At 52.1% G+C, this 59,886-nt stretch overlaps 2 protein-coding genes and 1 pseudogene across 3 annotated transcripts; all 3 read right to left on the bottom strand.

The window, feature by feature from the left end:
* Positions 1-5,974: 5,974 nt before the first annotated feature.
* On the bottom strand, positions 5,975-29,433 carry DRC7 (dynein regulatory complex subunit 7). Of its 2 annotated transcripts, XM_075537750.1 has the most exons (17): positions 29,243-29,433; positions 28,761-28,929; positions 27,588-27,713; positions 26,822-27,016; positions 23,821-23,979; positions 22,433-22,651; positions 18,639-18,773; positions 13,207-13,279; positions 12,262-12,390; positions 11,977-12,105; positions 10,812-11,032; positions 9,762-9,977; positions 8,456-8,566; positions 8,260-8,370; positions 7,304-7,498; positions 6,161-6,300; positions 5,975-6,068 (listed from the first exon to the last, which is right to left on the bottom strand). In XM_075537750.1, exons 1-17 carry the CDS (start codon positions 29,431-29,433, stop codon positions 5,975-5,977), a joined length of 2,613 nt encoding a protein of 870 aa, XP_075393865.1. The 2 variants fall into 2 exon arrangements, with proteins under 2 accessions (XP_075393865.1, XP_075393866.1); XM_075537751.1 differs by lacking the exon at positions 26,822-27,016.
* On the bottom strand, positions 15,014-16,712 carry LOC142432535 (fibroblast growth factor receptor 2 pseudogene; annotated as a pseudogene).
* Positions 29,434-43,219: 13,786 nt separating the features above from the next.
* Positions 43,220-58,537, bottom strand: ADGRG3 (adhesion G protein-coupled receptor G3). The gene is made up of 11 exons (XM_075537441.1): positions 58,413-58,537; positions 51,581-51,719; positions 49,627-49,773; positions 48,776-48,910; positions 48,397-48,436; positions 48,198-48,289; positions 47,949-48,061; positions 44,999-45,279; positions 44,712-44,805; positions 43,809-44,083; positions 43,220-43,332 (listed from the first exon to the last, which is right to left on the bottom strand). Exons 3-11 carry the CDS (start codon positions 49,756-49,758, stop codon positions 43,220-43,222), a joined length of 1,275 nt encoding a protein of 424 aa, XP_075393556.1. The 5' UTR covers positions 49,759-49,773; positions 51,581-51,719; positions 58,413-58,537.
* Positions 58,538-59,886: the final 1,349 nt, after the last annotated feature.

The raw sequence follows: 59,886 nt of genomic DNA, 5'->3' as shown, positions 1-59,886 counted from the left end.
GATCAAGCGATGCATTGCATTGGGTAAATCTGTTGCTAAAGACCTCTTTAAAATGTTGAAAAGCAACGGTGTTATTTTGAGGACGAAGGTGCGCCCTAACCAAGTCATGGCTGATAGGCTGAGGCTTGGCTGTGGCTTGGCTGCTGGCTGTGGACCAAGGACTGTCTCCTTACTATTTATCCATCCTGACTTGTGGTAATTGTAAGATCTCTCCAGGACTAGAGTTGCACCCCGGTCCTTGGCTCCGCATGAGAAAGAATTCATGCCGAAGCCCAGCTTGTGATCCAAGTGAGTTTAATGAGAGTTAGAAGAAGTTCCAGGTTTTACGAGGCACCCATAGGATTCCTCCTGACCATGCAGCCTGGCAGAGACTGCTCGGTGTCACGCAAAGATCTGTCTCCCAAGTTCTCCTCCAAAGACCTGTCTCAAGTTCTCTCCCCATTTCCTCCTCTCTCCCCCTGGCTCCTGCCTTTTCATGGATTCCAGGGAGAGGCGTGGTGGACGACCCCAGATCGACTCCATTGGCTGAATTGAATTCACCTGGCCCAGGTGGGCCGATCCAGGTTTAACGCCCACCCATACCCACCGCAGGAAAACCTAGGCCTTTGAGCATGTGCAGTGCGCCGCCCTTTGTTCTCGTACTTGGCTCTATTGGGCATGCGTCAATGGACATCCCATCCCTGCCTATCTGCCTAACAGTAATCTCTGAACTCATAGAGGGTAAGGAAAACCAGGGGCTGCCAGCCTGCAGACAGACAGCCTCTTTTTGCTCTGATATCAGCTCTCATCCTGGGAAATGAAAAATCCTAGGCACTTGAACTGGGATATCTAGCTCTAGCCTTGGACATTAGGGAGGTTGTATGTCTGTCCGTGTTAGGACTTTTACTTCTTTAGGGTAACTACCCAGCAGAGGAATCGCTGGATTTTCTATTCCCAGTCAGTTGACATCTCGCTTTATCACTTTTCGAAGTGGTTGCGCTTGTTTACAGTTGCACCAGCAGTGCACGAGGCTCCCAGTCGCTCTGAGCCTCGGCAACAGGGCAAGGGCATCGTGAAGAGGAGGACCAGCGTCACAGAATCCTCTGATCAAAGCTTGTCATGATGAGAAACTTACTAGACCAAACTCGAAAGACTAATGCAAGGTCTCACATCCTTCCCTCCTTGACCGACACTCAGGATTGCGTTTGCAGCTCAAAAGCACGCGGCGATGGTGGTGGTGGTGGTGGAGACCAGGAACCAATCCAGATTCAACACATTTAGCTCTTTTAAACTCCTTTGAGTATACTGCCCCAGTGTTCTCTGGGCGAATCCGACCTTGTAGATTGTCCCACATGGCAGACTGGTTTCTTTCCTTTTACTGCCCTTTCTCAGGAATTCGTTGTTTGTGTCTCTGGAATTAGTTGAAAGTCGATCGGAGGCCTTGTCTAGCCCAGGGGGCGGTGAACTTTTGACACGGAAGAGCCCGTCCTGTCCCTCCCAGCAATTTAAAAATTATTTGAGAGCCATAAATATATATATTAGGAACAAATGAATCACTATTTTCTGAATAATATCCTAAAAATCTTTTTTTCAGCTTTATTTCAGAGCCACATGTTTACCTACAGCTCTCGAGCCGTAGTTTGCCGCCCCCTGGACTAGACTCATAACCAGCATTTTGAAATGCTTTGCATTGACGTGTAGGATATCCATACCCCAAAGCAGAACATAGATCAGGAAACAGAATCTTACTAGCACCCCGAGGCCTCTGGCTTCCCCTTGCTTTTCATTAACTCCCACACCCCAAGAATGGCCACTCTCCTGTCTTCAGATACCCTTGACTAGTTTGGCCTGTTTTTTAATGTGAGTGGAGTCCTAGAGTGTGTGCTTAGGGGGTGGGAGTGAGTGGTCATCAAGCTTCGCTGGACAACATGACATTGGAGGCATTTGAATGGTTCTATGTTAACTGTTTGTGGTAGTTACATAATCTGGTGTCAATTTGAGAGGATTATGAGTGAAGGGGTGGAGTCTGGCCTGTCAATCAAGATATAACCAATGAGGCCTCTGTGGGGGCGTGGCCCTCTCCTGAGAATTCTGGGAATTCCTGGATTTCCTCTCTTGTGGGGTTATAAAGAGATTTCCCCCCCAGCTTTGTCTCCCCCAAAGACATGCCAAATATTAGAGGCTTATTGCCAGGATAGGGTGGGAAGTCAGATGCTTAGAGACATCCTCCATGAAGGAAGGCAGTTACCACACTACTGTCTGGGCCCACCACAGGTATGGTCCTGTTCCCTGCTGTTAAGGACAATGGACTACTTCTCCCTAAAGGCTTGTGACCATTAGCCTGGTCCCTGCCTGTGGGGTTTACACCCTACTGATAATGGTTTCTATAGAGATCCAGAGAATAGGTCAGACCTGCTCAGTGACATCCAAAGTTAGGCTGCCATCCTGAATCTAGGATCCCCCTTCTTGTCACATGTATACCCCAACCCCCCCTCTTCCTATTGTGTGTATGTCCCTAGACTGTCCCCCTCTCATCGCTGTATAATCTATAGTGCAACCCCTTCCTGTGAGGTATGTCTTTACCTGTAATTAGGGGGCTTGCGTGCCCTCCCAGAGGTATATAAACCTGGGTTAGCAATAAAGAGCTCTCAAGGGCTTCCCCTTTTGGCCTCTGGATGGCTCCCCATTCCCTTTCCCCTTGTCCTCCTTCCTCTCCACCTGTCTCCACATGGACCACCAAGCAGGCTGAGGTGAGCATGCTACTATGAAATGTGTCTGACTCCATTATTTCAGTCTCTTATCTCTCATGCTTTCTATGACTTTATGTATCTCAAATGTACAATTGCGCCTATCGACGAGTTGTGGGGGGCTGGCCTTTCCCCCACACTCTCTGGAGGCAGAAGCGCTCTCTCTGCTCACTCCCTTGAAGACGCTCTACTGACAAGACACATGGCACTAGGCTGATAGACCCTGAGACCTGGGAACTGGAGAAGCCACGTGGAGACCCCTGCCAGTGCTGAGATGCTTACAACGCCACTGGATCCAAAGACTTTCTACCCACTGGCCTGTGATCTTACTGCATTTGGCATCATTGCATGTGTTTCATGAGTCGGAAGAGGACTTTATAGATTGGTATTGGACATAAGGGCTAATATCAGACTTATGGGCTTGGACTAGACTGGGTTAGAATACTTTCTTAATGTCCAATTACTCTCTTATGCACACGTGAGTCCTATGGATTTGCTTCTCCAGTCTACCCAGACTAACACGCTCTTGTTCTGTGGCACTTCAGCTCATTCATTTCTTTGCTCCACAGCAGGTTGCTTGGCTGCAGTACTATTCATTACCCTTTTGAGGGCTAGGCAATCCTTTGTTGCGAGACCCTGTCCTGTGCATCGTGGGAGGTCTGGCAGCACAGCTGCCCACCTGCCCAGCAGCTGCAGGTAATGGTTCCGGATCACAATTGATGGAGTCACTCTGCTCTCTTCCCCCCACCCCCTTTATTTTTATTTTGCTTACTGCACTGTTTGTTCTTGTTTTAAAGAGAGCTTTATGAGCATGCCCTTCAGATACACACTGTAGTCGTTCACTCATACTAAAACCTGTGCCCTCACCACCACAGTCAATACCAGAACGTTTTCTTCCCGCACACACTGTTGTTGGCTCCCCATTTCCCCCACCCTCCCCTGCTAAGACTCTAGGCAATGATCAGTCTAGTGTCTCTACAGACCTCTAGCCACTGGACTTTTGAGAAGCATTTGGAGAGTCTCCAGCGTGAGGCTATTATTAGGAGTGTAACTAAGAACATTCTATTTCTAGGCCCCGTGCATGCATTTCTCCTGGGCAAACAATGAGGAAGCGACACTGTGGGCTATCTGGTATGTGTATACTTAGCAGACACTGCACCAAGCAATTTGGCACTGAGGTTCAAGGGCTCAGCTTGAACGTTGCTGGTTCAGACCCACCAGCCACGCTGTGGGGAAAAGACGTGGCAGTCTGCTTCTGTGGAGATCTGCAGCTTGGAAACCCTCTAGGGTGGAGGGGTGTGTGTGTTTTACTCTGTCTTCTAGGGTCACTATGCGTCGTGGACAGGGCTTGGTAGGGCATGGATTTACATCCACTGGGGGTTCTGGTTACTTCATTTGATCTGTTGCTATTTTTTTAAATAAGAATTTTAAAATGGTAATGAAAATGTATTAAATCCTAATTGGCAAAAAAAACAACCACAATCCAACTGTTAAGATGTTTCCTTATTGCGTCTTTACTGACATCCTCACTTGCAATAGTCTGCTTTTATCTGAGCGTCATTGGCTGTGATTTTTTTGTTGTTACTAAAATCCATCAATCCTTTGAGTCAACTCTGACTCACAGTGATCCTATACAGGACAGAATAGAATTAATGACTGCATAGGGTTTCAGAGGCTATAAATGTTTTAACAGTTTTATGGGCATGTGAGTCACATATCATACACTTCAATAGTTCAGTCACGACAAGAGGAGTTGTACAATCACCACCACAATCAGGTTCATTTGATCAGTTCTGGTGGGTGGGTGATAGTACGGAATTCCCCTGCCAGCTAGTAAACCACCTGCGGCTCCTCAGGAGAATGGTGGGTGTTTCTAATCCCATCAACAGTTAATGGTGTCAGAAACTCGCAGGGACAGTTCTACCCTGTTCTATAGGGTCACTGAGTTGGTATCCATTCAATGACAGTGAGTTTTTCTGACTAGTAAGTGGTGCACCATTTTACCACTGTGTTAGTCTGGGTTGACTAGAGAAACAAATTCAGGACACTCATATATATGTGAGAGAGAATTTTATATCAAAGAGCAATTGTACATTAAGAACACATCCCAGCCCAGTCCAGATCAAGTCTATAAGTCTGATATTAGCCCATATGTCTGATACCAGTCTATAAAGTCCTCTTCAGACTCACGCAACGCATGCAATGATGCCAAATGCAGGAAGATCACAGGCCAGTGGGTGGACAGTCGTGGATCCAGTGATGGTGGAAGCACATCAGCACTGGTGTGGGTCTCCATGTGACTCCTTAAGCTCCAGAGCTGTAGTTCCATCAGCGTAGCTCTGTGCGGCTTGTCATCAGGAATGTCTCACAGGCAGATGAAGCCGTCTGTGTGTCCTGCCTCCATGTCCACACAGAAGCCTCACTGGTTGTGACCTGATTGACAGGCTAGACTCCACCCCTTCACAAGTTGACAGATTATGTGACTGCCACAACCACCTTCCCACTTCCCACAAAATTGGCCATTTTGAAGTAGGTGCTCTGTACTACAGAGTCCCAGTCCTCTCTGCAATGCAAGGCTTGCCTCACTAAATACAACACTGCTGTCCCCACGCCACAGGAGAAAATAGTTGTTGCATATAAGACCGAGAATTCAGGCCCCTACACTTGATCTTAGCCAAAAGGCCGAGAAGCGATCGAATTCAGGCCCCTACAGCCTCATGTCAGCCCCAGAACCCCAGCACACACACACCTGGGTCCCCCAGTCACATTAAGGTCCAGCTAGTTCTTTTTGCACTCAACTGTCTACCCAGCTGCACTGCAGAAGAAAGGCCTGGCAGTGTGTTTCCAGAAAGATCACAGTCTAGAGAACCCTTGTCCCCAGGCAAAATCATCTCCAGGGCAGCAGGCCTCGCGTGGTTTTGTGTGTGCGCTTCAGGGCTCAGAGATGCTGCAAAGACTCAACCTTTCAGCTGAGCTGGAACAGCAGCAATGAGGAGGTGGCCGAGGGGAAGTGAGGAGGGAAGGGGGGCAGAGTGCTGGGGCGGTGCAATAGGAGGTACACACGGCAAATTAATGTGTTTATTTACAGGAAACTCAGGAGAAGCAGGAACAGAGGGCGGCAGAGCAGGTTCTGGGGCAGTGGGGGGCTCCTGGGAAGGAGGCGCAGGGTCGGGCTGTGGTGGAGGAGAGGGGCTCTGGCTGGCTGATTCTGCTGAAACAGCCCCCATCCCCCGGGGGGGGGGGCCGCATCAAGCGAAGACTTTGAGGAACTCCATCAGGCGAGGGTCCTTGTAGAGCTTTTCCTCCAGGGCCAGGTACTTCAGGGGGGCGAGCTCCTTGTGTCTGCAACAGAAGGTGGAGTGAGAAGGCATGATGGAGCTTGAAGCCAGGAGCTGAGACCCATCCCGCCTTTGGTCCCCTCCCCGCCCCCTCACCGGTTGAGCCGCTGCTCTAGGATGCGGATGCGGAACATGGCCTGGGAACAGTAACTCAGGTACAGGTCTTCGTCCTCGGACGTCAAGGTCATTTGGTTCTCCTGGTACCATTGCTGCTTCTTCTGCAGCTCCTGGGTCTCCTGTGGGACCCAGGATGGAGGGGAGAGAGTTGATGGGGGCCGACTCTCACCCAGGCTACCACCCCACGAGTGTCCACACAGGAGCCCACTGCCCCCATCCGTGGAAGTCAGAAAGGCAGAGGCAGGGGCTGGCTGCACCAAGACTGGCACCAGGAGCTGCTGAGGTCCTGCTTGGAGGGGCAGCACATCCAGAAGGTCAGAGTAGGGGTCAGGATAACTGAACATCTCTGGACAAGTTACCTACAGTTTCAGAGCTTCCAACTTCCTAACTGGAAAATGAGACTCATCACACCCACCCTTATAAAGCTGTTTGCAATTAAATAGATAATATATAGGAAGTACATGGTATACACTTGGCCTGCCGAAATGGGTCAAGGACTAGGAGTTATGCAATACATCCATCCACCCTATCTATCCACCCACCCATCTACCTTACCCAATGACCAACCTGATCCATCCATCATCCATCCACCCATCTACCCCATATATCTACCCAGTCACTCCATTCATCCAATTCTACTCCATCCATCTGTTCATCTACCCATCCATCCACCCACCTATCCACCCACCTATCCACACATCTACACCATATATCCACCCCATTCATCCAATTCTCCTACTCCATCCATCTATTCATCCACTCCACCCACCCATCCATCCACCCATCTACTCCACCCACCCACTCCACCCACTCATCTACCCCACATATGCACCTATTCACCCCATTCATCCAATTCACCCACTCCATCTCTTCACCTACCATCCATCCCACTCCTTGATTCATATCTCCATGCATACATTCACCCACCTACCCACTCACTCATCCAAAGAACACAGTGAGAAAGAAACCCTGACCCTGGGGAAACTCCCGACACTGACACCCCCAGCCCTTAGGACCTGCATGGTCTGGGAGGTGGCTCAGCAGACAACCCTGGGTCCGTTTCCTGGGTGAAGCTGCCCAGAGTCCCTGCCGTTCCTGTCCCTCCCAGGGTCCTGCCCGCACCTTCTCGAAGCGGGCCTGGATGAGGTTGGCCTTGTCGATGAGCCTCTGCTTGAAGTCACTGAGACACTCATCCTTGAGGCGCACGGCCTGCCAGCGCGTCAGCTTCTCGGTCGCGGGGAGCTGCGCCAGGAACGGGGCCAGGTAGTCCAGCTGCGTCTCCATCTGCCGCATGTGCTCTTCAAGCATCACCCGCTCCTGGGGGGCGGGGTGGGTAGTCCGCTGGGCCAAGGAGAACTTCTGAGACCTCCCGAGTGGCCCAACAAGGTGAGGCGCCAAACGTGGCCTCAAATCCAGGGCCCAGCACTGGGGCCTTCAGGGCATCTGCAGACTGGTCTCTGCCACCGCGTTTGAGGATCACAGGCCAACCCTCATCTCCTCCGTGTGTCGAGGCTCAGCCTGAGCCCATCTCCTCACCAGAGGAGTCTGCGGGGACCAGGGCTGTCAACGAGTAGCATTGTGCCTGACACACTTTGCCCAACAAACGGAGGTGGCGGTGGAATTGTAAGGTACCACTGGGCCAAGCCCAACTTCCTCCACCCCCATGTGCTAGTGGGACTGCCACCTGGAGTTTCTTGTGCTGCAGTCTTTAATAGGGACAGCTTGTCCCTGTGCCGCCCCTGGGTGGCTTTGAACTCACGGCCTTTCCGTTAGCGCAGAAGAGGCCCAGAAGTGAGGTGGGGGTTGAGGCAGGCACCGGGTGCTTTGTCCCAGCTCTCCACCTCCCCACATGCAGTGTACCCCATCCTGCCCCAGAAGCCCCTGGAGGCAGGGGGAGACCTAGCCTGGCTGCTGAGGGTTCCTTGAGGAGGAACGCAGCTCTATGACCAATGCCCGCCTCCAAAAAGGGCTTGGTGGTGGCCGGGAGCCGGCGGGCGGGCGGGGGTTTCCCAGGGCTGGTGCACGAGAAGCCGGCTTTCCAGAAGCCACGGTCTGGGTCGGGGAGGGAGGGGGCTCACCATGGCCTCCCGGTACTCCTTGCTTTTCTCATTTCGCTTGGTGTCATAGATGGAGATGGTCAGCGTGTGGGCCTCTTCCTCTTCCTCTCGAAGCTTCAGGATCTCCAGCACCTGGGGTGGGGATGTGGAGCTGTGGTAAAGCCAAGCCCATCCCTGGGTGGTAAAGCCACGCCCTGCCCTCCCCACATGGCCCTACCTCCAGCTCAGACTCCCAGGCCTGGTGTCTGCACTGCTTTTCCTCGTTCTTGAGCTGCATCATGGTCTCGAACTGGTAGAGCAGCTTCTTCGTATGCTCCATGGGCTCCACCTGGGGCAGCAACCAGCACCCCGACTGTGTCTCTGGGGCTGTGGTTGTGGGTGGATGGTCCCAGCCACCCGGTTGAGATGTACCCACTGCCACTTTCTAACCCGTCAGGTTTCCTCGTAGTGAACACCCAGATACTAGAAGAGAGGCCAGAAAGAAACACAGACCCACGGGCCGGGCAGAGCGGTCTTTCCCTAGTTGGCGTGGCCTGGGGCTGTGGGGTCTTCTCTGCCCAGGCGAGCGGTGGGTGGGGGTGTCTCAGCCCACTGGGTTCTCCACGTTGGTAGAAGGGGCAGACACTTTTAGAGAGGGATCCGAGAGGGGAACCTTGATTTCCCAAAGGAGCGAGGGGCTGTGTGGGGGGTGAGATTTCTGACTGTTCTGGTTGTCCCACATTGCTGGGCTGGGACAGAGGACCCCTGGTGGCTTCCCCTACCCTACCCGTCTGTCCGCAGCTGTTAGGTAGCTAGACATGGGGTTGGTTGTCCCTCCCATGCCTGCAAAGGCCCCCATAAAGGAGGTTGGGAAGAAATCTGGCAACCAATAGACACCTATGAAGACCCTAACTGAGCATGTTCAAATTCAAGCCCCCAGCATGGTGGGAGGTACACCTGGGTGGTCCAAACTAGGCCAGTGCCCATGACATCACCCAGGTGGGCTTAACACAGCCAATGGGGGTCAACCAATACCTTCAGCCCCACCTTCCCCAGCCAGGCATGAAGGCAGGACGCCTGCTCTGGGACTTCCTCTTTCCCTCTTTTTTTACCCAGCTGCAGGTCAGAGGGTGAGGTCACCCTCCACCTCGAGGGCGCACATCCCCCTGCCAGGACCTCAGCCTCTCTTCCCCTAGCGCTCTCACCTGCCTCGCCTGGTCCCAGGCCTCTTGCAACCTCTTGTCCTTTCTCCCTGCTTGGTCCTGGGATCCCTCCCCCATTCCCGTGTGGGCGCACAGTCCCACGAGGTTGCCCGTGACCAGTTGTGAGTCCCAGCGCGGTTTCTGCAAGGCTCTGCAAGATTCCCTGAAATAGTGTGAACTCTTTCGCGACTAACACCTGAAACTTCTCCCTTCCTTCATAAAACGCCACTTGGATTACAAACCCGGTTTCGGCGTGAACGCTTTCTCGCTTTCTCGAGGGAAGCCAAGTGTTGAGGTAAGACCCACTGAGAGCTCTTACGCCGCCAGCCCACCCGGGCCCACCTCGAAGCTGATGCACATGTCGGGCGTCATGATGATCTTGTTGCCCTTGCTGTCCACCTCCGTGCGCCGCAGGAACTCGCGCTTGGAGGCCGTGATGTGCTCGTCGCGGCAGTGGTAGCGCAGTTGGATGCGCTCCTCCACAATCAGGAACGTGCGCTCCGCCACGTCCTCGTCCGCAGGCTTCTCGGGGTTGCGCAAGAAGCGCTCCGTGATTTTCTGCAGGGTCAGAACAGGTCGAGGGGAGGCAGGGGGAGGGTCCTTCACCTGCAGGCAGTGGCACCCAGCCTCCTGTAGCCTGGGGCTTCCCCAGGAGCAGGCCTCCCAGACCTCAGGCTAGGCAGTTCCAGCTCTGATCGGTGCCAGCTCTTCACCCAAACTGCTGTGCTCACTTGCACACCTCCAGAGCCCAGGAGCTCACCACCTCTCCAGGCTGGTCACTGCTAGAGAGTGGTTTTGGTGTGGGACCCTTAAACTCAGGGGCCAAATCCTTTCTGATGATGTGAAAGAAAACCACCCAAATTCAATGTTCAGTGGGTAACACATACCCCTCCCCTCCTCCCCCCCATTAAGGTAGGAAAGAGGCTTACAGTTAGACCCATGAACGCATGGTAACTAACGCCTGACAGATGCCATTCTGAGAGATTTTTACGTTGCTTTACGGATTTCCCCGAATGTTCGCTGTGTGTGTGTGTGTGTGTGTGTGTGTGTGTGTTAGAGCAACACTGCCCCCTTGGCCCAGGGGTCAGGAGCCCTAGTGGTGCAGCGGTGAAGTGTTGAATTGCGATCCTGAAGGGTATGCCTTCCAGGAAGTGTGATGGATGGATGGAGGGACAGACAGATGGACGGCCTCAGAAAAACTCGATCCCCGCTCTGCCCTGTGCTTTGGTTCACTGGCTAGAGGCTTCTCCTGACACCAGGCTACCTGGAGAACGAGCTTCCGGGTCAACTAGTTGGCTCCCAGGGCTCAGGAACACGACCCCAAAGAGCCCGTGTGCTCTCCACCCCAAGGTGACCTTGGCCCCCTGGTCCCCAGACCCAGCCAGCTCCTACCACCACAGGCCGGGGGTTGGACTCCGGGCTGTTCAGAGCAACCTTCTTGACCCGGGGGCCGAACTTGACATGGCGGGAGGAGAGGAAGTCTGATCGGCCCAGGAAGTACTCGTCCATGGTGGTCGGCGTTTCCTCCCTCTTGATGAGGCCATCCACCCGGGCCGACTCATAAAACTCCATCACACGGTCATTCTCAGGCAGCATGGACTTGTAGGCATGCACTGTAGTGAGGGCGGGTCAGCACCAGGACCTGAGACCCTCCCCAGGCCCCTGGAAGAAGGCAGCTCCCCGTGGGGGTATGCATTAGCGAGACAACCAATCCCCTGCTGCCGGCTACTAGTTTGTGACCAAATGTTTGTTTTTCTAAACAACTCCGTCTGTCTGTGCCACACGTTCTTTGTTCTTGCTAATCACTGGGGATGGAGGCTCAGAGCATGTGCCGGTCAAGGCCACTCCAGGAAACCTGCCATTCCATCTCCTACCAGCAGGGGGTTGGGGTGGCTGCTGCTTCGCCCACTTGGCCACACAACCACAAGGAACTCTCTCCTTCCATCTTGGCCAACTTGAGGGGGTGTAAAGGGGTCCCTATCTCTGTCAGTTGCATTTTTAGAAAAACAAGGAGGTGTTGTGTATGCAGGGGGGGTGGGGCTGTAATCATTTTTTCAAAGGCACCTTGGCCTGGTGTGATTCCTCGGTGAGACTTGTGGATTCTCTCAAGGTACAACCATCTCAGCCTTGCCAGCTGTCTGGGCCCATGGCCACGTCCACCCATTATCTGCCACCCTGTGCACTGCCTGTGTGGGGGAGAGCGGGTGGTTTCCTGCTTGGTATCCTGACCACCTTTAAATGTCGTCCCCACTGTGTGTCTCTTGGGTGTTTCCTGCCAACTATAGAATGGGTCAGGCTGTGATGTCTCTTTGGGTTTTCTGAGCTGCCCCCAGTCTCCCCAGGCTATCAGGCTAGCTTAGGGGGGGAGAGGCAGCTTCTGGTGCCTGCCACCCAAGAATCCTGTGGATGTATGGCTGCTGGTTTCCTCACATAGCGCACGCGCACACACACACACACACACACACACACACGGAGGCTATTCTAAGAAGTGTGGAGCCCACCCTCTCCCCGAGTTCTTGGCTGGCTGGCTGGCTGGCTGGCAAGGGGGCCCACGTACCACGCAGAGCCTGGGGGTGGCCCGGCTTGAAGTAGTCGACATTCAGGCCTGTTTCCTTGTTAATGTGCCTCAGCTCCAGCTTGTCCTCCCGGTTCCGGTACCACTGTTGGATCTCCAGAAGGTCGGTGCCTGTGGAGCCCATGATGAGAGCTGCAGCCAGGTCACTTCCTGCAGTCACTGGCCCTAGCACTCACAGCTCAGCAGTCCCACAGCTCGCCTGCCCCCACATGGAGCCGCCCCTGGCCCGGGCCCCCACCCCCACCCCAAGCTGGGCTGCCCCCTTACACTCCAGATCCCTGTAGGTGCTCAGGCGGCACACAAGGCCGTTGCTGTGGAGGTACGGGGCCCACTTCTCCAGCTTGGCCTTCTTGTACTGGATGGTTTTCTGCCCATTGGGGCAGCGGGACTCGAATGCTGTGGGCACAGAGTAGGGCTGAGGGCTCTTTCCCCCCAGATCAGAGCTGCCAGGTCAGAGCTAGAAGGCAGCTCCACAGAGGGGCTGCCATCGGTGATCCACCTGATCCCCTGTGGCTGAACACTGAGGTGGTTTCCAACGTCCTGGTATAAGAAACAACTTCACGACCAACTTCTGTGGCGCACATGGTTTGCTTGGGCTCGTTATCCACTCAGGGCAAGCTCTCAGCTGTGGAATTGTCCCTGGCCCTCCCTTCTTCTCCCTGCCAGGCCTTGAGCCCACCCAGCGGTGCTCTCAGACCAGGATGAGGCCCAGACCCACAGGAGCTGGGGCAGAACCCAGCACATGCTCCCCAGGCCTGCCTGAAGCATTGTCCGGCCTCCTCTACCCTCCTCCGCACCCCGAGCTGACTCCATCTGATCCTTATCTTGCGGAGCCCCTGCCTCCCAGGACCCTCTCTGCTTACCCCTGACACCACCCTAGCCTTCGGCCCCTAAGCTGGGCTGGTGGGGGGCGGGGTCCTCCTCTGGGCCCCGTGACACCCTCTGCACATAAGCCTCCCCACGCTGGGTGTCCTGGCATGAGTCACCATCCTGTTTCTACGTGGGCCATGAGCACCCCGTCCTACTTTCTCTGCCTGCTCCTCCGGGCCCTGGCACCCCTACATCATGTGGGCATGGCCACAGCCTCCTGTGTGCAGATCACGTGAGTCAGGGCAGGCTGTGGCCTCCTCCCAGGGATGCGGCAGCAAGGGCGGCCAGTGCAGCCCGGCCACTGCCCTGGAGCTTGGCCTGAGGAGGGTGGACACACAGTACCTTCCGGGGAGATTTCGATCTGTTCTACCCACGAGTGAGGCATGTCGAAGCTCTTCTCCTCATCCTCCTTGCCCTGGGAGAGAGGTCGGGGTGGGAGGGCTAGTGAGCATTCCATAAAACACACATGTCAGAAACACTTTCCCAGGTTGATCCCAGGGAGCTCAGAGAATTAGCCGTCCATTTTTGAGAAATGACAGCTAGCCGGAAGGGTTTGTGGACTCCAGAGGTAGGTCTCTCTGCTCCTTGACAAAATACTTGTGTAGGCAGGAGTACATGTGCTAACAGTAAGTTATTATTATTATTTTTTTAAAGTAAAAGATGAACTCGTGAGTCCTGGGGCACCCCAGCCCTCCTGTGAAAAAACCTTTTTCCCTTCTTCAGACTTGGGAGGATGTGGTATTTGACCTAGCGTTGCCCTGGCCAGCTGTCACAACCCCAGTGACCCTGGGAGCAGATTCTAGGGCGTGCTGAGACTCCCCGGGCAAACGCTTCTCGGGCCCCCAGCTTGTGTGGGGCTCCCAGGGGCTAACGCAGGAGGAGGTGCCAACCCCACACTCCAAGGGTATGCTCTCCACAGGGAGAGGGCAACGCTGAACATGGCAGGCCATGGCAGGGCAGGCAGGAGACTTGCACCCAAACCCTCACGCTGCGCTAACCCAGTGGAGACTCTGGGCTGGTTACCGGACCTGTCTGGATTTCTCTGCTTTCAGCCAAGATCTGTCTGTTATCAGCAGTGATAGTCCTTGTTCTGTGCCCTCTTCTGAATGCAACTCCCTGTCAATGTAATGCTGCCACCGCGTGGGATGGTCTTCAGCAAAATGTTACTTGTGTGTGATCTCAATGCTACTGTTCTGTGATTTGAGCATTCTATTGGGTCCTCTTTCTTTGGAACGGGCACAAAAGGCATCTCTCTTCCAGTCAGTTGGCCAAGTCGCTGTCTTCCCAATTTTCTAGCAGAGCGGAGTAAAAGCTTCCAGTGTTTGATCGGCTTGTGGAAACATTTCTGTTATTATTCCATCAATTCCTGGAGCTAAGGCTTTCTGTGCAGCTTGGACTTCTTCCTTCAGCACCATTGATTCTTGCTCATATGCTACCGCCTGAGAGAGTGGAATGTCAACTAATTCTTTTTGGTACAGTGACTCTGTGTAGTCTTTCCATCATCTTTTGATATTTCTGAATCATTCAATATTTTGCCAATAGAATCTTTCCAAATGCAACTCAAGGCTTGCATTTTCTTCTTCTTCAGTTCTTTCAGTTTCTGATATGTTGGGTGTCTTTTTCCTTTTTGGTTTCGTAACTCTAGGACTTTGCTCATTTCCTGATAACATTTGACTGTCTTCTTGAGCTGCCCTTTGAGAAATGTTCTTCACTGTAAATATATAATATATATTTATACATAATTTGAATATATTTACATACACCCCACACCTATATACTGCATCTGTGCCCTGAAAGGATGTGCTGACATATATTTTCTCCAATTCTTACCAAATTAACACGGATGGCAAAACTGGCGTTTGCCTAGAGTCCCCCAGCCCCAGGTCAGTGCCTGTGGGCGGCAGCAGAGGGGTCATGTGGTGGGCCCATGGCAGTTCAAGGTCCCTTGAACATTCTTCTTTTCTGGGCAGAGGTTGCCTGGCAGAGTTCCCGACTGTACAACTCTTTACACGCACAACGATGATGACAATGATGATGACCGTGCCCATGATTTACTCCTCCGATCTATATATGCAAGTGGTGGCAAGGCCTCCCTGCTCAGTGTAGGTGGCTCGCGGTGCCATCCTGCCTGGGGACAGGAGGACATGCTTTAACACTGTGGACACACAGGAAGGCATGGCTCATAAGCATGGGGTCCACAGTGAAGACGGAGTCATCTCCTGATGAACAAGAGCTCCTTGTGTCGGGGTAACTAGGAGAATACTGTTCTGAGAGGTTGCTTAAGGTCCCAGGAGTTCTTGGTGAGTGTGAGAACCCGATCCAAGTCTTCCACCAACTGCTTGAAGGTGGGTCTCTGGAGGGTGCCGAGTGCCAGCAGTCTCGCATCATGTACAGCTCATTGGTGCAGTTGGCAGGCTTGGCCATGGGATGCCGCCCCTTCAGCAGGTTAAACAGCCTCCCAGAGGGAAGATCTGCCATGTCAGCACCCAAGGGACCAGACGTCAATCTGGTGGGTGTAGACTAACGAAGAGGGCTTCGGGAGCCATCCACTTGACTGGGTGCCGCCTGTTCGGTGGTCTTGTTGTTGACGTCTCTGGCGAGTCCAAAGTCTATTTTCATCACGTTATTCTCTGTGACCAGGACATTTCTGGCCTCAGGTCTCGTTGGATGCATTTTGGGGAGGCCAAGTACGGTATAAGCCGAGTTTTCCAGCACATTTTTTAATGCCATTTTTGTGGTAAATTAGGTACCTCGGCTGATATTCTGGGCAGTTTATACTCAAGTCTATCCGGTACTCCATGCCTCTGGCCAGCTGGTAGGTGCACAACACCAAGTCTTTGATGGTGATCCACTCCCTGGGCACACGGTTAGTGTCGTGGGAGTACTCCATCCCAGGAGGCATGGAGGTACTCCCGGAGGTTGTCCTTGGGGCATACTCTACTATGACATAGCGCGGCCCATCCTGGGGACAGGCTCCAAGGAGACTGATGATGCTGTTGTGTTTGCCGATCATCTTCGTCATCTCCATCTCGGAGACCAGGTCGTAAAGGTCTTTCTCAGTGCCATCATCTTTCAGCATCTTCACAGCCACCATGTCTGCTTCCTTGGACTTCTCCTCATCGATGTCCATGGCCTCAGCCATGACCACTTGCCCAAAACGGCCTTCCCCGAGGGGCTTCCCCAGAGTCAGCTTATATCTTGGAAACTCCCATTTTGGATCCTCCGGCAATTCATACTCAGAGACCCCTGCCAACATGGGGGCATCTGCCAAGGAGGAAAGGCGTGTTGTTATCCTCACCCACGGGGTGTTGGGGTTCATGGAGGGCTGGACTCGGCAGACAGGGCTACCAGTCTACTCGGGGGTATGCGCTTGGTCAGCTGTGCACAGCCGGCTGGGTCGCTGGCTTCATGGGGCACAGGATGACGGTCACCACCATGCAGGCGGTTAGGAAGACCCCTGTGCTGTAAGTGCCGATCTCCAGGTAGTCTGGGGAAGTGGTAATGCCTTCTTCTCTCACGGGAGCTGGCCGAACGGTGGGCCATGCAGAGTGAAAGGATATCCCAGTAGAATTACCCACCAAGCGCGTATGTTCCTCAGCAACCTCAAAAGTTACATTCCGGATACAGAGAACGTCAATCTCTTTGTCTGTGGCGTTAACGCCCGCAGCCTTGAGAAGCTTCCGGAAGGGCAGCCCGTGGGGCCCGCGTTTGCCGCCGTTCTTGATCCACTGGATGCGGGACTGGACGCCCGCAACTGTGCTCGGGTTTGGGGAGCCAAGAGGAAGAGAGGACTCAGGCTCCCTGTCTCCGCTGCCAAACTTGGCCACCAGTAAGAGGGGAGAGCGCATTGGGGCTGCGGCCTGGGGAGAAGGCGGAGCACGCAGACCCGGCCCTAGCCTTGTGGGGTCACCACCCAGGGCGCTCTCGCCCAGTGAAATGTTCCATGCAGCTCTTTGACGTCATCACTGCTTCCATTCCTCCTGTAGTTGCTCTGGGGTGAAGAGCAGGCTTCCGAGTCTCTTCTGACACCCACTTTGATCTTTCCTTGTTTCCTGTCTTCTTAGTGCCTTTTTGCTTTCTTCGTGAATGATGCTCTTGACACCCTCCCCCAGCTCATGGGTCTTCTGTCACTCGTGTTCGGTGCATCAAATCTGTTCTTGAGCTTGTCTGAGTTCGGGTGGGCTGGACTCAAGGCCATATTTCAGCTCTCATGGGCTTGTTTCCTTCAGCTTTAACCTGAGCTTACAGGTGAGCAGTGCGTGGATATATTGAGCTTCTCCATCGTCTCTTCCCTCACATGGTCCATTTGATTTCCAAGTATGCCATCCGGAGAAGTCCATGTGGACACTCAGTCACCGTTTGTGTTCTTGAAAAAAGGGTATTTGTTATGACATGCCAGGCATTGGTCTTGCAAAATTCTATCATGCGATCTCCAGCTTCGTTTCTATCACCAAATACTTTTTAACTACTGTTCCTTCCTCTTCGTTTCCAACGTTGGCATTCCAATCACCAGTAATTGCCAATACATCTTGAATGCATGTTCGAGCCATTTCAGAAGGAAGAAGTTAGTAGAATTCTTTAATTTCTTTACTGCTAGCTTTTGTGATTGGTACATAAATTTTAATAATAGTTGTATTGATGGGATTTTCTTGAAGGCAGATATAGTCCTATCATACACAGCATTATACTTCAAGATTGATTTTGAAGTGTCCTTTTTTTTTTACAATAATGCAACTCCATTCCTCTTGATTGTGTTATTTCTGGTAGAGTAAATAATGATTTTCCTATTCAAAATGGAAAAGACTGCATTGTGGCTCACTAATGCCTATGATAGCCATCCTCCATTTCATTTTTGATGACTTCAATGTTCCCAGATTCATACTTTCCGCATATTTCAAGTTCTGATCATTAGCAGGGTTTTGCAGCTGTTTTTGTTTGACCTTGAGTCTCATCGATCACCAAATGAGGATTCCCTGGGCTCCATTCCTACAGGCTTCTCTCCACTCACGTCACCATGGTCGACTCCACTCTGAGAAAGCAGCCCCTCTCCTGTCACATCTCCAGTGCCCTCCGACCCCAGGGGTCGTCCAGCGGCAGTGGTCTGCCTCCATTATGGCGGCCTTCAGCATCCGACAATGCTCCCAAGCTCGGCCTAACGTTTCAGCGGCTCCTTCCTCCAAAGCAGGTGGCCGATTCCTTCTTGGTGGTTTGTTCTTACTCTAGAGCAGTGGTTCTCCACCTTCCTCACGCTGTAACCCTTTACTGCAGTTCCTTGTGTTGGGGTGACCCCCCAACCATAACATTATTTTTGCTGCTACTGCATCACTGTCATTTTGCTACTGTCATGATCAGGCGACCCCTGTGAAAGGGTCGTTCGACCCCCAAAGGGGTCGCGACCCACAGGTTGAGAACTGCTGCTCTAGAAGCTCCTTTGAAGTCTGTTCACTTTGGGTGACCCTGCTGGCGTTTGAAACACCAGTGACAGCTGTCTTGTCAGCTTCAGAGCAACACACGTGCCACCCCAGGACGACGAACGGACAGCCAAGTCGTGGTGTTCTCGGCTCGGAGGGTTCTTCTGCTGCGTGAATGTGTAACCGGGCAACTGTCAGTCCCCTAGCCCTCCAGACACTGTTGGGGGGGGAGGAGTGACACCAGCCTGAGCTGCCCCGCCCTGCCCCACCCATGCCCCACCCAGTCCTGGCCCACGTCCCACCCCATCCCTTGCCCCGCCCCTGCCCCGCCTCCTCATCCCACACAGCCACACCAGGATGTACCAGATTTTCCACATCATCTTCATCATAGTCATTCACCCCCTCTTCCTCCTCATCAGTTGTGGACAGGTGCGGCTTATCGGTCCCCAAGAGCAGGTACTCCCACTTCACAGCGTCTCCCAGATCAAAGACCAAGTTCTAAAGGGGTGGGAAGAGGGGGATGCCCCTGAATTTCTGACCAGAGCCACCCCTACCCCTCCTGCTCCCAGGGTAGAGAAGGGACCAGGGGCCAGGCCTCAGAGGCCAGGATGGAAGATCCAGGCACCGCTGAGAACCTACCCTTCTCCTTTGGCCAGGGAAACAGGCAGGGGAGTGGGGTGGGACTCGATTTCCAGTGTGCAAAATCAGCCTGTGATGATTCCACTTCTGGTCTCCCTGAGACAATTAGAAACCTCCGCCTGACATGAACCTGGGTCTGGAGGTCATCCTGCGTGGCTGGAAAGGGTCCCAGTGTGCAGAGCACAGGCAAGTCGAGCCCAGAGACCCTGCAGAAGGGTGTCTGGCCAGCAGGTTTCAAAAAAGGCCTTCCCAGCCTTGGCTGGTAGCCACAAGGCTAGCAGCTCAAACCTACCCAGTAGTAGCAAGCAAGAAAGGTCTGGGGATTGCAACCAAGAAAACTCTAGGGAGGACGATACTGAGGCCTGTACAGTCAACCAGAGACGTGCACAATCCAGAGACAGGTGAATGAATTTCTACCCCAAGCCCAGGACAAATAGTTCTTATGACAGGACTCTGCCCAATGCTTGCCTTCATAAAGAGAGCACTGAAAATGTGCTACAGCAAAGTGGGTGAAGAAAGCAGATGGTACCCGCATATCAAAAAGAATAGCATCGGGGCATCTTAAAGACTTGTATTCAAACAAAAAGCCATCTATGTAAGACATCAACCAAGTCTCCATGGAAGAAACACAGCAGCCTGTGTGAGCCAAGGATGATAAACCACACAATCCAAATCTGAAGGAGGGAAAGGTATCTGAGCTTAAATTGTGAACACCCAATTTGCAGAAGGCCATGGCTGACAGTGGAACCCCCAAATCCATCTGCAGCGTCCCACACAGATGAAGCCTCTGGTAGATCCCCTCTGACCACAGGCGAGGGGGGTGAAAAAGCTCACTATCAGACAGAAACTATTGTAAACTTGATCTGGACAAGGGAATGAGGTTATAAGGTGGTGCCTGGTCACCAGATCACCTCCGTGACCCCTTTTGAATTCGTTCTAGTTATCAATATTTCCTGCTTTTTTTCCTCAAGTGAGTTTTTTTCCCCCTCTGATTCTATATTGTCATTGGTCTTTTTATCTTTTAAAAAACAGATTTGTTTTGGAACATTTTCTGGTATATGAAGAACAGGATGGGCAGATGTCTAGAGACAATAACTGGTTTATGGCGTACCAGGCATGGGGTGTGGGGAAGTTGGAGGGAAATGGGAAGCCAATAATGGACCTAGGAGGGAGAGGATGCTCTAGACCTGACTCTGGTGATCCGTACACAACTCTTTTTCGAAAGGACTGGATGATGGAACTGTGGAACTCTTGGGAAGAAACCCAGCAACCCTCCAGAGAAGTTCGACTCTGTAACACGTGGGGTTGGCCAGAGTCAGCATCAACTCAATCGCATTAGACAACAGCAGCACGTGGCTCAGCACATGCCAGAGGGAGGGTGTCAGAGGGCACCATCTCCTCCAAGTGCCTCACTGCCCAAATAGTTCCTAACAGGTGGGGGACAGGAGTTGGGGTGCACCACACATTCTAACCTATCTCCCCAGGACCTTGTGTCACTTCCTTGGGTTTAGTGTTCCAGAAGGAGGTCAAAGAAAAACGACCCTTTGGGGGTCGGAGGAGGAAGCCCTCCTGTAGCAAACCCTAATCTTAGCATTTAATGCCTGGTCCGAGCCCTTTGGGCAAGGCCCTCCGAGGGCGGTCACTCTGTTCCTGCTGGGATGGAGGGGTGGGTCGGGGTGTGGAGGAGGGAGAACTGGTGGTAGGTGCGAGCACAGAGGAACCAAATATGGAGATATGGAGTTCTGTCATCCTGATGAGACGCAGGTGTGGTTGCCAGCAGCCACTGAGTTGGCGAAATGTTCCCCACGATGGGTTGCCCCCAGACTGGTGGTCCACAGCCTGGTGGGTTTGAGGCCTTTTTCCCTAGTCCATCTCTGTCTGGAAGCACAGGCCTGATGTTAAGACCCGTCACTGTCTGATTTTAAGGACTGGTGGGTTCGAACTCATAGGGTTGCTATGAGTCGGAAGAGACTCGAAGGCAGTGAGTTTGGTTTCAACTGCGTTCGCTGCCAAGCCTCCTAATAACAAGTGGGCAACTGTCAAGGAAACCAACCAACCAAACCCGACAGTCAACGCCATCTGGCTAATGAGCTGTTAATCAGGAATGAGACAGAGAGGCCGAAACAATTCCCACTTGCACTTGATGTCATATTGGAGACACTTCACGAAGAAAGGGAGAGAAATAAAAAACAAGGGCTGAAAAGGAAGAACCACATTGCCATGGCTCGTCTATAGGATTGTGTGAGCACAACATCCTGAACAACTGAGTTCACACTTGCTGCATTTTCAGATGAAACCATAAGGCAGTGTCCCTACATGCTCCCTAGAACAGCTGAAGGGACCAGGGCAGACCATCTCAAGGGTTGGCACCTCTCGCTCACCAGTGGGCATGTAGAGCCTTTTAGCTACTGAAGTCAAACATCTGCAGATGTGGTGATGCAGAGATTCCGCTCCCAGAGATTTACCCAACGGAAATTGATATATCGCCAACAGACACACATGTACAAGAATGTTCATCACGGCGCGATTCAAGATAAACCCAGACTGGAACAATCTAGATGTTGACCCACTGGAGAACCGGTCAATAAATTCTGACATTGTCGACAGTGGGAAATCAATGAACCGTGAAAGCTACAGTAACAGCTACACACAAAACCTGGCTGAATCTGATCCACACGGTGCTGGGCGGAAGCTATGAACAAGTACAGTCTGTCTGACTGTGTTTACTTAAAGCTCCCGAGCAGAGGAAACACTACATGCCGTCAGAAGCCAGGAGAGAACTAGAAGGGGAAGGGACAGTGACCAGGCGGGGACACGAGGGACTTCTGCGGTGCTGGCCCTGGCTGTGTAGGTGTGTTCCGTGTGTGAGAATTCAGTAACAGGTACACACCGAGGGTGTGTGCCCTCATCTGTACACTCTAGCAGTGAAGGAAGCGGCTACAGGAGGTAGGCAAGCCAATCGGTGTCATTCACAGGCATTAATACAGGTCTGCCTGTGGGGGGATGCGTGATATACATGGTTCATGTGCTTAGCTGCTAACCGAAAGGTTGGCGATCTGAATCCACTCAGAGGCACAGGGAAGAAAGGTCTGGTGAGCTTCCAGATCCTCAGTCACTGAGGGACCGGCAGTGTGCAAGGCTACCCAGACCAGATGGTAGCTGCATGGGTTGGGGTGGACTTGAGGGTACCTGTGGCCTGATCGGTGCTCAGTTTCTGAGACCCCTCTGAGCTGCCCGCTCAGGATGGCTGCCCTTCCCTACCTGCCTGACTTTTGCACTTCAGTACGGCACTCACAGAAGCCTCTTCAACATGGGTCAATGATCCACAGTAAAAATATACACCCATCAAGAGAGAGCTAACCGTGATATTAGGATGGTTATTTGTGGGCACAGCAGTGGCAATGGGGACCAAATATAGGGGCCCTGGTGGTTGGTTCCTCCCCACCATCCCCTCCTACTCCTTCCTGTGCCTGCCTTCCCCCACCTCTCACCCAACCCCTCACCCCCGCCCCGGGCACCTTGCAACCATTCCAGCAGTCCTGCATGTTGACCCAGTAGTTCTTGTGGTTCCAGAGGCTCTCGATGCCCAGGAAGTGTTCGTCCTGAGTGCTGTAGCTGCGGGCTGTGAAGGGGTCTATGAAGAAGCTCTCGGGCACCTCTCGCTTCCCCGACAGCACCAGGACCCAGGCGTGCACACGCAGGCCATGCAGGGGGTCCGGTGCCATCTTCTCTGCCTCCTGTATAGGAGAGGGGGTGGCCATGGCCAGACGGTGGGGATGGGTGGTCAGGAGAGCTGAGTCCTGATCTAGATTGCACCACTGGCTTGAGGACATCACCCCAGGGGAGCCTGTTTTCTTAGGAAGAAGATGGGAGGATTGTGACAATGGCTGGATAAGCCTTCTTGATATGATTGAAGTATTGAATTGTATGCTATGTGTATGAAGTGCCAAGGAAGCTTTATTTTTAAAGATGGAGGATCTGATATGGTTGCAAACTGGACGCTGGGGTTCTAGGGTAGTTGGAGTTTACTGGCTTTATGTGATGTGCTCTGGCTGAGATTTCAGCCAAAGGAAGGTCATGAGAAATCCTGTGTGGCTTCCTTGTTGACCTTCTTCTGGGTGGTCCAGGACGGAATGACTGTGTCGGGTTCATTATTGCAACCGTGGGGCCTGGGACCAAAGAAGAGACTCCATCAATGAGAGGTGGAAAGGAGTGGGGGGAGGGGCCGTGAGGATGAGAAGAATGTGGGGGGATGGGAGGATGGAGGGAGGGGAAAGGGAAAAATGGAGGGGTGGTGGGCGGAGATGCGAGGATACTTGGAAGGATGGGAGAATGGATGCTTGGAGCTGATCTAGGAGGTTGAATGCTGAAAGAAGAGTGGATGGGTGGGTGGGTGGGTGGATGGATGATTGGATGGATGGATGATTGGATGGATGGATGATTGGATGGATGGATGATTGGATGGATGGATGGATGGGTGGGTGGATGGATGGGTGGATGGATGATTGGATGGATGGATGGATGGATGATTGGGTGGGTGGATAGATGGATGATTGGATGGATGGATGATTGGATGGATGGATGGATGGATGGATGGATGGATGGATGGATGGATGGATGGATGGATGATTGGATGGATCGATGGATGGATGGATGGATGGATGATTGGATGGATCGATGGATGGATGGATGGATGGATGGATGGATGGATGGATGGATGGATGAATGGATGGATGGATGGATTGGTGGGAGGGTTATGTAGGTATGTACTCAGTAACGAGTCCGGGACAAGGAGCGTGTCAGACCTGCACTGGGGTCTATGAAATCCATCATGTTCCTGTCACGTGTCAGGGCCCTCCCTCACAGGAGGTGAGCATGGACTGGGGACCTAGCACTGTGGACCCACCAGGAGGCGCTCTTCTTCATCCCTCAGCCGCTTCAGCTCCGCCGCTTTGAGCTCCGCCTGCCTCTTCATCTCCTGCTCCTGCTCAAACCTGCTGCTCAGGTCCCTGGGGGGTCTGATGGCATACTTCTTGCACGGGGCCTTCTCCTCCTCGAGGACCACCTGCCACCCAAGGAGAGAGAAGGGTCAGTGGCTTTGAGCCAGCCCCACCGACCCCAAGCACACACGGAGCTGCGGCCCCTCTGACCGCAGGTGGCCAATCTCTGGCTCCCGGGAGCAGGGTGTTCTGAGCTCTGGGTCCTTCTCCTTTCTCTGGCCCCGAGGTTCATCATCTGATAAGTGAGGGGGAGCACGAGGAGCCCCCAGGTCAGGAGGAGGGCTGCTGAGAGGAGCAGATGCAGTGACATGCCTCTGAGAGCCCCCGTGAGCTGTGGGACCCCATCAAGGCAAGTGCTTGGGGGATGCCGGTGCAGATTTTCGGATCTTGTCTTTGGAGGGCTTCACGTGTTGACCTTAAAGTAAGAGTTCTCTACGTAAGGAGCGCCATGAGATTCTGTTCGTGTGCCCAGGTGCCTGTTTGTGTGCCCAGGTGCCTGTTCGTGTGCCCAGGTGCCTGTTCGTGTGCCCAGGTGCCTGTTCGTGTGCCCAGGTGCCTGTTCGTGTGCCCAGGTGCCTGTTCGTGTGCCCAGGTGCCTGTTCGTGTGCCCAGGTGCCTGTTCGTGTGCCCAGGTGCCTGTTTGTGTGCCCAGGTGCCTGTTTGTGTGCCCAGGCTTGTGAGCTACGGTGGCAAGAAAGTGCCCAGGAAAGACCCCTGGAGAGGCTGCCGAAGGGGAGTTTAGGGTCCCACTCAGGCTTCCTGCCCTACGTTTCCACTGACCAGCTGGGTGACTTTCGCCACGTTTTTCCTCCCTGACTTTCCTCTGAACACACCCATTGTAAATGTTGTTGTTAGGGGCCGTGGAGTGGTTCCAACTCGGAGTTGTACCCTCGGCACAACAGGATGCAGACCCTGCTCTGTCCTGTGCTCCTCACGATCAGCGCTCATGGTTGAATCATCGCTGTGATCGCAGCCCCGGAGCAATCCATCTCACGGAGGATCTTCTTTCCCGTGACCCTCAGCTTCACCAAGTACTAGGTCCTTGTAGGAAACTAGCACGGAGGGAAATAGGATGAGGACTATATTCCCTAATTTAGAGGGAATCTGGTAAACTGGTATTCCATGGGAGGAAAGCCCCCACTTTGGTAAGTTGTAGATGAAGTCCAAGTACATGATCCTGCTTTAAATATCATTCCCAGATTCTCCCCTAACAGCTATGCTGCCTTAAGGTGAGCACACGGTGGATGTTATCTTCCTACAGAAGCAGACATCTCCTGCTGCGGCACCCAGCCCCCCTCATACCTTCCCCCAATGCAGGTATCAGGTTTCCTCACCTGTGAGCTCAGGGACCTCAATGTAGTTACCACCCACCTTGTGACGTATGTAACTACTGAATATGTGCGTCTTATGGCTACCTATAAATATCCCACGTTAGTAAAGTTGCCCCCCTCTCCCTTCTCTCCTCTCCCACCTCTGCATGGACCACCAAGAGCAGCTGAGGTGGGCATGCGACCATAAAATGTGTCTGACTCCTTTACCTTAGTCTCTCTCCTGTCTTTCCTATCCTCTATGACTTTCCTATAACCTTTACATAGTATCACCGTTCAACTGTATCTACGGACCCTTTGGTGGTTAGAGGCTGGCTTCCTCTGATCTGGCCCACTCCAAGGAGTGAGCTTTCTTAGACTCAGGTCCCAAGTATGCCAGAGGAAGTCCCCCCCCCTCAGCCCCGCCACGAAGGAGCATGCTTGCTGGGCTTCTTCTCTCGCACGCTATGTCTTTCTCCCGGCAGTGCTTGGTACAGCCGCCCTTCTTTGCTAGCACCATCATCCACAGGCATTCATTCTGCTCCAGGCTTCCTTGCTCCTTGGCCCGGCTCCCACATGCATATGCAAACTCCCTCAAGCTTACTACTGCCGATGGAGTCGATGCTGCTAACAGTGACCCTACAGGACAAGGCAGAACTGCCCCTGTGAGTTTCTGAGACAGTAACTGTTTGCAGGAATAGAAAGCCTCATCTTTCTCCCCAAGAGGGGCTGGTGGTTTCGAACCGCTGACCTTGAAGTTTGCAGCCCAATGTGGAATCCCTACACCACGAGACGGTTGAAAAGACCAGGCTTATTTGTCTGATAGAGACTAGCGGAACCCTGTCACTCTTCAGGTCTGGAGCGGAATTCACCCCCATGGCTCAATGTTCAGCCCAACAATAAGCAGGGCTAAAGAGAAGAGGTGTGAATTCCTTGGAATAGTTAACCATTTGAGCTCAGAAGGGCAGCATTTCACCCAAGGACAAAGTCCAGAAATGTTCAGAGAGGAGGAAGAAGTGAGATGAGAGATGATCTATTGTGAAGACAGCGGCTGTGGCAGTTACAGAATCTGGTGTCAACTTGAGACTATTAAAAGAGAAGGGGTGGAGTTGAGCTTGTCAATCAGGTTGCAGCTTGGAGGCACAAAGGAGATAAATAGCTCACTGGAGGCCAGATGGACTCTCTGCTGGTCTCCCTGAGAGACATTCCTACTGACAAGACGCATGGAGTTATGCTGATTCAGCCAGAGCCCTGGAGCTGGAAGAGACACGTGGAGACCCACGCCAGTGCTGAGATGCTTCCACCACCACTGGATCCACAAGACTTTGCACCCACCGGCTAACCCACAGGGAGCTGACCCTAAGAACCCACCCACGGCTCTGTGGGAAAAAGGCATGTCCATCTGCTTCGGTAGTTGTCTCAGCCAAGAAATCCCTGCTTTGTCACATTGGGTCACTCAACACCAACTTCTTAAGGAACTGCTAAACCGCGGCCGCCCCATCATACCTCCCACCTACATCCTCCACTCTTCGGTTGTATTAGAAGCAGCGGGAACTTGCAACCGGTGAGGGGCCATTGGGTGGTGTGAGCCCGGCCGTACCTCCTTGATCTTCGTGGTGAGTGGGCACACCTCCCGCGTCAGGTCCATGACGCACAGGTCCCTCGAGGCGTAGCCGCTGACACAGTAAGCGTCGTAGCCGGAGCCGATGAGTATGGAGCAGAGCAGCGTGCTGAAGTCGAAGCAGTTGCCCTTCTGCTGCCTGAGCACCGTGGTGGAGGAGTACAGGTGCGTGGGCTGGGCAGGGCAAGCTCATCAGCACAGCTGGCACCGGCTGCCCCACCAGTCCCAGCCCACCTATCTGCGGAGGGCCGGTGCTGGCTATGTTAGGGAGCCCACTAAGACAGGGAGACTCTGGCTGGAAAGCACTTGATTGTGTGCTACTGCAGAGCCACCTCTAGGCTGGAGAGGCTCTGAGCTTGCTTTTTGGCCTGATGCTCCCGGAGGGTGACTTTTAGATTCCCAGGTTTACTTGCTAACCCTGTCTTCTCTTTCCCTTGTCAGTTCTCTCCCTTTTCCCCTGCCCTTGTCCCTTCTTAAGGGGACCTGAGGCTTAGAGCTGCGGGCAGGCAGCCCTCTCCTTTCCCCAACCCTGGAACCATGAAAGGGGGACCCATGCCCTCCAGACTTGCTCCAGACCTTGGGCAAGTGCCAGCCCTCTCGGCGCCCACTCTAACCCCCCCCCACCCCGACCCCCGGTGTAGACAGGCTAGGAGTCCAGCAGAGCTGCCAGCACCCAGCCTCGGTCTATTTTCCCATCTTAAACTTCAGGGGCCTAAGGGTGCAGCCTGTGGTGGGTGGCACTGACCGGCTTGATGGGGTCAGGCAGGGGCACCATGGTGAGGAAGTCGGAGACAAACTGGGCGCAGCTGTCCCAGTTATAGAGGTCAGGGTAGGCCATCAGCGTGGGCCGGAGGGTGGTGCTCACGAACTTCTGCAAAGAACGGACCTGGTGTTTAGATGGAGTTTACAAAACAAAACAAAACAAAAATCGCTGCCCTCAGGTAGATGCCCCCTCGGCGCGACCCTACGGGACAGGACAGAACTGCTCCTGTGGGTTCCCGAGACTGTAACTCTTTACAGGAATAGAAAGCCTCGTCTTTCTCCTGCAGGGCAGCTGGTGGTTCCAAACTGCTTACTTTTCGATGAGCTGCCCGATGCATAACCCGCTATGCCACCAGGGGTCCTAGGGTGGAGTTGGACCCCTCAAAGTAGGTGTTGGCATCCTGACCCTTTCCCTTGTGGATATGATGCCATTTAGAAAAGGCCTTTCTTTTTTTATATATTAAAGGGGCCGTGTCCATTAAATCTCTCTTGACGTGATAAAGAGAGCACATTAGACGCAGGGAGAACCAAAGGGGGAAGGAGAAGTGCCTCCTGGGCTTCCCCATCGAGCGAGGCTGCTCTCCCTCCCAGTTGTGATCCTCCCCACCCCTGCTGGGCCATTGGGAGGTCTGGCCACAGGCAGCTGCAAGTCCGCTGCAATCTCCATCCCTAGAGGCCAGTCCTGTCCACTGATGGGCAGAGAAGTACATGAAAGTGGAGAGGCCTGGCCTCAGGTCTCCGAGCCTCCCCAGGACTCAGTTTCCCCATCTGTAAATGGAATGAATCTAAAGGTTGCAAGACAGCCGCCCACTGGCTTGGCAGGGGTCCACAGACCTGTTTCATCCTGCCCACGCGGGGATTTTAAATATTTGTGTGAGCTGCCAGCATTTATGATGGAGAGATTCACAATAAAGGCCCACTTTCCCTCTGCTCTTGATCTGGGGCCTGTCTTTCCCTCTGGGACTGCTGGCATTTGAGTTTATGAAGCTGGGAGGAGACCTTGGAAACTCCGGCCACCACCCTGCCCCTGCTCTCTGCCCCCTGACCCTATCCTGCCTCACCCCCACTGCTTTCCACCTCCCCTTACTCCATCCCTACCCCTCCCTATACTATCTGCCCCCATCCCTTCCCTGCCCAACGCCCTCCCCAGCCTTACGGGCACTTGGCACTCATTCAGCGGGTGCAATAAGAGGGGCACTCGGTCTGGGCACAGGTGACTGTACTGGGAGGAGAAGTTGTCTGCCACCTGGAGAAGCTGCTCCTCCTTGGGTGTGTTGGTCTTGTAGGAAAGGGGCAGCGTAGAGATGTCGATGGTGTCTTTGTCCCTGCGCCAGCACGAAGGGTGACGTTAGCTTGCCAGGCTGCACGTGGCACGCGGGGGCCCTCCATCCGTGATCCTCCTGCTTCCACACTACTGCGTGCAAGGCAGGGCCCATGATTCTCAGCCGCTCTTTGAAGCAGCTGAAAGCACTCAGCACAGAAAGGTTGATTGACTTGCTCAAGGTCACACAGCTAGTGAGGCTCACACCGGGCAGGATGGAAGCCAAGCCCTCACTCTCCTGTCCTGGCCCTGTCGCCCAGCCCAGGCACCACCATTCTGTCTGCCTCGCCGTCCCCAGCCCACAACAGGATGCTCACGGGGGCTCCCCTAGGGTGGGGACCTCGATCTCCACCAGCTTCTGCTCCATCTCTCGCAGCATCTCCTGCGTCAGGGTGGCTGTCTCCTTCCGGGGTGGCTTTGTCATTTTCTCGAGCCTGGGGGGGTATTCTACCCGCGCCTCCCGCTCGGCGGCCTCCTCCTCTTCCACCTTCTCTCTCAGGACCTCCATGCTTGGCAGCTCCAGGTTTCTGAACGAGGGGAGAGATAAGAGTACTCAGAATGGTCACGGACCAGCTTAAAACTCACTCTCCACCACAGATAAGCGTGACTTCTTGGGTCACCCCAATGGGGGCCTGTGGAGTTCGTCCCTGAGTTCAGGGCTCCCTCTCTTTCTCTCCTTTTCCCTTCCCTCCTCTTCCTCCCTGGCAGTGTGGATTCTCCCGACTCCCTGCTGGAGTCAGTGAATCCCTCCTGGGAAGAATAAACTTTCCCTTTTCTTTCTCTCTGGCCTGGCCTCGGTTTATCTTTGCTTCGAACTCAGTAGTGGGAACCTGGCCCCATCTCGCATATGCCCAGTAACAAATCAAAGGCTGTTTCTCAAAGGAGAGCACCTACCAAGTCCCTGAAGACTGCGGAGGAAGGCAGGGCATTGCTAGGGGACTGCCCTGTGCTTCACAAGGACCCAAAACACAAACAAAACCCATTGACCTCAAATCGATTCCAACGCACAGCGGCCTTAGAGGGCAGCGTAGAACTGCCCTCACAGCGTCTCCAAGACTGTCCCTGTGGAAGCCAATGGCCACATCCTTCTCTCTGGGGCAGCTGGTGGGCCAGACCTCAACCTGTCCATTAGCATCTTAGCCTTAACTGCTGTGCCACCAGGGCTCCTGATCGACCAACAGGAGCCTGCTAAAGACCCCAAGAAGCTTCTCTATCCGACACAGAGACCTCAGGCACCATTGGGTCTGCTGGTCATGCGACCCAAGGGGCAGAGCGGCTGGCACGGCAGCCCAGACCTGTGGCACAGTCCTGCCCCTCTGGGTCCCCTCAGATCTAGCAGCTTTCTGAACCACTTGTCACCTGGGCCAAAGCAGCAGCACACCCACCTGAGTAAGATGTTGCCTTTTGAATCCAAAGGGCGGGCTGCCAGGCAGTATTACAGGAGGGGCCAGGAGCTATGAGTTATCCTTCACCTTGGAAGGAATATGAGTCTCCAGGAGCCCCACACCGCCAGTCCCCTAGAAATCTCACCAAGGTGGAAGGTCTTTCAGTTTTCCTATCTGCAACACGAGGGGAAGGGCCCCTGCTTTCTGTCCTGTTCAGGCATGCTGTGCCCCCGAGCTCAGGAAGGTTGTTGGAGATCAGCGCTAACAGAGCCCTGGGTGGGTCGGCACCACCGCAGGGCACCTCACTTAGTGCCCATCTGCCTCCAGATCTGTTTGCCCATCCTGTGGGCACACAGAGGATGGGTCCAGGGAGAGAGGTAGTAACCATGGCCAGGCGCTTACTAAAGACCTACTGTGTGCCAGGCATGATGCTGAGCATTTTACCCAGAGCCTCTCACCCCTCCCTCCAGGCTGCTCAGAGGTAGGCCCTGCGAGGAGAGTGCAGATGGGCCCAGACTCAGGCCCAAAGATGCAGAGTGCATTGACCCAGACCACAGAGCTGGGAAGTGGCAGATCTGAGACTTGAACCCTCTATCTCTAGCTGTGAAAGCCATGTTCTAAGTGGCTGGATGAGTTAGGGTAAGGCCTAGAAGGGATTGGAGGGGTGGGGTGAGCAAAGAAAGCAGTGTGATGGGGATGAGGTCAGGGTGCCAGAGGGCAGCAGACAGTTACAGCTGGGCAGGCCCTGGGATGAGGCCTTGAGAGAACCGATACCAAAACCTGCAGCTCTTGGTTCCCGGCACCAGGCGGCCTCTTCACTTCAGGCTGGTGTGTACAGCAGTCCTGCCTTGGTTTCCTAGGCCCTCCCCAGAGATCCAAGACCCTCCCCTCCCACCAGCCTTTCCCTGGAGCTGCCCCCTTTCCCCAGAGTCCAACAGCAGCCTCCTTCTAAATGTGTCACACCACACACACGCACATACACACACCTAGAAAGTTAGGACTAGAGACCCTCAGGCTGAAAAAGCCCTCTTAACCACCACCAGCCCCAAGACCCCATCAGGCCCCACGCAGCCACATGCTTCCTTACCCCTCTGAAAGGCAGCCTGCACTGTCTGTTAGCCTGTCTCCATGGCAACAGTTTTCTGGAAGCTGGAGGCAGGTCTTGGGAGAGGAGGCTTCTGGGAAATGAAGTCTTCTCTAATGGTGCAGGTCCAGCCTCCCAAACCTGGCGGCTGCTGGCCCCTCTCCCATCGGGGTCCTGTAGTCAACTTGTACCAGCTAGTGAGAGCTGGTTATTCAAATGCCAGGAATTCTTCTGAGCCGGTTCTTAGACACCGATAACAGTCAACGGTTAGTACGTTTGGCTAATCGTCTACAAGATGGTGTTTCAAGCTCACCCAGAGTGCCTCAGAAGAAAAGGGTGGAAATCTCCACCAGAAAGGCATGGCCCCCCAAATCCTGTGGGTCACAGTTCAACTCCGACACACAGCGCATCACCCCCAGGTGGAACCAACTTGGGGACACCTGGGTTTTAATCATGAAGAAATAGGAAGTGAGAAGTTACAAGAAACTAGGTTACATTAAGAGCGATGGGAGCAGGCCTGGGGGAACAGCACTTGTGCACTTGGCTGCTCTCCCCAAGGTGGGTAGTTCGAGTCATTAAGCCGTTGTGGGTGACAGAGCTGGTGAAATGCTCTCCTCAAGATGACAACCCAGGGAGCCCGACGGGGCACCTCTACTCTGTCACAGGGTGCCACATGGGTCACGAGTCAGCTTGCCAGCGCCTAGCAACCCCCACCACCACACCAGCAAACACCGGACATGCACACCGCACCCCTTCCCTTAGTGGGCTCTCCCAGTGCGCACAACTGCCCGGACTTACGAAGATACTTGAACTTAAATTAATGATGCAGAACGAGAAGAAGGAAATTCCTCACCACGTCCTAATTGTTTTCCTGTGCTCTTGAGGTTCTTTGTGCCTGCTGTATTTGTACAATGGAAAGATTGCGCAATACCCCGCACCTTCGGCTCACTGACAGTACACCGGATGCGTCAGCTGGACCGTGGCGACATCATTTACACCGTGGCAGTCGACAAATGCTCTAAGCAGAGCCAGTTGTTGTCCATTTCCTAGGGCACCCAAACAGACACAACCAGCGTGGGTCCTGGAGTGACTCCCTGTTTTAATACCTCATCCAGGATGGGTCTCTGACTTAGTGAATGACCTCATGGGACCAACATAGTCACCTTATCAATACATTAAATTAGACACCGGTGAGCTTGTTTTAAGAGACATTTCTGAGACCCCAGACACTATTCTTTCTGCTAGCCAGGCACCATCTGATTTCTTCACCACATTCTGCCATAGCACCTTATCGTCAGTGAGCTTCATGAGGGTAACTATCAGTCAGGGCCACGTGATAAGGACAGATTGTTCTCCCTGGGAGATGGACAACAGAAAAGTGGGTGAAGGGAGACATAGCACAGTGTAAGATGTGACAAAATAATAATTTATAAATTATCAAGGGTTCATGAGGGATGGAGGAGGAAGGGGGAAAATGAGGAGCTGATGCCAAGGGCTTAAGGGGAGAGCAAATGTTTTGAGAATGATGAGGGCAATGCATATACAAATGTGCTCTACACAATTGAAGTATGTATGGATTGTGATAAGAATTGTATGATCCTCCAATAAAATGATTTTAATAAAAAGAATGATGATTCTTTAGTTAGGGCTTATAGGCAAAATCTAGGAGCTCAAAATCTACTCTTATGCCTCAGGTGTACTCTTACCTCTGTGGCCCCCTTTAGTGGCAACGTCATCACTTTTTTGAGAGATACTATAAGTGACCGCCATGGGTCCTTTAAAATTTGAATGATTTTGTAAAAATAGTCCCAGGTATAAAATTCAGAACATTGTGATAATAAGCTCGCTTGCTTTGCACTGAGTCTGGTTCATCATGTGACCCAAGTTCTTTGGATTTGAGCCAGTGGTCTGCCATATTGTCTGCCGACCCTGGGAGTCGCAAACAACCTGCAGTCTTATCAGCATTCATTCATCTCAGAGTCACAAGCTTACTGTCTGACGTGCCAATCTTGGATTCATCAGCTGCTGCAGGTACATAAGGCACAAGAAGCCTCCAGCCTGACACCTGACCCACAGACTCGGACTTGCCAGCCTCTCCAACACTGTGAGCCTTTTCTTGAAATGGACCTCTCTGTAGTATCGGAATGGGGAGTTTTCTTTCCTGCCAAGGGCCATTTGGATGTTTATAGCACCGTTTGAGGGGTGTGCTGCTCAAACATGTGATTAAATCACCCCTACTGTCATCGCTAGAACGGCTTGTCTTTGGTGAGGTGTGTGATCTTCGCTGGTCTTGCTGATTTTGCAGGCCCTTTAAAGCCTGCAGGCTGGACATTCCCCACTCCTGCTGTAGTGGACTAGGTGTTGTGCTGCTCACTAAAAGGTCAGCAGTTTGAATCCACCAGCCTACTCCATAGGAGAAAGAGGAACGTGTCTGCTCCCAAAAGGTTTGCAGTCTCAGAAATACGAGGAGCAATTCTACTCCATCCTATAGTGCAGATATGAGTCAGAATTGCCTTGTTGGCTTTGAGGTTTATATAGACGTACATACGCTGCACTAGTTTTGCTTCCATAGAGAATCTATCCAAAGACAGAGCCTTTTAAAAAAACTTGGTAATCTCTGTGGGGTACCAACTCCCACAATCGAATGGGTCCAAGGGGCGGTTGTGTAATTGAGGGGCAAAATTAAAATAAAAAGACATCAGACAAGATAAGGCATGCAAATGCTCACCTCTGGGACCATCATGACCTCAGGAGCCAGAACCTCACAGAGAGAGGAAATATATTTCCAGCCAAGATTAATATACATTCTAGGGGTGTGCAAGCCCTGCTAATTACGGGTAACTGCATATGTAACAAAGTGGGCTGTACCCTAACCCTAAAGTTCCCTGAGTACATTGGAGAAGTAACCTGACACCAGTGCCCAGGGCAGGTAAGGGGGAGGGGCTGTCCTCAGAGCCTAGGGAGCAATAGCACGGGTCTGCTTCTATAGCTAAAGCTGCCCACTGCATAACAATTAGCTATGTGCTTGTACGAGGTAACTCTAATGTAGCACAATTATGGGAGGATATTGCGGGGAATGACATTAATTATGAGGATATGATTAGGCCTCACCTCCAACTCTACAAGGGAAACCTTCCTTGCACCCCAGAAACCCAAGGATCCATCTGTATACATTGTCTTCCCATTCTCTGCTCCCCACACATCTGTGTATTAAAATCAGAAGAACAATAGCCTCAAAGTGGAAACAACCCAAGTGTGCATCAACAGATGGATGGATGGATAAACAAATTATTGTGTGTGTGAGTGTGTGTGTGTGTGTTTGTGTGTGATGGAATTTAACCATAAAGAAAAAGGAAATTTTGATTCATGCTACATGGATGAACCTTGAAAACATTGTGCTGAAAGAAGTCACCAAAGGATAAATAATGAGCAACTCCATTTATATGAAGAACGTAGAATAGGCAAATGCACAGAGATAAGAGTTTATCAGTAGTTACCAAGAGACAGAGCCACCAGTTGTCTGTCGGTTGGTTGTACAGTGGTAGCTTGTGTGTTGCTATGAGGCTGGAAGAGAAATCAGAATCACCCAAAGTGAACAGACTTCAGCAGGGTTTCCAGACGAAGAACAGCCTACAAAGGAGTAAGCTGTCCCCCTTCCGAGGAATTAGCCATTGGAAACCGTACGTTAGTGGTGGAACATTGTCAGATACAGCGAATTGCATGAGAGCAGCATAAACAAACACTGTCAGGTCTCGTGCCAGAAGATAGGCCCCGCAGGTTGGGAGACTCTCAAAATACGGCTGAGAAAGAGCTGCCGTCTCACAGTAAAGTTTTCCATAATGACATGGATGGAGCGGAAGGCTTCAGCAGTAAGGTCTTTGAGACCCTCACTTGGTGACGGCATGACTCCAACTGAGCAGAAACAAATTGCAAACATCTACTAGTAATTGGAACTTGGGATGTACAAAGTATGAATCTAGGAAAATTGGAAGTTATTGAAATGAAATGGAATGCATAAAGATCAATATTCTGAGTATTAGTGAGCTGAAATGGATGTTTTGAATTAAAAAATCTTGACTGTCATGGATGACAAATTCAGCAGGAATGGCATCCTATTCAACATCAAAAAGGACACGTGAAGATCCAGCTTTAAATACAGCGCTGTCTGTGATAGAATAGTATTTATATGCATACAAAGAAATCCAGTCCGGCATCTAGCTCAGAAGCAACAAAGCCCACATGGAAGAAGCACACCAGTCTGTGTGACCACAAGCTGTCAAAGGGATTAGGTATCAAGCATCAAAGGACAAAAAAAACCCATATCATTGTAAATGAGGGTGAGTGCAGAGTGCAGACTCAAAGCCCATCAGTAGGCAACTAGACACCCCCTTATTGAAGGGTTGTGGGGAGGAGATGAGCCAGTCAGGGTGCAGGATAGCAACAATGAAACATACAATTTTCCTCTAGTTCTAAATGCTTCCTCCCCCACACTATCATGATCCCAATTATACCTTACAAATCTGGCTAGACTGGAGGATGTACACTGGTACAGATAGCAACTGGAAACACAGGGAATCCAGGACAGATGACTCCTCCAGGACCAGTGGTGAGAGTGGCGATGCCTGGAGGGTGGAGAGAATGTTGGGTGGAAAGGGGGAACCAATTACAAGTGTCTATGTATAGCCTCCTCTCTGGGGGATTCACAGCATAGGAAGAGAGCCGGGTTCATGAGGTAGGGGGGAGTGGGGAGGGAGGGGGAAAATGAGGAGCTGTTATTAAGGGGTCAAGCAGAAGGCAAATGTTTTGAGAATGATGATAGCAACAAATGTACATATGTACTTGACACAATAGATGGATGTATGTATGGATTGTGATAAGAATTGTACGAGCCCCCAATACGACCTTGAGTCTATCCCAACTGAATTTCAAGACCATATTTGACTCGTTGAAGACGAATGACAGAAGACCTGATGAGCTCTGGGAGGACACCAAGAACATCATACGTGAAGAATGCAAAAGGTCATTCAAAAGACAGGAAAGAAGAAAAAATCAAAACGGATGTCAGGAGAGACACTGAAAACTGCTCTTAATCGTGGTGTAGCTACGGCAAATGGAAGAAATGAGGAAGTCAAAGAGCTGAACAGAAAACCGGACAGGGCAGCTTGAGAAGACAAAATAAATTAGTATAATGAAATGTGCCAAGACCTAGAGTGAGAAAACCAAAAAGGAAGAACGTGCCCAGCATATTTTCAATGGAGAGGGCTCAAGAAAGCAGTCCGACCTCGAGCTACAACACTGGCGATTCTATGGGCAAAATATGGACCGATGAGGATGCACCAACGAAGAAGGAAAGCATGCACAGAGTCACTGTACCAAAAGGAACAAGTCGCGATTCAACCATTTCAAGAGGTAGCATATGAACAAGAACCAATGGTACCGAAGGAAGAAGTCCAAGGTGCTCTGAAAGTGTTTATCAAACACAAGGCCCTAGGAATTGATGGAATACCAATTGAAAGGCTTCCACAAGCTGGGGAGGCACTGGAAGCACTTATGTGTCTATGCCAGGAAATTGGGGAGATGGCTACTCGGCCAACTGACGGGAAGAGATCCATATTTGTACCCATTCCAAAGAAAGGTGATCCCACAGAATGCTCAAATTATACAACAGTATCGTTAATATCACTGCAAGTGAATTTTTGCCGAAGATCATCAACCACAGTTGCAGCGGTACATTGATGGGGAGCTGCAAAAAGTTCTGGCCCAGTTCAGAGAAGGTTGGGGTGCAAGGGATATCAGTACTGATGTATGATGGGTTTTGGCTGAAAGCGGAGAGTACTAGAAAGTTGTTGTGTTAGACCAGGTTGACTAGAGAAACAAACCCAGGGGCATTCCTATGTGTATAAGAACGAGCCCTTGGGGGAGGAGGGAGTGGGAGGGAGGGGAAAAAATGAGGATCGAATACCAGAGGCTCAAGTAGAAAGCAAATGTTTTGAGAATGATGAGGGAAACATGTACAAAAGTGCTTGACACAATGGATGTATGTGTGGATTGTGATAAGAGTTGTATGAGCCCCCAATAAAATGATTTAATAAAAAAAGAAAGAAAGTGCCTTATATCAAAGAGTAATTGTATATTAAGAAAACATCCCAGCCCAGTTCAGATAAAGTCCATACGCCCAATATTAGCCCATATGTCTGATACCAGTCTATCAATTCCTCATTAGACTCACACAGTACATGCAATGACGCCGAGTGCAGGAAGATCACAGGCCAGTGGGGAGAAAGTCTTGTGGATCCAGTGGTGGTGGAAGCATGTCAACACTGGAATGGGTCTCCAAGTGTCTCCTCCAGCTCTCTGAGTGTCACAAAAGCAGGAGAGGGAAGGTAGAGGGAGAGAGGGTCCTGCCTCCAGGGAGGAAGACAGCAGTTCCCAGAATCCTCAGGAGAAGGCCATGCCCAACAGAGGCCTCATTGGCTATGAACTGATTGACAGGCTAGACTCCACCCCTTTGCCCAAGATGATGTAACTGGCATACCGGCTATTAAAGGATAAAGCGTCTGGGGTCTTAAAGGCTTGAAGATAAACAAGCAGACATCTAGCAGAGAAGCAATAAAGCCCACATAGAAGAAGCACACCAGCTTGTGTGATCATGAGGTGTCAACAAAATCAGGCATCAGAAGATAAAAAAATAAACAATTATATTGATGTGAAGGAAAGGGGTCAGAGTGGAGACTGTCTAGCAATTGGACAACTGGACATTCCCTCACAGAAAGGTCACACAGAAGGGACGATTCAGCCGCGGTGCAGTATAACACCGATGAAACACACTGACAGCCTCCTCCGGTTCTTTAATGCTTCCTCCCACCCACGGTGACGGCACCAGTACTGCCTCCCAAATCCTGCATATACATTGGTACAGATAAGAGCATTCGATACACAGAAGCCAGGACAGATAAGCCTCTCAGAAACAGTAATGGGGACAGCGATACCATGAAGGGGGGGAGGGGGGAAGGAGGAAGTGATCGCCATGATAGGTGTATAACCCTCACCACCCCCCCAAGGGGGTGGACAGCAGAAACACGGGTGAAGGGATACAGTGTACAGTGTAACGTATGGAAAAACTGTGTGTGTGTGTGTGTGTGTGTGTGTGTGTGTGTGTGTGTGTGTGTGAAGGGTTCACAAGGGCAGGATGTTAGGGGAAGGAGGGAGGGACAAAAAGAGGAACCAATACTAAGGGCTCAAGTAGAAAGATAATGTTTTGAAAATGACGATGGCAACATATATACAAGTTTGCTTGATATAACTGATTTATGGATGGCTATAATATTTGTAAGAGCCCCCAATAAAATGACTTAAAAAATGATCTCATGGTCACTTGCATGGGATGTGTCAAGTTACCAAAGACTTCACAGGCACCTTAATTGGCTAACTTGTTTTTGACGTTGCCTCCTTTGAAATCGCCTGTTCAAGACCTCTGCCCATTTTTCTCTGTTGAGGAAGTGCCCTTACATGGGCTCACAAAACTCCCCCACGTTAACTTCTAACCAGCGTCAGTGTTACGAACACCTCCCCTCTTTCCACCACACCCCTGCAGACTTTTTCCATGGCCCCTCCTCGAACGGAACCCCTTAGTTGTGAGGCAATCTGGGGTACTTAGTTCTGATCCAATGCTGAGTGATTGTGAATTGCGCTGAAGTCTTCCTTCCCCCTGGATAGCGGGATTTTCTTCTCCAGAGAAGGCGCATGTCCCCGTGCCATGTTAAGTCCCGGGGACAACTGCACGCTCACAGATGACCACTGTGGCCTTGTAATACCTTCATATCTGGGGCCAAGTCTTCTTACAAAGCTCTCCTTTGATTAAGGTTGACTTAGTTCTCTGAAGACTATTTGCTTCCATATAAATCAGAGAGCAATATATATATATATATATATATTTAGAATCTATAGAATAAAATCAACTGGAATCTTATTGGAATGTCACTGAATTAATTCTTTGTGAAGGGGTTCAATTTTTTAATATTAAGTTGTGTAAAAGAGAGCATGGAATAGATACCCTGTATCTATTTCCCCTGTATACCTATTATATTATGTGCTAGTTATGTAATCTGCTGTCAACTTGAGACTATTAAAAGTGAAGGGGTGAAGTTTAGCCTGTCAATAAGGTTGCAGCTTGATGACCTCATTTGGAGGCACTAAGGAGATAAATGGCTCACTGAAGGCCAGACCCCCCACTCCCTGGGAGACATCCCTGTTGACAAGCCAAATGGAGCTAGGCTGATGGAGCCAGACCCCTGGAGCTGGAGGAGCCACATGGAGACCCATGCCAGCGCTGAGATGCTTCCATCACCACTGGATCCACAAGATTTCCCAACCACTGGCCTGTGATCTTCCTGCATTTGGTATCATTGCATATGTTGCATGAGTCTGCAGAGGACTTTATAGATTGGTATCAGACATATAGGCTAATATCGGACTTGATCTGGACTGGGATGTTTTCCTACTATAAAATTATTCTTTCATATAAAGCTCTTTCTTAGCACATGTGAATGTCTAGAAATTTGTTTCTCTAGTCAAGCTGGACTAACACATATTATAATGGGAAAATACTAGAAATGAAGAAATTTGAATGGAACAGAGAGAAACAAGCAAGGTGTTGTGGTGAAGGGGTCCCTCCCTTCCCTACAGGGAACCCAAGGCCTTCCTTTTAAGACCTTGATGGATCAAGACAAGGTCTGGTCTCTCTCTCCTCTCTCTCTCTCTCTCTCTCTCTCTCTCAAATACACACACACACACACACACACACCTGTCTAATCGCTAGTGGTACCCTCCTCCATCACCTCTGTGGGCATCTCCTGGATGTCTCTTAAAGAGAAACCCCAGTTCATGGCGACCCCATGGGTATCAGCGTGGAACTTCACTCCACAGGTTTTCAGCGGTTGGTTTTTCAAAAGTAGATTCCTCTGTTTTTCTTCTGAGGTAGCTCTGGTTGGATCAGAACTGCCAATCTTTTGGTCAGCAGCCACTAGTCAACTGTTTGCAACATGCAGAGCCTCCTACTTGACAGATGATGATGAGGAGGAATTTGCCCAAGACAGCTTGCAGGAGCAGGTGGACCTCAGAAGCTCTGGTGGCACAGTGGGGTATACATTGGGCTGCTAACCAACCAGGTTAGCGGTTCGAGCCCACCAGCCATTCCGAGGGAGGCAGCTGAGGCTGTCTACTCTGAAAAGATTCAAAGTCTCAGAAACCCTAAGAGGCAGTTCTACTCCATCCTATCGGGCTATGATGAGTTGGTATCCACTCGGTGGTGGTGAGTTTGGTTTGGAATTTTTGGACATTGACCTCAGGGCCTGTGTTCTTCACCTGGGGCAGCAGTTCTCAACCTGTGGGTTGCCACCCCGTTGGGGGTCGAATGAGCCTTTCACAGGGAGCACCCAATTCATAACAGCAGCAAAATTTCAGTAATGAAATAGCAATGAAAATAATTTTATGGTTGGGGGTCACCACAACATGAGGAACTGTATTCAAGGGTCGCAACATTAGGAAGGTTGAGAACCACTGACCTGGGGCGCCCTGTGGCCTGGTTTGCTGCCCTTCAGTAATGGGAAACCCACCCATCTATGCTGAGCCTTGAGATGTATGTTTGTCTTGACATCTCTTGGCCTTAGCACAGATACCCAGCATGACCCTCAGAGTCATTGTTTATCTGGACCTCGAGAGAGAAGGGAGTCTGGTGTGGTGAGCCAAGCCAGCCTCTCTTCCCCATCTACGCCAGGAAAGCCGCCCATTCAGGGCCTATGATTAGTTGTGCCAACAGCCCACTGAGCACCTCTGGAAGAGCCGCAGGGTTTGCCATGAGACTCGGGTCAGGGTCTCCCCTGGGAGAAGGCATCACCAACACAGGGAGCAGCTTTTGTGGTTGCTGTTGGTTCCACCTCATCGTGCGCCTCCAGGGCAGAGCAGCACTTCCCCACAGTTCCCAGGCCCACGAGAGCTTCTTGGGGAACAGCTAACCCTTGCTTCAGCCCCACTTGTTGAGTGGCCCTGGGTAGGATGCTGGGCTCTCCTGGGCCCGCAGTTCTTTGTCCCAGTGCAAGGCTGGTCTACTGATGATGGACAGAGTTGTAGAGGAGATTGGGAAGGGCCCTTTGACCTCGCACTATTTGCATATGGATTGCGGAGGGTCATGTCTTGTTTTACAGGAGGATTTCACTTAGTTTTTCTTTAAATTGCAGGGGGGTGGGGTGGGGTAGGGGGATTGGGCAGCTGACCCACTCCTACTGCATCGGTGCTGCCCGCTTGACTTTTGTCATCTCGGCCCTCACTGGACAAGACAAATGACCCTGATGGTTCAGAGGGAGAAACTGAGGCCCAGAGAGGAGAGGTGACGTGCCCAGGGTCACACAGCCCCTAAATAGTAGAGCCAGGATTTGAACCATGGTCTGTCTGACCCTGGAGCTATTCTTTCTGGATATATAGAGATTGCTGTGTCTGAGACTCTGGTCTCAAGGCCGCCAGCCCCTCCCCCAGAGAAACAGATGCTTGTGAGGATAGACCTAGCAAACTAGTCCCCAAACACTGATAACAAGACTCGCCAAAGGCAATGTCCACACTCAGAATTGCCTTTCCTGGAAGGTAGCAGGTTGCATAAACCCAGGGCTTCAGACTTCCTGTCAGTTTGTGGGGTGTGGGGAGGTTAGAGCAAGGGCTTCCGGCAGGTGTGGGGGGGTTGTCTCCAGTCAGATCAGCATCTGGGAAGGGGAAGCAGCTGGCAGCCCCACAGCTGGTGGGCTGTGAGGGAGGGCCTTAGAAGAGTCAAATCTCGCTCGCCCGCCCCGTGGAAGGCACTTGATAAAACACACTGGAAAGATGGGAGGGTGAGGCCCTTAGCAGGGTAAGGGGAGAGAGGCAGGGTGGGGTCTGGGGATCTGGGGAGGCTGCAGAGACCAGCGCTCCCAGTGGGTGGGGCAGGCGAGGGGCTGCCATCTGCCTTCCCTCAGGGGGGCTGTCTGCTACTGCTTGGGAGAGGGCTCTCTCTCTCAGTCTGCCCCAGGAGCCAGCCTGCCCCCGAGAGATGGAGCTGCCATCGGGAGACGTCCCAAACCCAGCCTGCTCTGGAGGGAGAAGCCCTGTCCAGTGGGAGTCGGCTCACACATGTGCTCCTTGGACCAACAAAATGTATTCAGGACCTTCCCTGCTCCAGGCCTTGAGCTGGGTGGGGGCAGAAACAGGGGAGGGGAGGTGGTGGCTGTTGTGGTCCCTGCTCCACTGGCTGGTGGAAACTGAACACCCTGAACACACCCTGAACACACAGGAGCAAGCAGACCCACCTCAGGCGCATGGGGCACGTGCGTGACCGTGGGGCCACTGCTGTGGGACTACAGATCCCAGGGCTGGCTGCCTGCGAGGCAGGCAAAGTGGAGAGCTGGGCCTGCTTCAGGCACTATAGCTAGAGCCTATGATGTCCCCGGAAGCGGTGTCCCTGGACACCTGGAGGGCCGTGGCCCCCGAGTGCTGGGGCTCTTCAGAGTGCTGGGCTTGGCAGAGAGCAGGGGCAGGATGGGCAGGAGCATCAAGGTAGGGGCAGGGGGAGAGGGCCAATAATTCTAGTAGGTTTTACAATCCTGGACTGGGACGCTCAGGCCCATCTCAATCTTTGAGGCCATGTGGTCCAGTCTGGTCTCCATGCTCCCCTTCCCAGCCACTGTGCACAGAAGGAAACTGCGGCCCAGGGAGAGTCAGGGACCCACCCAAGGTCACACAGCGAGGCAGAGCTGAGTCCAGGGCCCAGGGTTCCAGGCCCAGGCAGCCATGGGGTGGTCTCCTCATCCGTGAGACGCGGAGTGAGTCTGGTCCACTCGGGCGGTTCCAGACGAAGAGGCTGGAGCACTCTTGCTGGGGAAGTAGAGGACCGTGAACCAGCAGAAGATGAAGACACCTGTCCGTGACGAGAAGAGGCCGTGGTGAGCTTGTGGAGGAGGGTGGGGGGGACACACAATGAGAGGGGCTAGGTCACAAGTCCACTTCAGAGGGATAAAATCAGACTACCATGACACCTATTTCTAGAAAAGAACCCAATAAAAATTTGGGAATGAGAACTTTTCCTCCTCTTTCTCTTGTGAGTTTAGACTAGAGGGCCTGCAGTTAGCACACAGCCTAAGACTCAAGCTCCCTGCTGTTGAGTCTATGGCAATGCATAGTGACCCTATAGGACAAGGCAGAACTGCCCCTGTGAGTTTCTGAGAGTAGATTTTCTCCCACTGAGAAGCTGGTGGTCTTGAACAGTGAACCTTGCGGTTAGCAGCCCAACGCAAAACCGCTACGCCACCAGGGGTCCTGAAGGTAGACAGGATAAGCAGAGAGGGCGTGGCACGCATAGTGTCATGCATGTGTCTGGGTGCATGTGTTCCTCACCTTGCAGGGAGTTGAGCAACGTGAAGATGTACACGGTGGACAGACCCAGGGGGGTGAGGATGGCCAGACCCCAGGTCATGCCCACCAGGCTGGAGAGGCCCAGCAGGGTGAGGACCCCCTTCCAAGTGGGCCCCTGGTCCTTGCCCGCCATGGCTCTCGGCAGTGTGAAGATCTTCCAGGCCACGAGGCCCAGGACCACGGCGCTGAAGAGGAACATGAGGAAGAAGTAGCCATGGACGGTGACATAGAGAGCATTCTTCTTATGGAACCAGCACCTGGAGGAAGGGGACAGGACAGCACTGGGATGTGAGTGGACAGCACTGGAATGAAAGTAGGGAGCCTGGCCCATCAGCCCCCAGGGTTCCCCACTGCTGCCCTTTGAAGACCTCTTCTCTACCCTCCTGCCCCACGTTCCTCTCCAAGAGGGGCTGCCAATGGCTTGGGCCACCTGAGACCGGTATGTCTTAAAGGGCCAGTGTGACCCCGAGATCGGTGGTGGCATCATGGGTACACCAGGAAGGAGTCTGGGCACTCAGCTCAGCCTCGCTGCCCCGTGACAGCCGAGAACCCTCGATGAGCACGGGGCTCATCTCCACTGTACAGACCAGAGCCCGGGCTTGGCCCAGGCCACGCGATCAGGCAGGAGCAGAGCCTGGACTAGACCCGGGGCTGCCATGAACACTGTGTCCAGCACAAGGGTACCTGGTGAGGGGTCAGGGAGGAGCCGAGATCCCACACTCCCCTGGCAGAGCACCTAGAGAAGACCCTTCCTCAGTTTAGTGCCCAACCCCGTGCTACCAGCTGGCTGAATGTGAGGGTCTCTCTCTTCCTGGGACTCCCCCCACCCTCTCCAGCTCCCGTCCGTCTGTGAAGTCCGGGCCTGCTCACACAACCACCACTCACAGAGCCAGTGTGGTCCGGTTGTCCTGGTCCAGGATGGTGTAGTGGCCATAGCTGTCCGCACTTCCGGCGCCGATGACAATCAGGACAGGAAGGCCTGGGAGGCAAGGGAGGCAGTGTGCATCGCTGGGCATGCCCTACTCAGTCCTCCCGCCCCTCCACCTCCAGCTGCCCATCCTGGGCTGACCAGACAGCACCTCTCCCCCTGGGAAATCCCCGCCCCCCCACCCGGTACCACCGGTCTGGCTGGGGAGGAAGTCCTTTCTTCTGCCTGCCCAAACAGCACCTACCCCAGCCCACCAGGCTCAGCTTCATGAAGTAGTGTCCGAAGTAGGTGTTGAAGACCCTGATGACGAGCAGGTACAGGTGGAAGGCTTCCAGGCCCATCCAGGTGAAGGCACAGAGCAGGAGGTAGTGGAAGATGGCTCCCCGGAGCCAGCAGGCAGCTGCTGAGCCCCGCGAGCCGCTCCCCACGGTGACAAAGAAGGCCAGGTTCAGGAGGAACAGGCTGATGCTCAGGGCCATGTGAATCTTGGGGGCATCTTCTGACTTAACTCTCTGCTGGAAGAACCTGCAGCGACAAGGGCCAGTGAGAGGCTGGGGCATGGGGGGGCACAACTTCCCTGGGGTCTGTTCATCTCACCTCCTCAGTCCCACCCTGAACCCATGGCTCTCCACCGGTTCTTCCAGCTTGACCCTGCGGGGCAGTCAGTGCACGGGAGCCCCAGGTTTGGGTCAGAATCCAACAGTTGTTAGACCCTGCGGGCCTCACCCTTTGGCTCAAAGTGTTGGCACTGAATCCCTGGCAATTCCCCGCACCCCTGCTGCCTTTTCAACCTCTTGGACTTGGGCCTAATCCCTCCCTCCTCTCTGCTCTAGTGCTCCTCCCGCCTCCTTGCCTGCTCTTTCCTCCTCTACCTTCAGAACGCAGAGGAGCTGCCTGGGAGGCCCAGCTGCTGTTTCACAGGGAGCCAGCCCGAAACAAACAGCCCCATTGGGTTTCCCTGACAGTAATCTTTATTTTTCTGCGGAACTACTGGGTGGGTGGGCTCCCGTTGCCGGCCTCTCCGCTGGGAGCATTTTGCTGTCGCAGCACCAGGAATCCTGAAGGCCCTTGGCCTTGGGTGGGGTGTGGAAGCTTCTGGCCACCCCAGGGTCACACCAACTCCCCTTTGCCTCTGCGTGGGACAAAGGACCTGACTCCAGAGGCAAGCGTGCACCCTGACCTGCTCAGCAGAACAGGGTCTCTGAGCTGGGGTCACCGCATAGAGCGCCCATTCTGCACCCTAACAAACCAGGGATGGGAGCCCAGGGCTGCCTGCAGGGAGTGTGGGGAGCGGTGGGTGGGTGGGTGGTGGCCACCTCACCTGAGTAGCCAGGCCCCACCCTTGGGAGCTGGTGACAATTCCTCTTGGAGCTTCAAGCCCAGCTCCGGGGATCCGGCAGCGCAGCGGGCTGGGAAGTCACGCTCAGCTGGCCGGGGCTGGGAGCCATGTCCTAGGCTAGAACTTGGAGGGTGGTACCACTTACACTCCTGGTTCAGCCTGAAATGGGCTGGATGGAGCTGATGGGGACTGCAGCCCAGGGCCAAATAGACAAAGGCAGGGCAGAACCCTGGACCAGGAATTCGGAGAGCCCCGGGCACCTCCCAGAGGCAGGGCTGGGGGAGAGGCGCAGCCTGAGACTAGGAGAGTGGGGCTGCTCAGTCTCTGTGTTTCTGCCTTTCCTACACCCCCCCCACACACACACACTTTGTAGACTCTGCCTGGTTCCCCTAGGGACCACCCTCCCCAACACATGAGGTTTCGATGGGCTTTGCCCTTTGGTAACTCATTTCCAAAAGGAGGCACATGGCCTAATTTGGCCAATCTGTACAGTCCATTCCATGAGTCCCGTGATCTGTCCAGCTGTGGGCACATGACCCAAGTCTGGCCAGCATGACTTAAATCCTCCTGGTCTATAGATAGATAGGAGCCCTGATGGTGGAATGGGTTACACGTTGGACTGGTGACCACAAGGATAGCGGTTCGAAACCACCAGCTGCTCCATGGGAGAAAGAGGAGACTTTCTACCCCCGTAAAGATTTACAATCTTGGAAATTCATAGGGGCAGTTCTACCCTGTCAGAATCGACTTGACGGAAGGAAGTTTGGTTTAGGGGATACACTGGATAACTTCATATGCACACACATACATGCACACACAGATGGGCCAGCTTCATGGGGGGTGGGGGGGAATCTTCACAGTCTCACGAGGCCTGGTGCCCAGATGGTCCCTGTGCTTGCTTTAATGTCACTGTGTTCACATTCCTAATCACTTCTTAACAAAGGGCCCCGTTTTTCCTTTTGCACTAGGCTTGCAAATTATGCAGCCATTCTGCACATATACATACGCACCACCCTACATGCACACATACACATGCATGCACATGAATGCACACATGCGTGGATGCACACACATGCATACTATATGCACATTACACACATACATGTGCACTGACACACAGGTACATACATGCACATGGACATATGCACACACGCATGGAAATGGTGAAAGATGGGCAAAAGCCGCTGCATGATGAGCAGGAGGGAGCCAGGACCAGCGTGTTGGTCTTGAGGTGCCACCCTGGGGCAAGGTCCCTGGGCCTCTATTTCTGTAACTTCTTGTGGGTCTATAATTATTTCAAAATGGAGTGAGAAATGAAACAATGAGATAAAATACCTTAAAAGGAAAAACATTCCAAAGAAAATGTGTTTTAGAAACCCACTTCAATGTGGGGATTTGGGCTCGCAGAGCCTTCCCCAAGTATGAAGAGGCTGCCTGACAGTGGGGGCCAAAGGTGTGATATGCGGAGAGAGAGCAAGTCCTGTGGCCTGGCGAGCCCCTGGGTCAAAGCGGGAATCACACACAGCCTATGATACAACAAAAACAAGACAACTCACGGCCATCGAGTCGATGCCGACTCACGGCGACCCTATAGGACAGGGAAGAACTGCCCCTGTGGGGCTCTGAGACTGTAACCCTTTAGGGGAGTGGAAAGCCCTGCCTTCCTCCCTCCTATGATGCATACTTAAGCCACTTTCTGTCATGTGCTGCGGAACAGCCCTGCCACAGTGCCGCCCACTAGGTGGGCTGTGTCGATGAGAGAGTGCAGATTTGCCATCATCAGGCAGAGTGGATACAGCCAGGGTGCTTTCCGCCCTGCCCACTGCCTCCCCGAGGAACATGGGGCATCACCCACCTCAGCACGGCATAGAGGATGACAGTCAGGGCCAGGAAGAACATGGAGGTTCCGCAGCCCGCCTGGGAAATGCGAGTGAGGGCCTGCACGGTAGCCCTGTCCAGGACCGGCCTCTGTGGGTGGACCCCAGCAAGACCCTGTCAGTGGAGGCTAGGCGCACACCCCTCAAAGGCCCTGGGTCTTCAGAGGGCCCCTCCCCAGGCAGGAGCCCCTGGGAGAACTGGGGTCTGGGTGTAGTGAGGCCCTTACCAGCAACAGGGCGAAGAAGGTCAGGTGGTCACAGCGGCACACCGTGCTCCTCTCAGCGCGCTGCGTGGAGCAGCCTTTGGACACCCAGTCTCCTGACACCCCAGGAAGGGAGGGGGAGCAAAAGGCCCCTGAGGGTGACACCCACCTCCATCCTCAGGGACCCTCCCCCTTCCCAGGAAGGTCCCCCTCCAGACCCTACCTGTAGTCACATCCCAGAAAGCACAGGTGAGGGTCATGTTCTGAAAGCAGAGGATGGAGTCAGTGAGGCTGGAGGGAGGTGGGGGCCTGCCCTAGCATGTGTGCTCGCTCACCAGGGCAGTGTGGGAGGGCGTGCCTACGGCCTGTGGTGTCTGCAAACACGTAACTGCATGGGCACCTGGATGCCGGTGCATGTAATATCCTGCATGCCCCGCTGAGAGCATGTGCGTGGGTGGTGTCTGGGGCACGTGTGCAGGTGGACATGCGTCTCTAGAGTGTGCAGCTGCAGAGTCCTGTGTGCCTGAGTCTACTCGGAGCCCATACTTAGCCCCCCAGCTGTCTGCCCCACAGGGGCTTGCAGGCCTGCAGGGGGCACTCACCGGGAGGTGGCGCTGGTGGGAGAAGGTTATTTCCAACGGCTCCGCCAGCCCGGTGACAGGAGTAGCCCCCACACTCAAGCCCACCATGTGATTGTTCAGCACTCTGCCACCGTCCTCCAGGCTGAGCCGGGGGCCCTGTGGTTGGATCAGGGAGGGGAGGCCAAGCTTCAGAAGGGCCACCCCCACCCCCACCCTCTGCAGAGTCCCTGGGAGCCTCCAGGATTGCCTGGATGGCGAAGATTGAAGCCAGGGGTTCAGGCGACTGTCTGGCAAGCCCCACCTCAGATACCTCTCAGCTCCTGGTCCCCAGTGTCCTTTAGCACCTCAACCAGAGAGTGCATGGCCGAGCAGTGGAGCAGGGTGAGGGCATCTGGGTGGGTGCTTGCCTGCCCCCAGTAGTCCTCGGGGACAGGACAGGGGCATGTGATTGGACCTACACCTGGGGCACACTCCAGGCAGGCAGGGTTTCCAGGGGAGGGGTACACTTGCTCGTGTGAACTCAAGCCCAGTGAGCCCACACGATTAGCATGCATGTACGTGCGGGGATATCAAAAGATCTTCATGGACATGGTGGACATGGTCACAGGAGCACATGGACACAGCTAGGCTCGACGTGTGAGTCCAGCACCCTGGTGGGCAGGGTGGCAGACCTCTGAGGGGAGGCCTCAGCAGAGACCGGTCTGAGATGACCGTGGGCATGAGGCTGCTTCAGAAACTCTCAGGAGGGTCTACCCCCCTCCCCCGCCCATCCGCGAAACCCATGCCCTGCTGATTCTTCCACAAAGATGCCAGTGAAGGAGTCTGGATCTCAGGGACAGAGTCACCCAGACCCCATCCAGACCTCCCCTCACCTTGAAGACACTCCCCTGACCAATGTCCAGGACGGTGATGGCCAACCGGATGTTGGGTCTCTTGTCCCCCAGGGATGCCACAAAGCTCCTGGGCAGCCGAACTCTGTCAGCAGGCTTCTCCTCATTCACCATCACTTGCCTGGGGACCTGCAAACACAGCCCCAACAGCGCCCATCCTTACCCAAGGGGTCCAGCCACTCCCAAGGGCAGAGGGGAAGCTGAGGCACACCCTGGAGCTGAAGCCAGCTCTGAGAGGCAGAACAGCTGGGACACAGTCGAGGTGTCACCCTCCCAGGCTGTGAGCCCTGGGACACTTCCGGGTCTCGGTGTCTGTGGGTCCTCAGTTTCCCTAAACGGAGAGCAGAGTAGACCGTAAGCCTGCCTGGGCACCTGTCCATCGGGAAGCAGGGTAAGAAGAGATGATCCCTGGGAAAGCTCCTGGCTCCCGCCAGTTGATTTGCAAGGGTGGGGGAGCAGGGTTGGCTGTGGTGTGCTCTGGGTCATGATCCTCACAGCCCCTGCATTCAAATAGGACTTAGAAGGATTAAGGAGCCCTGGTGGCTTATTGGCTGTGCACTGGGCTGTGATGTGCAAGGTTGGCAGTTCAAAACCCCCGGTAACTCTGAAGGAGAAAGATGGGGCTTTCTCTCTACTCCCATAAAATGTTACCGTCTCAGAAACTCACTGGGCAACTCAACCCTGTCCTATCATCGGCTTGCTATGAGCCAGTATTGACTCGGTGGCAGTGAGGTTGTATGGTGATGACATCTGGCTGCAGACTGGGGAGTGAAAGAAAGAAAGCCATCAGGAAAGGGTCACTGTCTTGGAGCTCTGGAGCGGACACAGAAGAACAGAAGAGCCCGTGATGGCTGTGCTTTCTCTGCCCCCAACTGCCACCGGCAACAAAGTAACAAAACAACAAAGGTCAAAGTATTGGTCAACCAATTCCACTCGTGGTTTCAAAACATCCTGTGTTTATTCTGCGATATCCATGTTCTGCCCAAGACTGAAGCCTGTCCTACCTGGTGCTCACCTCAATAGCATCCCCTGGGCATTAAAACATGGAACCAGGAGGAGGAGCTGAAGGTCCCAACACTCACCTTCTCAGCCCAGACCCTGGGTCAGGGACATGCACGCAATTCCCTGTGGCAGGTGTGTGTGTACCTCGCGCCAGGGGCTCAGCTACTTGGGTGGGATCATAAAGGGTTGATTGAGAAGGGCCCCAGCTTCTCCTGCCTCCCCTTTTCCAAACAGACCTAAACCCCCCCCCCACCACCACCACTAAGCAACTTGTCCATGAACCTGCTCACCCATCAGTCGGCTCATTCCTTAAAGGAGGCCACGGCCGCTACAGAGCCCTTGCTGGGGTATGCATTCCCGGGCCATCATCTCATTTGCTGCTCCAATCACCTTGGAGGTGGGCAATATGGTCACCATTTTACACACAGGGAAACCGAGGCTCAGAAAAGGCAAGTAATTGGTCCAAGATCCAGATCGATGCAAACCAGAACCTACCCATTTAATTGTTCCCCTGTTGTGTCCGATGTGCCTTGTGCCCAGGTTCAAATGTGTTCCCGTGTTGGACGAGTTTGTGGGAATTGTCCATTTGGGAAGAGTTTTCTGACTCATTTTATAGATGAGGACTTTGTGGTTCTGAGAGGGAAAGGGTTTTCCCATGGGACGCCTAGGAACATGGCAGAATGTTTAGGACAAGAAGCCAGTTCTGCTGGCACTCAATTCTCTGTTCTTCCAGGCATCTCTGATTAGTACCTCAGATAATCTATGGATGATCAGCATCCATTCATGAGCACCCCTTAACAAGGAGGCAGCACTATGCCAAAATGGGACCTGGAAGGGAGAAGTTATGATGGGCACCAAGCACAGGCTGTGGCTGTCCCAGAACTCTGAAGGAAAGGGAGGCAGGACCGGCCTGCAGGGCTGGGGTGTTGTTCACCTCCGAGGGCGCCAAGGAGAAGTGCAGGTCCTCTGAGATGTCAGTGCTCAGGTTCTGGACCAACGTCTTCACAAAAGACTCGTTCACTATGTTCACCGAACTCTGCTCCACCACATGGGCTTCATAGTTTAGCCAGTATCTGCAAAGGACCAAGGGTCAGGGGAGAGAGTAGGCTATTATGGGAAGAGTGACACGCTGCCCTGGTTCCCAGCTTCGGTGACAGGAGGGGAGAAACCGTGAGTAGCAGACACCGGCTTTTTGGGGTGAGAGGGACTATCCAGGAGACCAAGGGACAGGCCTGGGGTTGCTATAGGAAGAAGGAGGTATCTTGGGAGCAACGCTAGTGGGTCCTGTCCCTCCCTCCGAGGGCTTCCATCTGTGGCATGCCTGAGACTATCAGCCCTTTATTGAAGTCTTTCTTACCGAGTTACCTAGCACTGCTAGATCAGAATACCACAGGTGGATGGCGCCAACACACAGAAATGTATTCTCTTACAGTTTAGGGAGTTAGAAACTCGGATTTGGGGTGCCCAGCTGTAGGAGAAGGCTTTCTCTCTCCGTCAGTTCTGGAGAATGTTCTTGTCATGACTCTTCCTGAGTCTAGCCATTTCCCAGCACAGGGACACTGGGTTCAAAGGATGTGCTCTGTCATATCCCAGTTCTTCCTTTGTGGTAGTAGCATGTCCCTCTATCGCTCTACTCATGTCTCTGCCTTGTAAAATAAAAGATCATTCACTCCACGCCCCCAGAAACACCCCTGTATCCAGGAGTAAGATGTTGTATCTCTCCTGAGTCTTCTCTCATCTGATTGGCTGATCGCATCAGACCCCATGATGAAGAAAGGTCATTACAGAACACGAGAATCGCATCATTTCAAGACTACCATTGAGAATCATGGCCAGGCCAAATTGACATAAATATTTTTGGAGACAAAATTCATGGCAAAAGCCAAGTGAACTGTGGAGATTCGGCCTCCGACAACTGGGCGTGTCTGCGAAAGAGTTGGTTGTAGAGCAAGATAGAACTCACTAGCTACCTGGCACTCATTTTACTGTTGTCATCTTTGTTTCGGGCCATTGGGTTGATTCCGACGCATAGCAATCCCATCGGACAGAGTAGAACTGCGCCCTGGGGCTCCTAAGCTACTATCTTAACAGGAGCAGCGTGTCAGGTCTTTTCTGCCACCCAGGGGCTGGTGGGTGGAAGCTCTCTGGCTCGCAGCTGAGCACTTCGCTACTGTCCACCAGGGCTCCTTAGCTACATGTCAGGGAGAGGCACTTGCATGGGTGCTCTCCACGGTGCTGAAACCTCCCGGCGCCCCTGGGCATCACTCCGTTCTCTCTCCCTGGGACTCTGAGCACCGCTGCCTAATGGCCCCCTAGCAACTCTGAGCAAGTGTGCTGTGCTGTAGTGGTGACGGGTTGGGCCGAGACCCTCATGGTTGGCAGTTTGAAACCACCACCAGCTCTGGGGAGAAAGATTGGGCTTTCTACTTCGGTAAACAGTTACAGTCTCAAAACCCGTCACATCCGCATCAGAAGAACAAGGTAATAGGATGGAACAGATTTCCCTCTTAGGTTTTGATGAGTTTATTCATTTTCTTGGAGATAACTGTAATTTATTCATTTCTTCCCCAGTTTGAAACAGTCTATTTTACCTTGAAATCTACTTCACGTCCTTTCTATTTGAAAGTTCTGTAACTAGCTAGATGATTCCTGCTCTTTTCTTTGGAAAGATCAGTACAGAAATAAACAAAGCAGAAAAACAATAGGAAGAATCAATAGGACAAGAAGGTGGCTTGTTGAAAAGATTAGCACAATCTAGAAAGCACTGACGAATATAACAAAGGAAAAGAAGATGCAAATAATTTCAATAAGAAAAGAAGTGAGCAACATTACAACAGAACAAAGAGAAATATAAAAGACAACAGAATACTATGAAGGGGAATGAGGAAAGGGTAAATTGCTGGGAGATTTAATTAGAAGTTTAAACTATTGAATAAGAGGTGACTGTGTGACATTTACAATGAAAAACTGTTGCACCTAATTTACAATGAAATATTATGACAAAAAAGAATAATCTGTGAAAATATTTTATAAAAAACATTATGAAGGACAGTACACCAACAAATTTGAAAACCTGGAAGAAATGGATACATTTCTAACAACATACTACCTACCTAAACTAACACACATTGAAGTAGAAAGCCTGAATAGATATGTAACAAAAGACGATGAAGCCATTTTAAAATTCCCAACAAAAATGTCAACCCCAGATAACTTCACTGGTAAATTCTACCTAGCGTCATAGAAAAGCTTCCCCCAGCTTTAGTCAAACCATTCCAGAGTATAGAGAAGGATGGAAAACTTCCACATTTAGTTCATGAAGCCAGCAGAAGCCTGATACCAAAATCAGGTAACGACATGACTAAAACATAAAATTATAGTCTGCACCCCTCATGAGCATAGGTGCAGAAGTTCTCAACAAAATCCTATCCAACAGAAGCCAATCATATATATTTAAAAATAATAATACATCACGACCAAGTGGGGTTTATGCCAGGCACGAAAGGCTAGTTCAACATTGGAACAAGAATCAATATAATGCAAGACATAAAAAAAAAAAAAAAGAAAAGCACGTGATATCAACCCATGCAGAAAAGGTATTTGACAAAATCCAAAACTTGTTCCTGATAAAAACACTTGATGAAATACGAATCCAAGAGTCAATGTCATTCTCAATGGAGAGACATGGAGACCAGTCCCCTTTGTCAATGATAACCAGACAGGGATGCCCGTTATCACCACTCATATTCAACACTTTGCTGGAAGTCTTAGCCAGAAATGAAAGCAATACGGGGAAAGTAAAGGCTTCCAATTTGGCAAATGTGGCAGTTACATAAGCTGTCGATTTGCAAATGGGTGGAGTCTAGCAGCCTGTCAATCAAGTTGCAGCTTGATGATGACCTCATTTGGAGGCCCAGCAGAGATAAATAGCTCACTGGAGACCAGATAAACACACACATACACACACACTCTCTCTCTCTCTATCTCTCTCTCTCTCTTCCTGCTGACAAGCCACATGGAGCTATCTGATGGAACCAGAGCCCTGGAGCTGGAGGAGCCACATGGAGACCCACATGAGCTCTGAGATGCTTCCACCACAACTGGATCCTCAAGACTTTCCACCCACTGGCCTGTGCTCTTCCTGCATTTGGTGTCATTGAATCTGAAGAGGAATTGATAGGCTGGTATCGGACATATGAGTTAATATCAGACTTAGGGACTTGATGTGGACGGGACTGGGATGTTTTCTCATTATACAACTGCTCTTTATATAAAGCTTTTTCTTATTCACATAGGAATTTCAGTGAATTTGGTTCTCTAGCCTACCTGGACTAACACAGCAAAGAAGAAGTAAAACCCTCTCTATTTGCAGATATATGATCTTATACATGGAAAAATCTCAAAGACACAGCAAGGGAATTGTTGCAACAATTGAAAGATTCCACAACGTGGCTGGGTATAAGATTCACATACAAAAATCAACTGGATTCACTTATAGCACCGATATAGAGAACTCAAAAAAATAAACTCAAGAAAACAATACCATTTCAATAGCAACCCAAAAGATGAGATAATTAGGAATAAATCTAAGAACAACAAAAGACATGTACAGAGAAAACTAAAAAACATTAGTACTAGAAGCCAAAGGGGAAATGAAAGATTAAAAAATAAGATAAAATTTAAAAGAAGCCAAAAGAGACCTACACAAATGAGTGAATACTGAATGCTTCCAGATCGAAAGAGTCAACATTATGACAATATTATTGCTATCCAATGCAATCTGCAAATATCATGCAATCCCAATTCTTTAAAGAAATGGAAGCACTAATCGCCCACTTTAAATAGAAAGGAAAGAGACTCCGGAGGGGCAAAGCACTAAGAGTGAAGAGCACAGTAGGAGGCCTCTCACTTCCTGATATCAAAACCTGCTACACGTCCAAAGAGCCTGGCGCTTGTTGTTGTCAGGGGCCACTGAGTTGATTCCGAGCCATGGCAACCCCAATGCACAACAGAACAAAACACGGTCCCGTCCTCAGGATTGTTCCTATTCTCGAGCCCATTGTTGGCAGCCACTGTGCCAATCGATCTCATGGGGAAGTTCCTCTTTTTGGCTGCCCCTAAGCCACCAACAGCACATTGTGGTGGCTTCGGTGCTGCCGGAGGCTGTGCCATGGATATTGTAGATGGCAGCAGAGCCGCCGAGGTGAAGAGATTTCCATGGAGCTGCCAGACTAAGAACAGACAACGGAAGAGAATTGGCTGCCCACCTCGGAGGAAGAAGCTCCTGAAAACCTTGTGCATGGCATGGGAACATTGCCAGACACTGGTCTGAGGAAAGTATGTAGATGAACGGAGCAGAATTGAGAATCCAGAATTAAATCCATCCACCTAAGGACTGCCGGTCTTTGAGAAAAAGCTGAAACACGTTAAGTGGGGGAAGAGATCGTCTCTTTAACAAGTGGTGTTGGAAAAACCGGAGATCCATTTTCAAATGAATGGAATAGGACCTCTATCTTACACCAGCTACGAACCTCAGTCCAAGGTGGATAAAGACCTGAATGTAAATTTTAGGTCTATAAAGATCATCAAGTTTAAAAAGTCAGAGCAAACCTAAGGGCCCTGATATGTGGCATGAATACGCTACCAAACATAGTAAAACTATTTTTAAAAACATACACACACACACACAGCAGAAGACAACCTAGATGACTCTGACCTCTCGACCTCCTAAAACTGAGACAGGACTGTGGATCAAAGGATGTCAACAGAAAAAGTGAAACTAGAACCCACAGACCAGGAAATGCATTTGGCAATGACATCTCAGATAAGGGACGAATCTCTAAACGTTATAGAAAACGATCATGCCTCGGTCATAAATAGACAAGTGGACCGAGGACATGAACAGACACTTCAGCAAAGAAGACCCTCAGCCCGTCAACAAACATGAAGGCATGCTCATAAGCATTAGTTATTCGAGGGACGCAAATCAACACGGTGCGATATCGCTTCGCCCGGAAATAATGGCACACGCTGGTGAGGATGGGCAGAGACTAGAACCTTCCGACACTGATGGGGGGACGGCCAGAACAAACAACGCTGGCTCGGAAGAAGTATTGTCAGGATACTCCTTAGAAGTGATGATGGGGAGATGTTTTCTCACGTGCTGTGAGAGACTAGCCCCTGGCGAAGAGCATCAAGCTTGGCAGAGAGGGTCAGCCAAAAGGAGGGAAAGAACCTCAAGAGATGGACTGGCCCAGCGGCTACAACAATGAACTCAAACGTCATGACCGTGAGGACCGGTCACTTTCATGACCGTACAGAGGGTTGCTATGAAGTGCAGCGTCAACAGACAATGCCACCTCACAAGGTGGTTGTAAGATAGGAGAGATGAGCCAAGGCATGTGGCACACCTCGTAACTGATGGAGTCTGGAGCAGATGTGTAGGGCCCTAGCCTTTTCTAAGACAGCCTTGCCACCAGGCAACCCTAAGAGACGCACCTTGAAGGGCCTTTTGGAGCGAGAAGCCACCAGAGCAGCTGTGAATGAAGCTGGGAGAACTGTCCGGTCTCTGAACATTTCACTGCCCTACTACCAATGTTGAGGGCAGGGGATCATCACCCACTTATTTAACAAAGAGTTACTTAGTGTTTTCCTTAAGGAGCCCTGCTGGCATGGTCTGCTAACTGCTCCCCCAGAAGTGCCATGGAACAAAGGCCTGGCAATCTGCCTCCACAAAGATGACAGCCCAGAAAGTCCCAGGAGGCGGCTCTGCTATCTCAGAACTGGCAAGACAGCACCTGACAACAACAGTAACAACAAAGAGGCCAAATGCTGTTCTGGGTGTCCCTGAAGAACGACGGGCAACTCTGATTGGAAGGAAGTGGAGGGGAGAGAGGTAGGGTAATTTGGGAGGTGACTCATAAAGATACTGTATCTTACACTCCTTCCTGCCTGTCCACATCTCGTCCATCTCTTGGTCTCAGTGATCACTCACAGTCCTCATGCTTACGCTGACCACCTGACCACGTCTCCTTCTGTATCGCCAACCCAGAAGCCAGAGCAATGGCTCTAAATTGGCAAGCGGACTGTGTTCTTCCTCTCGTTAAAAAAAAAAAGTCCACACACTTCCCTCTGCTTTGCATTGGTATTTTTTAAAAATCCAGATCCCTTGGTTCCTATTTATTTCTCTAAACCTATCCCCACCCATTTGGTCTCCCTTAGATATCTCTCTCTCTCTCTCTCTCTCTCTCTCTCTCTCTCTCTCTCTCTCTCTCTCTCTCTCTCTCTCTCTCTCTCTCTCTCTCACACACACACACACACACACACACACACACACACACACACCTCAGAACAATGTAGCTCTCTACTCTCAGCTCTCTCTAGATTCTGCTTCCTGGCTCCCCACCCCACCCCCCGCCATTGCCAGGGTACAACTGGAAATTTCCTATGCAGTCTATCTTTGATGACCTTGCACGGTTTGCCTCCTTTCTTGGGGAAAGCGAGGCAGGCTTCCTTCTCTGGATGCAACTAGACCACTGACTGCCCTCCTTTCTAGGTCTATCTCACTCTGGAGTCATCAACATTTGGGCCCACCGCTGTCCCCCTTCAGTTCCAAGGGCGGGACTGAGTCATCTCTGTGTCCTCTAAGTCAGCAGGGCCCCTGGGTGTCCCACGGCCAGTGGGGATGATAGTGACTCTATCCCCTTCCTAGCTGCTTCTGCTTCCCTGAAGTCTCTGGTTTTTGCCCAGTTCAAGGACCCCCTCACCTCTGCAGCTTCTCTGAACTGCATGGTTCCTCTTCCTGCCCACACTTCTTGAAGCACTCTCCGATGTTGTTGATGCTGAAGGAGTCATAGGAGTTGTCAGTGACCCACAGGCAGACATGTCTTGGTTCCTCTTTTATCTGAACCATGGTGTTATTTTCACCTGAGGGAGGAATAGCAGTGGGTGGAATTGGGCTCTTGGTCAGAGGAGGGGAGCAGAGATTGTGATTGGGCTTGGGCTCCCAACCCTGGTGTTGTGGCTGCTAGTGTGTATTTGAGCTGGCTTCCTACCCAGAGCCTGCTCTCAGTTTCCAAGGTGGAAGGAGATACTGCCTCCCTCTCATAGTGGGATACTTTGGGGAAAAAAATGTATACAGAGCTTGGCTTGATCACCTCTTTCAGAAAGCTTTCTTGGATTTTGTGAGTGCCCCATAGCAGACTTCCCAAAGCCCTCACATCTGTGGCTGTAGGGTCTAACACTTGGGTGTATGTTGTCCTGGTTGGCCTCATTCTCCAGCATTCACATTATGACTCTCACCACGACTTCCTGAAGTGGGGCAAGAACACATTCGATCGAGGCCCCTAGGGCACAACAACTTGGCCAAGGTTACTTGGCCAAGCTAATTGGAGGTTCCTCTAGGACCAGAGACCAGCTTTCATGACTTCTGGCCCGTCTCTCACCCAGTACAGGGGATGGAGTAGGGGCTGTGGGTCACTTCCTAGCTATGGACCTGATGTTCTCTGAGGCTCCATTATCTCATCTGAAAATAGGGTTAATGGTACCTTCATTACAAGCTCTGGGGCCTAATAGAAAGGACATAGGGCCCTGTGGGTGTTCAAAGAGCCATTGCCACTCGTTCCAGGAGTTGAGAATCTCCTTGTTAAAACAATTTGTAAATCTATGATGGATCTGCCTGCAAGTCCACATGCTATCTGTCTCTCAACCCAAGTCAGCACATGCATGGAGGGTTCTGAAATGTCAAACAGCACATGAGGACATCAGGAACAGTAAGCTGCTCTTCCTGCAGCCCCCAGGTTATCCTGTGCAAACCATCTTTCACGACCAAGGGCATGACCTTCCAGGAGTCCCAGTGGTGCCGTGGGTTATGAATTGGGCTGCTAACTGCAAGGGCAGCAGTTGGAAACCCCCAGTCTATCTTTGGGTCATTGATGAGGTTTGTACTCACAGAAAGAGTTACAGTCTCAAAAACCCACAGAGGTAGTTCTGCCCTGTCATACCGGGTCACGGCGAGCCGGCATCGACTCAATGGCAGTCAGTTTGTTAAGTTCTGCACAGCCTTCTGGAAATTTGCTAACCTGACACAGATATTGATAGGTAGGTTGTTTTAAGGTTTACATGAATGGAGTCCATTTCCCACAGATCCCATAGATCTGAAGGAGCTCCCCACCCCCCATGTGCATGCTCGCCCACCTTCTTCTTTAAGCAGTTGAATGCCATTCTATTCGATGGGTATTG

Source organism: Tenrec ecaudatus, chromosome 18 (assembly GCF_050624435.1).
Source record: "Tenrec ecaudatus isolate mTenEca1 chromosome 18, mTenEca1.hap1, whole genome shotgun sequence".
Taxonomy (NCBI): Eukaryota; Metazoa; Chordata; class Mammalia; order Afrosoricida; family Tenrecidae; genus Tenrec; species Tenrec ecaudatus.
The sequence above is the reverse complement of the archived record's forward strand: the minus strand, read 5'-3'. Positions and strand labels throughout refer to the sequence as shown.

What these genes read in the sequence shown, in the direction of transcription:
- DRC7 (XM_075537750.1), bottom strand. Translation starts at nt 29,433, where the DNA reads ATGGAGGTCCTGAGAGAGAAGGTGGAAGAGGAGGAGGCCGCCGAGCGG. An exon ending in CCACCCCCAGGCTCTGCGTG is followed by an intron (nt 11,033 to 11,976) that starts GTACGTGGGCCC and finishes CCCTCACTACAG; the next exon opens with TGCATGCCTACAAGTCCATG. An exon ending in CCAACCCCCGGCCTGTGGTG is followed by an intron (nt 9,978 to 10,811) that starts GTAGGAGCTGGC and finishes CTGACCCTGCAG; the next exon opens with AAAATCACGGAGCGCTTCTT.
- ADGRG3 (XM_075537441.1), bottom strand. Translation starts at nt 49,758, where the DNA reads ATGGTGAATGAGGAGAAGCCTGCTGACAGAGTTCGGCTGCCCAGGAGC. An exon ending in GCTGAGCCTGGTGGGCTGGG is followed by an intron (nt 44,806 to 44,998) that starts GTAGGTGCTGTT and finishes CTTGCCTCCCAG; the next exon opens with GCCTTCCTGTCCTGATTGTC. An exon ending in GTTGCTCAACTCCCTGCAAG is followed by an intron (nt 43,333 to 43,808) that starts GTGAGGAACACA and finishes CGTCACGGACAG; the next exon opens with GTGTCTTCATCTTCTGCTGG.